At 35.3% G+C, this 72,089-nt stretch overlaps 2 protein-coding genes and 1 pseudogene across 2 annotated transcripts; 1 reads left to right on the plus strand and 2 right to left on the minus strand.

Annotated features, from left to right (window-relative positions):
- The first annotated feature begins 32,535 nt into the window (after nucleotides 1–32,535).
- On the plus strand, nucleotides 32,536–38,964 carry LOC136222168 (phosphatidylinositol/phosphatidylcholine transfer protein SFH8-like). Its single transcript, XM_066009679.1, has 15 exons — nucleotides 32,536–32,756; nucleotides 32,843–32,990; nucleotides 33,514–33,817; nucleotides 33,940–34,039; nucleotides 34,135–34,401; nucleotides 34,492–34,569; nucleotides 34,703–34,804; nucleotides 34,898–34,947; nucleotides 35,034–35,133; nucleotides 35,255–35,353; nucleotides 35,446–35,559; nucleotides 35,977–36,106; nucleotides 37,453–37,835; nucleotides 38,533–38,607; nucleotides 38,724–38,964. The coding sequence occupies exons 2-15, from the start codon at nucleotides 32,957–32,959 to the stop codon at nucleotides 38,742–38,744; spliced, it is 1,857 nt and encodes a 618-aa protein (XP_065865751.1). The 5' UTR covers nucleotides 32,536–32,756; nucleotides 32,843–32,956; the 3' UTR covers nucleotides 38,745–38,964.
- A 498-nt stretch (nucleotides 38,965–39,462) lies between these two features.
- Nucleotides 39,463–42,310, minus strand: LOC136223341 (phosphatidylinositol/phosphatidylcholine transfer protein SFH3-like). Its single transcript, XM_066011273.1, has 13 exons — nucleotides 42,012–42,310; nucleotides 41,828–41,927; nucleotides 41,476–41,742; nucleotides 41,307–41,384; nucleotides 41,125–41,226; nucleotides 41,005–41,054; nucleotides 40,833–40,932; nucleotides 40,668–40,751; nucleotides 40,491–40,556; nucleotides 40,301–40,412; nucleotides 39,842–40,221; nucleotides 39,684–39,755; nucleotides 39,463–39,598 (listed from the first exon to the last, which is right to left on the minus strand). Exons 1-13 carry the CDS (start codon nucleotides 42,308–42,310, stop codon nucleotides 39,584–39,586), a joined length of 1,725 nt encoding a protein of 574 aa, XP_065867345.1. The 3' UTR covers nucleotides 39,463–39,583.
- Nucleotides 42,311–61,634: 19,324 nt separating this feature from the next.
- On the minus strand, nucleotides 61,635–63,242 carry LOC136224775 (pectate lyase 1-like; annotated as a pseudogene).
- Nucleotides 63,243–72,089: the final 8,847 nt, after the last annotated feature.

Genomic DNA, 72,089 nt, shown 5'->3' on the forward strand with positions numbered 1-72,089 from the left:
AAGAGTACAAGACAGCAGCTGAGCAAGAACAACTTCCAGACAAAGTATTTCTACTTTGGGTAAAGTTCAGAAGACACAGAAAGTTGTCTAGTTGACCTTACCATAAATGGAGAGACATTCTGCTGGACTGACTAAAAGCTACTCAGCACTGACCGAAGACAGAAGATACTCGAATCTGATTGGCCAAGAGCACTGAGCAGGACTGAGTGACAACGATAAGAAGCCGTTTCCCTCCAACGGTTATTTTGAAATTCGAAATGACTGATTCCTCAAACGTCTCTATAAATAGGGCTTTTCAGTTGCTTCATTAAAACAGAACTTCATCAAGCCATCACGCTGACCAAAATTCTACTCAAAGTTCTGTGAGAAAAAGCAAAGCAAATACTTACACCAAATTCTATATCTTTCATGTAAAAGTCTAGAGTGATTATTCAATCATCTAAGGTGTCTTAGCAATTGTTGTTTAGGACAAATCTTTATCATTTCTAGAGATTAGAAAGGAGAGGCTGAGTACTCGGTTATAGTACTCAGCGAGAGATTAGGAGTGAGTAGAGGTATAGAGGAAGGTACTCTTGTTATACTCAGCTTCTAAGTTGTAAAAGGTTTGATGCTCTACCGTTAAAGAGCTCAGTAGAGAATTTGAAAGCTCGAAACGTGTTCCGGGGACAGGACGTAGGCTTAGAGGCCGAACCTGGATAAATCTGCTGAGTAACATCTTTCTAACCTTAAACTCCTTAATATATATATTGCTTGCTTAAACAAAACTGACCAAGTAAAGAGGTCACGCTGAGTTGTGTACATTGAGTATCTGAGTTCAGGAATAGACTCAAGTGCTATCTCCTGACTCAAAAAAAGAAGCTGACTTAGTCACCAGTTGACTAAGCTAGTATCTTAATTTACTCAGCGCGCTGTGTAATCCTTTTTCAAAGAAAAAGAAGTCAGCCTTAAAGTACTAAAATTTTAAATAGTTCCTATCCCCCCTGGAACTAACTTGTTACGTTATAAGGGACCAACAAGTGGTATCAGAGCTTAAAAGCTCACTGTGAAAGGTTTAACTACCTTGAGCTGATCCCCACTATGGCTGAAAACAGCACTCGGTTACTCCCAGGAAACCAGACAACTCAGATCTTACCTGAGGGGTTGTCCATTACTCGGCCTCCCCTATTCTTCGGGTCTAACTACACCTTCTGGAAGAATAGGATGAAAACTTTATTCAGGCAACAAATATGAGTGCATGGCTTTCAATAGTCCAAGGCCCATTTGTTCCTGTTGAAATTGTGGCTGGCCAAACAGTTGTGAAAGCTAAGGCCAAATGGACAAAGGATGATCTCAAGAAGCTACAAAATCACGCTTCGGCTATAAACATGTTTCACTGTGCGCTTGATGCTGCAGAATATAACAAGATATCAGGTTGTGAGTCAGCGCAAGAGATCTGGAAGAAGCTGGAGGTCACCTACGAAGGAACCAACAAAGTAAAGGAGTCCAAGGTGAACCAGCAGATGAGACTATACGAGTTGTTCAAAATGAACGATGATGAGGGAATCTCTGACATGAATGCAAGGTTCACAAACTTCATCAACGAGCTCATGAGACTTGGGAAGATCTTCACTGAGGAAGAACAAGTCAAGAAGATTCTTAGGAGTCTTCCTAAAAACTGGCAAGCAAAGAAGACTGCTGTTGAGGAAGCTCAAGACTTAACCACCTACAAATATGATGAACTCATCGGCTCACTGCTGACCCATGAGATCTCAATGAAGAATTTTGAGGTGAAGGAAAAGTCTGAAGACAAGAAGTAAAAATCTCTTGTCATGAAAGCTGACTCCACTGATGGGAGCTCAACAGATGATGAGGAGATGGCTATGTTCACCAGGAAGATGAAAAGGCTGTTCAGAAAGAATGACAAATATTCTAAGAAGCCTTACAGAAAGTTTGATAAGTATAAAGCTGAGTCCAACGACAACAAATACAAGAAGGACAACTCAAAGCCCATTACATGCTTTGAATGTCATCAAACTGGCCATATCAAGTCAAGCTGCCCCACACTGAGGAAAGAAAGGAAGAACGGCAAAAAGGCAATGGTGGCAACATGGAGCGACAGTGATGAGTCTTCATCATCAGAAACTTATGCCACTGAGTCAGCAAAGATCTGCTTTATGGCTGACGAACTTGCTGAGCCGTGCGTCTCTGAGCATGCTGACCCCTCCATTGCATCTGATGATGAGGAGCAATCAAATGAGGTAATATCACTACCCCAGCTCAGAAATGAAATGGTTAATGCCCTGAGTGACCTCTACACACTTGTCAAAAAGTGTAATAAGAAAGTTAGAGCACTCAGCAGGCGTTGTGACGAGGTTGAAGAGGTCAAGCTGAGTGACCTCAGATTCCTTCTTCAGGACAACTCAACTTTGCATGATAACATGGAGATCATACATAAGTCTGTCTCTGAAGTCCAATCAGATTCTAAGAAACTGAGAAAGGACGTCATAATTATCCAGAACTAATTAAAGGTTCCAAACAAAAGAAATATTCCTTTGAATACTCAGTACCGAGGTACTGGTCAGCAGAGATGGAATCCTCAGCGGAATGTCCAGTGTGACTTCTGTGGGAAGAAAGGACACACCATAAAGGTGTGCTGGCACGCTCAGCACTGGGGTGCTGACCAGTCAGTGAGAAATCCTAAACGGAAGGTCAGCTGTGACTTCTGTGGAAAGAATGGCCATACTGTCCAAGTATGCCGCCATAAAATAAAATATGATGCTTTATTTGTTGAACTTAACAAGCAAGGACCCAAAAAGAATTGGGTACCTAAGAGTAACTAGTTACATTGCAGGTAAGCCTGAGATGTGCTGAGAAGTCAAAGATGTGGTATATTGACAGCGCATGCTCGAGGCATATGACTGGTGATGAAACTCAGTTCATCACATTTGAGCGTAAACGAGGAGGAAGCGTAAGTTTTGGAGACAACAAAAAGGGTAAGATAGTAGGGTCAGGAACCATTGGAGGTAATCCTACTATTGAGTCTGTCTCCCTAGTCAGCGGACTCAAATATAACACTGGATGTAAAATATTCGAGGGTAAGACTAATAAGTTAATTTTAATTGCCCCTCGCATTGATAATGTCTTCATGCTGAACTTAGAGAAAAAGTTTTCAAAAACTGTATGCTTAGTTTCAAAGGAAGAAAATTCCTGGCTATGGCACAGGAGACTTGGTCATGTAAGCATGGACCTCCTGGCCAAATTAGCAAGAAAGCAATTGGTTGAAGGACTGCCAGAACTTAAATTTGAAAAAGATCAACTATGCCACGCTTGCCAAGCTGGAAAACAAACCAAACAATCTTTTCATAGTAAAAATATTGTCTCAACTAAGCGTCCGTTAGAGTTACTACACTTGGATCTCTTCGGTCCAGTCCAGCCGCTGAGTCTGGGTGGAAGAAGATTTTCCTTGGTTATTGTAGATGACTTTTCTCGATACACTTGGATCATCTTGCTGAGTAGCAAGGATGAGACCTTTGAGACATTTTCAAATTTGGTTAGAAAACTTGAAAATGATAAAGACCTAAAGCTGGCTCACATCCAAAGTGATAATGGTGGAGAATTCAAAAACCAACAGTTTGTTGAATTCTGTGAAGCCAGCGGCATTGACCATAATTTTTCTTCTCCTAGGACGCCTCAACAAAATGGGGTTGTTGAAAGGAAGAACAGAACCTTGGTTGAAATAGCCAGGACAATGCTGAGTGAGCATATGCTTCCAAAGTATTTTTGGGGAGAAGCTGTTAACACAGCGTGCTATATTCTTAATAGGGCTCTTGTTAGACCTATACTAAAGAAAACCCCGTACGAACTTTGGAAAGGACGAAAGCCCAACATTGGATACTTTCGTGCCTTTGGCTGTAAATATTTTATTTTAAACACCAAAGATAGCTTAGCTAAGTTTGACTCAAAAGCTGATGAGGCTATCTTTTTAGGCTACTCAACAAACAGCAAAGCATACAGAGTTTTCAATAAACGAACTCGAGTTTTAGAAGTGTCAGTACATGTTGAGTTCGACGAAACTAACCCTACAGGAAGATATCTGCCGCTGACCAAGGATGATCCACACTCAGTACCCGCTGATCAAGATACAGCCGCTGAGTCATTCCCTCAAGGGCTGACCAAAGGTAAAAGTGAACCTCAAATTGTTTTCACTGACCAGTCTACACCTGTAGAGATTGTTGAAACACAGACAGCACAAGACATCAATCTACCAAAGGAGATAAGGATACCAAGAGGACACTCAGAGAGTGCTATTCTTGATGCCGCTGAGAATACCCTGATGACAAGAAACCAACTCAGGAGATACCTCAGCAACGTAGCCTTCGTCTCAGTTCAGGAACCAAAGAACTTCGCTGATGCTGAGGAAGATGAATTCTGGATGAGCGCAATGCAAGAGGAACTTGATCAATTCAGAAGAAACGATGTATGGGAGTTAGTGCCACATCCAAGGAGTCAGAAGACCATTGGAACAAGATGGGTCTTCCGCAACAAGCTGGATGAACAAGGAAATGTAGTCAGGAACAAAGCAAGGCTTATAGCTCAGGGCTACAGTCAGCAAGAAGGTATTGACTACGGTGAGACCTTTGCCCCAGTGGCAAGGCTAGAGGCTATTAGAATTTATGCGCTTATGCAAGTTATATGAACTTTAAACTGTTTCAAATGGATGTTAAGAGTGCATTCCTTAATGGAGTTATAAACGAGGAAGTTTATGTTAATCAACCTCCAGGGTTTGAGGATCCTAAATTCCCAAACCACGTTTATAAACTCAAAAAGGCTCTGTACGGCCTCAAGTAAGCACCACGTGCTTGGTATGAGAGGCTGACCAGTTTCCTGCTGACTAGAAATTATGTCAGAGGCAAAGCTGATACAACCTTATTCATTAAGAGAAAGGGTAAAGACACCCTGCTGGCTCAAATATATGTGGATGATATTATTTTCGGTGCTACTAATGAGTCAATGTGCAAGGAATTTAGCAAGCAAATGCAGACTGAGTTTGAAATGTCAATGATGGGAGAACTCAACTTCTTCCTTGGACTTCAAATCAAACAAGGGAAAAATGGCATCTTCATCAGTCAAGCTAAATATGCCAAGGAGATATTGAAGAAATATGATCTTGAAAATTGCAAGCCAATATCTACTCCTATGGGCACTGACACTGTCCTTTGTGCTGACGAGAATGGTAAGTCAGTAGACAGAAAATTGTATCGAGGTATGATAGGCTCTCTACTTTACTTAACAGCAAGTAGACCGGACATTCAGTTCTCAGTATGCTACTGTGCTAGATATCAATCTAACCCTAAGGAATCTCATTACATAGCTATAAAAAGAATCCTTAGATATTTGCAAAGCTCAGTGAACGCAGGTTTATGGTATCCCAACACTCATGGTTTCACACTCGTTGGATACATGGACTAGACAATCTTGAACGAAAAAGCACCTCTGGAGGATGTCACTTCTTAGGAAGCTGTCTTGTATCCTGGTTCAGCAAGAAGCAGGCGTCAGTAGCCTTGTCTACCACTGAAGCTGAGTACATTACTGCTGGACACTGTGTTGCTCAAGTCCTATGGATTAAGCAACAGCTTGAAGACTATGGTGTTCAAACAAAGACAATTGAGGTCAAATGTGACAACAAAAGTGCAATTGATCTATCAAAGAACCCAATTCAGCACAGTAGGATGAAGCATGTCAGCATCAGACATCACTTCATTAGAGACCATATACTCAAGGGTGAGATAAAGCTGACCTATGTCCCAACGGATGAGCAGCTTGCGGATATCTTCACAAAGCCACTGGCTCATGAGCAGTTCAGCATACTGAGAGAAGCCATTGGTATATTTAATCCTCTTCAGTAAATTCCAGCTCTTAATATAGATTCATGCTGAGTGAATTACCATGCTGAATGACTTATGATATTATTTGCTGAGTGAATAGATGTATGCTGAGTGTTTAATGCTAAATGAATGAACATCACATACTGAGCAAATATGAGCACTGAGTAGTTATCTCAAACTGAGCAACCAACTACTTGAACCATCCGATTGTATAAAACTGACTACTCAGAATATAGAACGTTTAGAATTCTAAACGCTGAGTACAAGATCCATTGCATTTAATGCTAAAGCACGCGAATAGCCACCTAGGATGACGTATGCGCCGAATGTGTCATAAGAGCCAGGATCCTTGTCGGTTGACAATCCCAAGGCTAAACTGACACATAGATTCGATAAGATCCATCTCACACCGCTATAAATAATGGGTAAATCCCCATTTTTATCTCTTTACACTTACCGAATTCTCTGGCATAAGCACCTTCTCTCTAAAAACTCTCAAAACTTCAAAACCCCTCTCTAAAACTATGACTAATATTTCAGTGAACATCTCCGGTGCCGGTCACCCTAAGACCAGTTCCGATGAACCTTCCAAGCATACTACTCTGCCTGAAACGACTAAGGCCACTACACCGAGCAAAGGCAAAGCTGGCCAAGCCACTTCCTCCAAAGGAAAGCCGACCAAAGTCAGAACCTATACTAAGGTATTCGAAGACGTTAGAGAGTGGAAGATAGACTTTTCAAGATGGTTCTCTGAGGCTTTCGTAGAAACCGAGCAACCATTCTGTGAATGGATATCGAAGAATGGATGGACGGAGCTGTTCTCTATCAGAGATCCAACTTACCCTGACTTAGTAAGGGAATTCTACCATAATCTGCGGGTTGCTGATGATAACCAGGACTACCTAGTAACTGTGGTAAAAGAGAAAACAATCTTTATCAACCCTACCTACCTTGCCAACTTGCTGAAGTTAAAGAATGAAGGGACAAAACTAAGGAGAACTGGTGATCATGAAGGAACTGGGTACTTAGCCACCTTCTGCAAGCCCCCTGGCCATTCTGGAGAAATCTCCAGTTCCTCAATGGGCCAGCACCAAAAGATGGCACACTACCTGCTGACCAATTACATCTACCCTAAGATTAATTGCACCAGCTCAGCGACAAACTTCGAGCAGTGCTTTATATGGCATATGCTGACCTACAAGCCCATCAATATGCCAATTTTCTTGATTGCTGGCTTCCAAAGTAGCACTGGAACTTTAAGGCTGGGCTCACTCATTGTTGGGGTTTTGTGTCCTATAGTCAATAGTTGCAGGATACAAACTTATTGTAAATGAATTGTTCTTTATATCATTTGTTTTAATGAGATATATGTTTTATAACTATATAAAGGCAATCCCTTTTAAGCACTAAATAAAGTCTAATAAAAGGAAATCCGTAAGTTTGTTTAAAGTGATTATAAAGTGTTCATACAAGCATGAAGTGAGACAAAACTTTATAATAAACTAATAAACTTAAAACCACCCCAAGTCAAGTGATATATTTAGGATTGATATATCACAGTTGAGACTTGTATGTAACAATGTCTTCTGTCCGACAGAAAGCTGATCTCACAAGCTTCACATATATAGATATCTGGACAGTTACATAGATCCGGTGAAACGTTGTTCATTAGGATTGGGGATCCGACTTGAGATAACAGGATGGGTAGATTCATCCTTGTCAACTGTTCATCTCATTGGTATTAATAGGTATAACTAATCCTCAGACTCAAAGGAATGTTAATTGGTCATCCTGAATTACTGAATGTGAGACTTTGATCCTGTGGTCCCACGATCCTTAACAGAGATGACTCTGGGGTGTGAACTGCAAAGGTTGGGTGTCACATGAAGTAATTTCAGGGTAGTTATACATTGGATTGAGCATTTATCACTCCCGATTAATGGGAGATACATCCAAGGATCGCTTGTGGAAGACTCGACTCTAAACCCTTGCAAGGTGATAGCTTAAGAGTAGAAATTCGGATTTCACTTAACCTATCTTTTGAGTTGACTCGGCCAATAACAAGTAAAACGAACGTCTCGCTATATGTGACTTGACATTACCCATAGTCATAAGATTCAGTTCAAGGATGTAGTTGATAAAGGATCGTATTATACCGTAACTAATATGGAAGGGTTAACGACAGAATCAACCTGTCTTTTTAACGGACTCTGGGGGAATGATTACGGACTTGCCAATAACATACTCTGTACATCATTCCGTTATGCAAGGGATTAAATATAATTCTTGAAGAAATTAATTTAATAGGTTGCATACGGCCAGAAGTAGTAAGGACCTAATGGATCACACATAAGACTTGGAACCAAAAGAGAGATGGATATGATTAATAGATGGAAGCCCAATTAAGCCCAGTAAGGCCCAAATACTAGGAGGGGGCCGAAATTTATATATGTTAGTAAGGAATTAATTTTATTCCATTAATCCTAATTAGATTAGGATTGTGAATTAAATTAATTAAGAGATAATTTAATTAGGAGTTTTAATTAGATTAATATTCTCCTATTATTATCCAATTAGGTTATTTATTATTATCCTAAATATATTAGATATATAGTGAGATAATAATTACGAATCCTTTTCCGAATTGGATTCCTATTAAGTAACCTATTCCTATCTAACTAGGGTTTAGATACAAGCTAATATATATACCCCTCCCCTAATGAATTTCGACTAAGCCTATATCCCTCCCCTTAAGTGATTTTCGAAATTGCTTAATTAAGAGAGAAAAAGAATTCTATTCCCCAAGTTCGTGGACAAGAATTAATTCGGCATTCCATCGATTGATTAATCTTATTCATCCATCTTTCTCTTTGATCTTGTGTTGGTTTATTAGAGGCAATCTATTTTGGTTGCATCTCATAAGGGTTGATTTCATCTTAGCCTCAGCGTATTAAACTTTGTGGTTGGAATCTCGGAGAAGAATTGTGGGCGCTTCTTTAACAACGGTAGATTGTTCATCGAAAGGTATTCCTTCTTATCCCTCTTTATATGAAATAACGATTAACGGATCCTATGGTTAAAAGGAAGTAGGCTAAAATTTTTATATTTCCGCTGCTATACCTTAGCCTTAATTTCCTTCACTCATAACTAGAATCCTCATAAACCATCAGATTGACCTATTCGAGGAAACTGAGGCCCAAGGCTCTGAGATAACAGCTGCTGCACTGCGTGCCTTGAAGTTTGACCAACCGGTTAAGAAAGCCAAAGGTGGTGATCAGCCTGCTGAGGAGACTGTCCCAAAGAAGGGCAAAAGAACAAAGGCTCCAGCTGCCCGCAAAAGAAAAGCTATTGGGACTCCTTCGAAAGATGTTGAGTCACCGGCCAAGAAGCTGAAGTCAGCTGCTCAAAAAGGTCAGGAGAGACCTAAGTCAGCTCAGAAGAGAAGCAGGCAAGATGAGCCTGATACAGAAGAAAGAATGGATACTGATGAGCAACCTCTGAAGAAGAAGAAGTCTTCAGAGCTGACCCCTATTGATGCTATCCCCACTGACTTCATTAACCCTAGTGACTCTCACTTCACACAATGTCAGGGAACTGAAGTTGAGCATCAAGAAGATGATGTGCAACTGGATGATCACTTCATCACTCAGGTGGAAGAAGAATTAGATAACGAAGATCAGGATGATGAGGAAGCAGAAGAAGGAGAAGACAGTGGTTAGGATGACACTGAGGAGACTGACAGTGAAGAGGAAGCTGCTGACCCAACTAATACTGAGTTGGCTGCAGAAGAAGAACAAGAACAAACTGACCAGCTCAATGCTGAACAAGAAGAGACTTCTCCTCCTCACTTAGTAGAGTCTATCCCAGCTGACACTGCACCTCCTCGAAGAAGGAGACTAGTAAAGGCAAGTCAGACAACTGTCATTGACCTTCCTGTCCTGAAGCCGACCAAAGACCCTTCTACACTTAAGCTAAAGTTTTTTAGTAAACAAACTTCTTCTTCTCGACCAGTTTCTCTTGAAAAGCAAGCCTCTATTTCTTCACAACAGGAACAAGCCGACTTGAATGCTTCTGCCAACCCTTCAAGCCAAACCGAGCAAGTTCTCGCCAATGCTGATGCTCCAAGCACTGTGCTAACTAAGGAAATTCCTTCCACTGTCAGCACTAAACCCATTCAGCCTACTTCTGCAACAACAATCATTCCTGCCGATCCATCATCTCTACAAGAGAACCAAATGCAGATTGACAACCCCCTTCCAGTCACTGACCATGTCATCCCTGAGAAAAATCCTACTCCTCCATCAACTGGTCACACTGAGGAAACTCGACAAACTGATGAAGGATCACTCAGCTATCTGCATGCCACCGAGTTTGGTAGTCAACTCATCAACTCGGTGCAGTCACTAATCAAGGATCTTCATCAAAATGCTCAACCTACTGCTGGGTCTACCAACAATGAGTCAACTCAGCTGTCCCAAGTCACTCAGCTTTTAAATGAAGTTAAAGGACTGAAGGATCTGCTAAGTGTTATGATCTCCATTCAAACACAACAGCCCAAGCAGGACTCAATAACGAAGCTGGCTGAGATCCAACTAACAATGGCTCAACATCTCAACACTCTTCAAGAGCAATACCAGACCTTGTCAACTTCGAACACTCAATATGCCACTTCTGCTGAAGGTAAGATGCTATTTGCCCAGCTTCACACTGAGCAAAACAAGACCAATGATCAACTGGCTTCTTACTCTCAATGCTCGGTGGAGCAAATTAGCGAAGCCGTTCGTTTGCTGAACTTGAACAAGCAAGAGATGGACACTGACCAATTGAAGCAGAATGAAATACTGGTCACTACCCAAAAGACTTTCACCCATGTGCGTCATAACAATATCCAGCGTCAATATTACGACTCAACCTTACTGAAAATATTTCATCAAGTTTTTGCTGCACTGTCTGATAAAATTACTTGGGTGGGTAAATCTCAAGCCTACATACTGAGCATGCTCAGCGCAGCTGAATTCGGTATACCTAAAGAGGTCTTGGATGAAGGCATTGTTGTCTTCGACAGCATCAATGAAAGCGCCGACAAGCTTAAGGAGTTGTCTGCCACACTGACCAACACGGTCTTAACCGACTCCTTTAGAATTCCTCCTCCTCCCGATGCTGACAAAACGGGGGAGAAAGAACAAGCTAGAACTCAGCAGGAGGCTGCTAGAAGTAGTCAGTCTAAGCATAAGAAGAAGAAATAGAAATAGGCTAACTCAGTATTGTTCTTTACTTGTAGTTTCTATGTTTCTTCTTGCTTATCTTTTTGCTGTATATGCTGACTACTTTATTTCAATACAATACTTGCATCTTTTATCCAATCTTGAGTTATTTTATATGATGCTGAGTATTATGTTATTATGTATCTTCAAATACATCAACTGTGCTTACTGTTTATAATATTTGTTGATCGTACGCTATGCTGATAAAATGTTTGACATTATCTTGTATGTTTCTTAAACACTGTCTCATAAGACCCATTGAACTATAAAATACTCAGCGCTCTCTGAATGTTAAATCTTCCGCTTAACACTGAGTAAAATAGAATATATTCCATGAGCTGACCTATATCTGAAAACTGACCTTAGACTTACTCGATTAAACCTTAAAATGTTTAGTCAGTAGCTCAACCCTTACGGGGGAGTCTGCTAAGTAATATTAGGTCAACTATCATGGGGGAGCTCAACACTGAGTTCCTCGCTGAATAGTTTTGCCAACATCAAAATGGGGGAGTTTGTTGAAACACCTTTCCACATGATTTTGATTTGACAAAATTATTTAAGTAAAATTAAATATATTCTAAACACACTAAGTTTAAATGCTTTGATTTATTACACTAATGTGTTTGTTCAATGTTGAGTTAAATTGTTTATAAGACATAAAGACTAAAAGGCTTAAACCCCAATACGAAAGTCAAAGCCCAAGTCAAACAGATCAAGACCACTCGGCCCGCGTGTGCAAAACGCTGCCGTTGTGTACAAAACGCAGCTCAGCGAGAGAAGGATCGAGAAGACCTTCGTTGAACAACTTCGGAACGAAGCTGCTGAGTTGTATCGACAAAGAGTACAAGACAGCAGCTGAGCAAGAACAACTTCCAAACAAAGTATTTCTACTTTGGGTAAAGTTCAGAAGACACAGAAAGCTGTCTAATTGACCTTACCATAAATGGAGAGAGATTCTGCTGGACTGACTAAAAGCTGCTCAGCACTGACCGAAGACAGAAGATACTCGAATCTGATTGGCCAAGAGCACTGAGCAGGACTGAGTGACAATGAAAGGAAGCCATTTCTCTCTAACGGTTATTTTGAAATTCGAAATGACTGATGCCTCAGACGTCTCTATAAATAGGGCCTTTCAGTTGCTTCATTAAAACAGAACTTCATCAAGCCATCACGCTGACCAAAATTCTACTCAAAGTTCTGTGAGAAAAAGCAAAGCAAATACTTACACCAAATTCTATATCTTTCGTGTAAAAGTCTAGAGTGATTATTCAATCATCTAAGGTGTCTTAGCAATTGTTGTTTAGGACAAATCTTTATCATTTCTAGAGATTAGAAATGAGAGGCTGAGTACTCGGTTATAGTACTCAGCGAGAGATTAGGAGTGAGTAGAGGTATAGAGGAAGGTACTCTTGTTATACTCAGCTTCTAAGTTGTAAAAGGTTTGATGCTCTACCGTTAAAGAGCTCAGTAGAGAATTTGAAAGCTCGAAACGTGTTCCGGGGACAGGACGTAGGCTTAGAGGCCAAACCTGGATAAATCTGCTGAGTAACATCTTTCTAACCTTAAACTCCTTAATATATATATTGCTTGCTTAAACAAAACTGACCAAGTAAAGAGGTTACGCTGAGTTGTGTACATTGAGTATCTGAGTTCAGGAATAGACTCAAGTGCTATCTCCTGACTCAAAGAAAGAAGCTGACTTAGTCACCAGTTGACTAAGCTAGTGTCTTAATTTACTCAGCGCGCTGTGTAATCCTTTTTCAAAGAAAAAGAAGTCAGCCTTAACGTACTAAAATTTTAAATAGTTCCTATCCCCCCCTGGAACTAACTTGTTACGTTATAAGGGACCAACAACATTTGGGAGCTATCATGAATTGTTTGGATCAAGTTCCATGATTCCTTCTGCAAGCTTCGATCAACATATACGTAAAAACCAATGCACCGCCACACCCTCCCATCATCTTCAGTAACCCGTAGCTCAATGTGATGGTCTGAGTACTGTGCTATCTCCGCCTTCACTCCCTCCCTCCATAACATTGCTAGACCCCCACTTCTCCCTCTTTTACTTACTGCGAATCCATTGCTAAATTTTAACTGTTGCCTGATGTTAGTGAACTTATTTTCATCAATCAAAGTCTTCATGAGAAATATTATGTCAGGTTTGTGTGATTTAATCAACTCCCCCAACGTTCAAACTGCGTGAGAATTTTCCAATCCCCGGCAGTTCCAGCTTAGGCAACTCATTGGATCCGGTGGCCCTGCTTCGGAGGCCACGCCGATTCATTTGTAGTAGATGCTTCCTTATCCATTCTAGAAATTGAACCATCCATCCTCTTCACATTTGACATCATCTATTCAACTTTGTTCCCTTCTCCTGTTGTCTTGCTCCCTATCATATCTTGAATAGACATGAAACCCTCTCTGTGTCTTTTTTTATCATCTTGTAACTGTAGTTCATCTTCCTCTTTTTCCATATCGTCGTCCATCATATCCCTCTATGCTTCATTCTGACTTTCTAGTGAGCTGCTCAGCACCCTAGTTATTTTTAGTGCCCCACTAGAGCTTGAATTGGACATTGTCGTGTTGCCTGTCGTGCCTTTCTGGCTAATTCCTGTGTTTGATGTGCCTGATATTGGATTCAGAGGTATCCGTGATTCACATAGTCCCCGAAGTGCTAGATTTTTTAGGCCTACTATGCTACCTGACATCCAGTTCTCTCTTTCCCTGCCCCGTACTTCACGTAACCATTTGGCTCCACTTTGATCCCCTCCATGCCTGACTGGTGTCTTGAGCCAGTCCCCCCATTTCGGTTTGAGTTCACCTATATTGACATCAAATATTTTTGGGCAAAAACGATCTGAATGCCCCAGGATACCACACAGGTAATAGAATATCCCGAGCCTTTCATACTGGAAAGTAATGAAAGTCCACTCACTTTGTGACTTCTTGACTTTTTTGATTCACTTTAGTGGTTTGCGGACATCAATAAGTACTCGTATTCTCATGAATTGCTTCTGCATACCGACATTGTTGTTGGGTTGTACTTCTTAAAAATCCCAATGAAATTACCTATCTATTTGCCCACTGTTTCTGACATTGCTCCTATGGGAAGATCATGCACTTGGACCCATATCTGCAGATGTTGGAGGTCTATCGATTGCGGTAGACTCCCTGGCCTCCATTCCTCCATAGCTAGGAGATAATTGTCAAACGACTATGGACCCCCTGCTAATACTCTGTTTCGATTGACAGTATGAAAAAACTCGAAGGAATACAAGTTGGGGGCTAATTCAGCAATATCAACCCCTCTTCCAGGTCTCCATAACCCAACAATTCTGTTTTTCATTGCCATAAAATTAATAGATCTGTCAGCCACAAACCTTCCTACAAAATGCAATCCGTTTCCTGTGAGGTCCTCCACATGTGGCGCTATTCCCAAATCTATCCCATCGTGTTCATCTTCTTCTAAATTCAGTCCTACCATGGATGCTTCCATCGAAAATTGGTTGATGAAAACCCTGCTTTCCCCTCGTCAGCTACTCCTCAATCACCTTCAGATTAGAGAGTTTCACCCACTAGTACTCCAATCAGGTCGAAAAACTCAAAATCACTCACCAGAGCACACACAATAACTCTCCTACTGCAAGAGAAGATAGAGACAAAAGTCCTACGCCAGTGATAACTTGTGGAAAAATCATTGATCGGAGCACTTCCCTGTGAGGCGTCGTTGGGATCGGCCGGGGACACTCCGATGCCAAAGTCAATAATATTTCTGAGAATAAACTGTAAGCACAAAAATAGAGAATCAGTAAGTGTACCTTTGATCCTAGGAAGTTGGGGTATTTATATAGGTTTTTGTAACCTTCAGCATTAATGGGGAAGCAGGTGAAGAGTCGTGTCATTACTCGTCTTTAATTGCTATCAATTCTCCATTAATCCCAGCATTTAGCATTGAAACCCTCAAAGTTGAGGTATTTGAACAGTCAAGTCTTTATTCCCCTTTAATGGCTATTAATTGCCATTTAATTGTATTTATTCCCATTCATGGATGGTAATAAAGGCGCTTTTTGGTATTCTTAGATCTGTCAAGGCGTATGTACGCTCTCTTTGAGAACAATGGCGGGTCTCGTCATGGTCCACGTGGTGTGACATAATGCTAAAGACTCCTTCCTTTTCCTCATTATTTGCATATTCACCCCTGCATTAATCCTGTATTAATTATCATTAATTCCACATTAATCATGCATAAATATCTCGTTTGGAAGGAATAATGGTTTGCCATTATTTCTATTAATTTTCCCTTATTCCTTATTCAAGAATAATTTGGGTTATTATCAGAAGCCCCCCTAAAGGTATAAAAAGCTCTTTAGGGCTGTCTAAATGATGTTTTATTTTTCTATCTTGGAGGAAAGTGGACCCGCCCTAGATGGGATCATATATGGATATGATACACTTTTAGGGGTTTTTTCTTCTTCGTGGATAGGTGGTCAGCTGTATCCATTGTTAGCCTCTAGGGGCTTCTTGAGAGTTATATTTCTTTTAGAAATGGAATAACCCGCCCTTTATGGGACCATTTGTTCCTACCGCATAGGATTATGATTCGCCTTAGGGACTTATTTTCTTCATTTCTGCCATATTGAGGAGAATGACCCGCCCTTAGGGATCAGTAAGAATGATCAGCCATTTAGGGACTTTTGCGCATTTTGTGGAGGGTTTTGGCACTCTAGGCACTTGCCTTTTTAGCCTTTATCCATTTTCCAAAGTGTTTTTACTTTGCATTTGTGAAAGCGAGACTTTGTTATTTCTATGATGAAGACGAGGATTCATTACTTTGATGAAGACGAGGCTTTATTGTTTGGATGAAGACAAGGCTTCATTATTTAGATGAAGACGAGGCTTCATTGTTGGATGAAGACGAGGCTTCATTAATGGATGAAGACGAGGCTTCATTATTTGGAGATGAAGACGAGGCTTTATTTATTTGGAGATGAAGTCGAGGCTTCATTATTTGGATGAAGACGAGGCTTCATTATTTGGATGAAGACGAAGCTTCATTGTTGGATGAAGACGAGGCTTCATTATTTAGAGATGAAGACGAAGCTTCATTTATTTGGAGATGAAGTCGAGGCTTCATTATTTAGAGATGAAGACGAGGCTTCATTATTTGGATGAAGATGAGGCTTCATTGTTGGATGAACCCTTTTCTTTCCAGAACTATTTTTACTAATGCATTATATCTTTTAGCAAGTAACTTTTTAGAATCTGGTTTAGGATTTCTCCGATTGTTTAGGGTAGGTGGCCAGCCGTACCCCAATGTGTGAACCTTTGTGAAGGTTAGAAACTTTTATTCCTGGTGAGGAAGTTAAGCTGCCTTAGGCGATCGATTTGCTTCCTATCTTTGAGGTGAATCGATCCGCCGCCAGGTCTTGAGACTCTTCTTTGGGAAGAGTATTTGAGAGTGTAAAGTTCTCACGTTTGAGAAATGTTTTAACTCTGTCTCTGACGACGATCAATTGTTTCCTATCTTTGAGGTAGATCGATCCGCCGCTGAGATTATTGTTCTCCTATCTTTAGGAGAAAGTTTAGGGTGTAATTTTCTCATGTTTGAGATAATTTTAACCTGCTTTTGATGGTGACCAATATTTTTCCTGTCTTTGAGGAGAGAGTTGAGCTCATTTGAAAGCTCCTGAGGGTCTGTGCTTCTTATCTTTGTGGAAAGGGGATCCGCCCGTGATGGGGATCAATTGTCCTATCTTTGAGGTAATTGATCCGTTTGTGGAACTTTTCATTCGCCAGCCACTGGGCGTATATCAGGAATAAAAGCTAGGCAAATGAATATAAGAAGTATGGCGAGAAAGAATAAATTATAAAATATAGGATACTATAACAGTTTAATGCACATATAAGAATACGTAAAAATACTGATTTTTAGGCCTATGGTTCCGTCTTTTCTGAGCAACTAGAACCGCATCCTCAATGATGTTTAACTTATGAGTAATTACATCTGGGCTTACTCTTGTGGGGATCTCATTCTCCTATGCAAATAGGCTTTCAGACTCAATGAGAACTTTCGTAACATCCTCCTTGATCTCAGGTTTTAATCCTTTGGCGATCCGCACCCGCTTTCCATCAGTAATAAGGAGCGTTTCTGTGTCGCCCAAAGCTGTAGTGACAAGTTCATCTTCCTCACCTTCGTCATCTTTGAATTTTGGGCAGATCGATAGCGACACCGAGTAGGTCTCTTGAACCGCCTTTTGGTTCCCGCTAATCATTATTCCTCCTTTGCTGGTGGGAATGTACATTGCCATACGACGGATGGAAATTAGGGCTGCAACCTCTGAGATGAACGGCCGCCCAAGAATGATGTTATAAGCTGATTGTCCATTCATAATAGAGAACTCCAGATCACCAATCCACGTTTGATCATCATCCGCTAGCTTGCATTCCAAAGTTACCTGGTCCTTAGTCCGGATAGTGTGACCTGTCACTCCCATGATGTAAACAATGGTTGTTTCTATTTGGATCGGATCAACCTTTAGTTTGGCGAATGCACCTATAGTGATGACATTGCAAGAACTGCCCGTGTCTACCATTACTCGCTTCATTTTATCTCCCATCCTTCAATTTTCAACGCATCTGTATGTGGAGAGATTACTGGACCTGTTTCTGCAAAATGGGCAATTGAGGGATGTTTTATCCAGAACGGATATTCTTGCTTTTTCCACGGGTGGCTGATACACTGGTCCATCTGCTATGACATTAATGACACTTTTGAATTTCTTTTTGGGATCTGTCTTCTGCTTGTCGTCTTGTTATTTGTTATTCTGGACAAAGCTATCTAGTTTGCCAGCTCCTAACAAGCTTTAGTTTGGTGGCCAACCTGTAGTACGCTTTGGCGTTTCTTCCAGCAAGCTTCAGTGTGGTGGCCAACCTGTAGTACGCTTTGGCATTTCTTCCAACGGTTACATGCTCCCCTCCTTTGGGTTCGGGATATGTAATGTCCCGCTTATATTGATTCTTTTCTTTTGTATTATGGCAAGTTGGAAGCTTTAATCATTTTTTCTGCCTCTTACCCCATGATTCGCGCAGTGAATGGCGAATTCCTGTTAACTGGATGGCGTATCTTTCTGCATTGTTCTCTTGTCTATCCAGAGCGGCATGCACTCGCCTTTCAATCTCATCATTCGTGTGTTCAATGTTGAATCATGATGGTGAAGCCGGCTCTTGATCTTGATCTCGATCATGTTGAGGTTATGCTTGGAGCTATGGTTTAACGCGGATGGATGTTGTCACAACCGTGGGAGCCATTTTATCTAGCTTCGAATATCTTGTCTCCACATCCTTCAACATTTTGCTAACATAATAGATGGAGAACTGATGACCTTCTTCTTCTTGGATAACCACGGTGCACATAGCTTTATCCATGACAGATTGATACAAATGCAGGTCTCCCCTTCAGATTGGTCTGCTCATCAAGGGTGGTTCTGCTAGGAATTGTTTTATACCTTGATATGCTTGTTGACAATCTTTCTAGTACGATGATCCGCCCGTTCAACCTCTGGATCTTTCTCACCCATAGTGGGGCTTTCATTTAGGCGCTCTTTTCACCTTTTTCCTCGCATGGCTTTTATTTAGGCGCTCTTTTCACCTTTTTCCTCGCGGGGCTTTTTACTTTATCTGGATTTGCTCTAACTCCTTTTTTGCTAATGACATAGTCAAGGAATTTTTCTGAAGTGACTCTGAATATACACTTCTCTAGATTGAGCTTCATTTTTCATGCTAGTGTTTGGCACTGGTTGCATTATTAGCAATTCCCTTGTACCTGTGGGTTAGCACTGAAAGAACTCTAGAAGTGGGGCATACCCTTTCCATTATTAAAAGATTGTGGTAAGGCATAAAAGCTATATTCACTTACCTTGGGGATCAGTGGCTTGATCCACGGAACATACTTCATAGCAAAAGACTGTTTGCATTGACCTTGTTGGCAAATATCATGTATAATGCAATGTCTCTTTATGGAATTTTAGTTCATCTTGGAATCAACTTAATAATTCCTTCACGTTGGTCCCTGACTCTAGAATGAACTTAGTCAAAGGATAAAACCGAGTAAATATTATATGTTAAACAAATTGATAATAGAATTTTAATCGTACTTGTTTTAATAATAATATCACGTATAACGGTCATAACCATAAAGATTGCTACTGCACATGAATATCATAATGAATTCTTAATAAATAACCATAATGAGAATGGTTTAAGAATAATGTCCTTTTGTATTTCAATGCGCATTAATATCCAAGATAGCATATTTATTTTAAACGTCATAAAAGTTATGACATTCTATATTGGGTAAGATATCTTACATAGTTGCTATTTACTTGCAATTAATATTGTGCATCCATACATTAATGGAATTCAGAAATCATTAATGCCTCGTTTGGATGAAATATAATTATAGTAAGGTAAGTGATGGTTTAATAATGTAGTTATATATGAAATTACTCTTATATCATTTCATTTGTATAAATAAAATAAATACAAAGGGTAATTTTGGAAGAAAAAATACATGTATCATGATTCTCCTCCAATTCGGGGTGTATGGAAAATTACCCAAAATTCATCCTCACATACCTTCATATACCATCATCCAAACAATCTCTAAGGAATTATCATGTATATCCTAAGAATTTTACATAAATTAATGTTCTGATCCAAAACTGACACTTGCACTATTTTGTAGTTAGCTCAGGGTATGAAAGTTTCGTTTATCCAATTTGGTAATTCATCAGTCCATAATGGCCTTAATAGTTAGGGACAATTACAGGATAATTACAAATAGACTCAATATTTTCTAGTCTCTTGTGTTGGTAACAGAAATTCTAACAATGTCAAATAAACAGTTTTTATATGAATAGACACATCCTTGTAAAAAATGGAATGAAATAACTGTTTGACAAAACAATATTAAAAAATATGAATTTCTGATATTAAAAGTACTATATAGGAGAAAAACCATATATAGATGGTGAATTGTACAAGGAAAAACCAAATATGATTTTTTTGTAATTTCTTCTAATAGTTATATGCATGTTCATCCAAAAGACCGACCAGATCTAAATCATTTGTAATTACATGAGTCATTTTATGATATTTTAATATCAAATGACAAAATCACATTGAATGAATGATTTTTTTTTGTAAATCCCAAGATTACGGGTCTTATACATGCGTTTGTACTAATTCAATGATAATATCATATTACACTTATCATGCATAAAAATATGAGGCATATTGAGCATGCAAGATTTAATGAAAGATTTGTGTCTATTACTTTATCTTTCACAATTTATTAGATTTATCATAATAACATGTAATGATATTCATAGAACTTTATAAGAGTGAGGGATCTCAATTTTCTTTGTAACATCCGTAATTTTATAGAAAGGGTATTTTGTAAAATATAATTTTTAATATATATTATAATATTATAAAATTATTAAAATCTTAATGGATCATAAAGAATTATTATTATTGTTTTTATTTTTTTATTAATTATTATTTTTATTATGATTATTAAGATATTTTGTTATTAGTATTATTATATTATTAGGAGAGAGTTAGCATTTGTTGGGGTTTTTCCAGTAACATCGTTTTATACCTGCTCAGCAAACTTTCGTTTTCGTTTCCGTTTTCTATTTCTTTTTCGATTCTATTTCTTTCGTAACTCATTATTTCGACCACCTCTTCAAATGAAAATTTTACCATTAAATTCCTTGTTCCGTGAGGAACATTTTAAAACCAATATTGATATTTTTCTGATCGAAAAATATTGTTACCGGAGTGAATATTTATCATCGGAGAAATATTAGATCTCGGCATTTTAATCGGTTTTGGTAATGAAAGGAGTGTACTTTTGGACACCCCTGATCGTTGGCTATCTCGTGATAGTCTCGGTTCGCGATTCCGGTATCTCAGGCGAACTTCCGGCGGCCGACCACCGCGCTCCGGCGAAACTCCGGGGAAACAGTAACGGGTCAATTAGAACCCGAATAATTTGATTAGCTTTTTGGGACGAGAGGTAAACTTAATTGCTTACGTTTATATATATATATATATTTATATGTTTATGTGAGTGTCTATTAATACTTTGTCATCGATTAATACTTTGTCATCGAATAATTAAATGTATGTTGAATGAATACTGAGTATTTGGGTTATTATTTAATTGGTACTTGATTTATATATATGGTGATTTGAGACGTGGAGTTTCAAATGTTCTCTGTATGGTTGAATTTATTGAAATAAGGTTTTGTTCCTTTTAAAATCATGTTGCTCATGTATTTACCTATTGAGGTATTAGCTGTGAAATTATACCATGATAGAATTGGAATGTATATGAGTTCAGAAGTATAAATTACGAAATTGTATTGGATTATGTTTGAGAGGTTTGTTGATACTGTGATCACAGACACCTGGGTAGGGTGTTATTTTACTCTAATTAAGTTTATACTGTGTCCTGAAACTGGGGGCGATAATAGTACCGTATTATTGAAAAAAAAAAGAAATCATTACGAGGTTAAAAAGGTACTATTGTTAACCATTAGACCATTGAGTATATTTCACTTAGGTCTAGCCGGGCCCTTAAAAATAAAGATAATAAATTATAGTTTTGTTATTTGAAGTAAATCGAGTCACATACGAAATGAGATGTTTATATCTTATTCTTGATTGATTGATATTAAATGTTAAGATGCATGAAATTAATTATATATATATAAACATAGGTAATTATGCTTATTGAGTAGGCAGCTCACCCCTTGCCACGTTGAAATTTTCATGCTAGGTTCAAAGGTTCTCCTATTGCTAGATTTTCAGGTTTACCCGCATTCTGGCTGGCCAGTACAAACGTCTCATTCTTATTAGAAATTTTATGGACATTTATTAGAATCAATGTATTGTTGGACTGGATTGCTTTGTTTAGATTAAGTGAACTTTTATTGATCAATTACATTGTTTTATTGGTTATTGAACCTTTTGAATAATGATTTTTGATAGGTAATAATAAATAAGGAGGCTTTATTTGATTATATAGCCGTTTGTATGCAATTATGATAATTGCTTGGAGTTTTGTGTATTGTCCTGATGGTATAGTCACTCCCCTTGAATCTTAAGGTCATGTGTTCGATTCCCCTTTTTTATTGTAACACTCTGGTCCAATACCATGTAGATATTGTCCGCTCTGGCCCAATTCCAACACATTGGGCCTCACGGCTTTAAAACGCGTCTACATGTATTGGATTCACATCTTACTAATAAGCCCCAATCACCCCCTCTCCATTTCCGATGTGGGATTCAGTTCATTCCTGCCCCCATCGCCATCTCTTAGGGCCGCTCCTTGCTCAGGCCTTCTTACCCCGGCGCCACCCACTCCGGACCGGGTCGTTACATTCTTTAATTAAAAATGGAATAAGAAATTGGAGGAAACTTATCTTTTTCATCATAAAGTTCCAGATTTAATGTAGAAAACTCTTTCCCACCAATATATGGAGAACTGTATCTTTGGATAGATTTATTGTACTGATTGAGCCAAAGTTTGAGATTGTGATTTCTATTCCGTTGACTCCATTGTTTTGTTCTTTGTGAAACTCTATACAATCAAGATTTTGTGATCTTCTGTTTGTTAGAGATCCACCTTCACCGCACCAATTGATAACTTGTGGAAAAATCATTGATCGGAGCACTTCCCTGTGAGGCGCCGTTGGGATCGGCCGGGGACACTCCGATGCCAAAGTTAGTAATATTTCTGAGAATAAACTGTAAGCACAAAAATAGAGAATCAGTAAGTGTACATTTGATCCTAGGAAGTTGGGGTATTTATATAGGTTTTTGTAACCTTCAGCATTAATGGGGAAGCAGGTGAAGAGTCGTGTCATTACTCGTCTTTAATTGCTATCAATTCTCCATTAATCCCAGCATTTAGCATTGAAACCCTCAGAGTTGAGGTATTTGAACAGTCAAGTCTTTATTCCCCTTTAATGGCTATTAATTGCCATTTAATTATATTTATTCCCATTCATAGATGGTAATAAAGACGCTTTTTGGTATTCTTAGATCTGTCAAGGCGTATGTACGCTCTCCTTGAGAACAATGGCGGGTCTCGTCATGGTCCACGTGGCGTGGCATAATGCTAAAGACTCCTTCCTTTTCCTCATTATTTGCATATTCACCACTGTATTAATCCTGTATTAATTATCATTAATTCCACATTAATCATGCATAAATATCTCGTTTGGAAGGAATAATGGTTTGCCATTATTTCTATTAATTTTCCCTTATTCCTTATTCAAGAATAATTTGGGTTGTTATCAGCCAGTTAAACTGCGAAGAGACAATAACAAACTCACACACCGGGACGGCGGAGAGACGGTGGTGGGACGGTGCTCAAAGATGGCGGCAGAGTTCATTAGGGTTCATTGAGAGAGTGGCTCTGCTGGATATTTCTGGGGAATGTAGTAATAGTATAATATATAACAATATTTATAAAAATTTGATTGATGTGTCTATCAATTAGTGAACACGGATAGTTTGGATGTCGACATGGTTTAAAGATACCGTCACGGTGGTGCGGACCCTCTAAAATTACCTCGTGGTTTGACAAAAAAAAATAAACTTAATTATTTAATTTAATATAAAAAATAATGAAATAAAAAAGTTAAATTAAATTAATTTTAAATTTATAAAAAAATTATTTAAAAAACAAATTCTTAAATATTCATGTGATTAAAACAATTATATCTATACCATATTGATGCAATTATAGTTGTTGAAAATATTTGATAGGAGTAAAATATAATATTTGATATGAGTTCAATATAATATGTCAATAAGGGAAATGAGTAATTATAGTTAAGGCTTAACTAGTGGCTGTAAATAGATAGTTATATCCATAATTTTATGGTCATGGAGAAACTTAGAGAAAGAGAGTTTTGTATCCTTATTTTCCTCCTTCCATGTGTCTCCCTCTCCCTAGTCTCAATGGTTGCTTTTAATTCGTGGATTCATGGAGTCTTTTTTCAACTAACCTCGATGTAGTTGATTCGTGATTGGTAATACGAAAATTGTTATTTCCGCTTTTTTATTGTACTTTTGCTGCAATAAACTCAACGGATTTCTGCGATGCAAGAGGTAACCCAATAACTTGTACTCGTATTCATTTAAGGTAAATTATACCCATGGCCACTAAACTTCGCTCATTTTTACGGATATGACCAATGAACTTCAAAATGTAACATAAAAGTCACTGAACTTCACACTAAATTACATCAATGACCATTATTACCGTTGACCCAGTTTTTTTACCTTTGACTCCCTCTCGAACAAGTTAACTTTTCTTAGATTTCCTATTTTACCCCTCAATTCCTTCTTTCATAGCTTCATCTCCTTCTCTCTTCTTCTGGCATAATTCTTTGGAAGAAAATCTTGTGATATTTGGTGCTATGTTCTACATAGTAATCTGAAGCATTAGTTAACATTTTTTTTGTCATGAATATCTTGAAGAATCAATACTTATAAGTCTCTTCTATGTGTGCTTTTCTCATATAACTTGCTTGTGTAAAGGAAGCAATGACTAAAGAAAAAAGATAGAATTGACTTAACAATGAAATCGTAATTCCATCCTCCTAATTAACAAAGATTGACTTATACCTTGGCCACCTAGACAATAGCTATGATCATAACTAGAATAAAATTGTAACAAAGTAATCGATAGTAATAATAATTATGATTTTTGCTCTTCAGAGCTCGTAATACCGATTGTTGGTGATGCATGGCTATAGAGTAAAATACCCAGATGTTGTAATGCAAAAGAATATTGAAAGAAGATGAATGCGAGAGAAAGGGGAATGTCATTCATACCTTTGCCAAAATGTATTTGTCACACATTTATGCTGAAAATTAAGCTAAACAGAAAAATACCCAATAAAGGGAAAAATATTAAACTTACAGCACACTAAAGTGTAAAATAACTAAATAACAAAGTATTATTATTTTAGGAAAAGGTAAAGACAATTCAATCCCTCAATACCCCCTCAAACTGAGAAGTGAGTTTTGGACGAAGCTCCAAGCATGCTGAGATGTTTCTGATGTTGCTGATATGTGAATGAGAAGGAACATAGTGTGGCAGGATATGTCATGTTTTGACTTGGTCACGAATATAGTGGCAATCAATCTCTATGTGCTTTGTGCGCTGGAGAACATGATTAGCAGCAATAACACAGGTTGCTTAATTATCACAATTCAATATTGTAGGAGGTAAAGATTTCAAACCTAAATCCTTAAGCAGACTGTATAACAATACACTTCACAAGTTGTAAGAGCTATTGCTCTATACTCTGCTTCAACCAAGGATGGCAATGGGTAGTGCAAATCCCAGACCTTTACATGTCCTATTACCCTAACGGATATACTTTTTGCATCCATGTCCCATTTTAGTGAGAAGTTATGTGAGTCGAGGAAAAAGTAGCCCACTTATGATAAAGAGTTCTATGCGGTAGTCCAGGCCTTGAAGATGTGGGAGCACTATCTTATAAACAATGAGTTCATGCTATACACTGACCACCAAGCTCTCAAGTACTTAGGGAGCCAAAAACAGCTCTAGAGTTCCATGCATGCTAGATGGTCTGCCTTTGTGGACAAGTTTCCTTACAAGCTTCTCCATAAGGTGGGTCAACAAAACAAGGTGGCAGATGCCTTAAGTAGGAGAATTGCACTCCTCAAAATAGTCGCACTTGAGCTAGAGGACTTTGAGCACATCAAAGAGGACTATCGGGAGGGTCCAGATTTTGGTAGTATTTGGGAGAAGTGTAGAGATCGAACCAGGGATGGCGAGTATCAAGTGTTTGATGGTTATCTCATGAGGGGTAGTCATTTGTGCCTTCCAAACACATCGATCCGAGAGAGAGTGTGATATGGGAATTACATGGAGGAACTTTGGGAGGAAACTTTGGTAAGGACAAGACCTTCGAAACTGTGAGTTCCCGTTACTATTGGCTGTAGTTGAGGAGAGATGTGGCATACATTATAGAGAGAGGTGGGATTTTCCAAACTTCTAAGGGGAACGCCTCCAATGCGGGTTTACTTATGCCTTTGCCGGTGCCAAAATCTATTTGGGATGACCTCTCTATGGACTTCGTATTGGGGCTACCGAGGACTACCACCGGGAAGTCACATTTGAGATCGTATACACAAAGACTCCAAGTCATCAACTTGATCTAGGGGACATTTCGAAAGGGAAAAAGAAGAGTGTGGCTGCCCAACACTAGCCAACACTATCATCAAATGTATGAAGAGGTGAGGCGAAGTATTGAAGAAAAGAATAACAAGGTCAAGGCTAGAGTGGATGAACACCGAGGGGATCTTCAATATGAGGTGGGGGACGAGGTGATGGTATATTTGAGCAAGGAGAAACTCATGAATACTCCCAGTAACAAGCTAAAACCGAGGAGGTATGGGCCATACAAAGTGATCAAGAAGGTAAATGCCAATGCCTATCATATCGCCCTTCCAAATTGGCTTGGGAAGATGTCACCCTCCTTCAATATGCGAGATTTGAGCCCATGGAAAGCAGAAGGAACTCTTGAGACGATATGGAACAAGTTGGGGTCCAACTCTTTTCAAAAGAAAGTGAATGACGAGGGCATTTTCGACACGGGAGCAAATTCGACCGTACTCGAAGACAAAGGAGAGAGTTGCTGATTTTCTGCTCCACACGCCGTGTGGAGCCTGCCTAAAAGGTCCTGCCTGCAGTCCAAATTAGCAGACGGCGTGTGGCTGCCAAAGCTTTGGCCACACGTCGTGTAACATGCCTAAACATGCATTCCAGCCACTTTTGTTTGGGCTGCCATATCTAACCGAATTTCTGATATTACTATTTTGCCATTCTGACTTTTATTGTTTTGCCATGTGATTTTAATTACCCAAATGCTATTTAGCCTTTTATTTCCTTTCTTACTCATATCCTTAATTAATTGATTGTAACTCTAGTGGGGTGTCTTTTACTTTCCTTTAAGTGAGGGATATCAACATCTTTTTTGTAAGAGAACATAACTTTTTATGAATTTAAATCAAATAGCCTCCATTATTGAGGGCTTTGTTCTTCTATTTTGGGATTAACTCATTCAAGTAAAGGTTTGAGAAGAAACTTCTTTGTAAATTTAAAATTAAAATCCTAATCTCGATTTCAATCTGTATCAAGATACCCATAAAATCCGTAGCGTTACCATCTCTAACCATGTCAATATTCATGTGAATATTGTTTTGAAGGAAAAGGAATAGGGTGTGAACACGAGTTGGAATTTTCTAACATTGGAAGGAATAATCCATTACTTTTTCTTGATAAAGGAATAATCCAATTATTTATTACTAAAATGAAAGAAGAATAGTTTAAAAGAAAATGAAAGAAGAAAAAAGAGAACTTTAGCTATAAAGAAGTCATAAGTCATACTTTTATTGAAATATAAATGCAGGACAAAAGACAAGAAATACAAGAAAAATATAAAAAACAAAAAAACAAAATAATACATGTTCTTTTAATAGGATAAATAATTTATTAATATCTATATATTTTTCTTTTATGTATTACAGTAGCCACTTCTAGTATTTTTTGATAAATTATATAATTTTTTTAGTTAATTTATTAAATTTGATAGTCAAATTAGATTAAATAAAATTTAGAATAATTAAATTATAATTCTTTATAGTTTGTTTTCGCCAGACATTTTGTATATAGATCCTTTTCTAATTACATTTTAATTTAAAATCATTTAATTTTCCTGTTTTATATTTTTTTTTATCTTTTCATATAATTTTAATCTCTTAATATATACAAATATATTTAATAATTTTTATATGCTTATAGAATTTTTATATATTGAAATTTATTTATTAATTTTTGTATACTTCTAGAACTTTTAATTTAGCAGCGTGAAACTTATTTAATTTTTTTTTATCAGGAGGAGGACACTAGACCCAGGAAACAAAAGAAAATAAGAAACAAAAGCTCGTGATGCCTGCAGGAGGCACATCACACTCGTGATGCTCAAGGGGAAAAGTCCATACGTAGCTCGTCATCCAGTCAGCAGCCCGGTTGCCCTCTTGATAGGTATACATAAAATAATCTCCCACTGCCTATCCCGAAGCTCCAAACAATGCTCAATAAGCCAGTAGTGAGGATGATGAATCGAGACCTTATTCCTCATAAAATACAGCACCGATAAAGAATCTAACTCCACCATCACCTTGCAAATTTTTGAAGTATAATTATATAAAATTAAATTGCGAATTTTTTTTTATCTCTAATAAAATTTATAGATAAAATATGAAAATAAATAAATCTTGTTAATTAGAAGAATTACAAAATTGATTAAGGGGGTGTTTGGTTGCTCATTTTCAGGCTCCTTTTGCCTTTTCATTTCAAAAGGGAGAGTTTTAGGTGTTTGGTTAGTGGTCTCCTGTTTGCTTTTTACAACTGAAAAGCAACATTAGGTGTTTGGTTAGTGATCTCATATTTGCCTTTAAAACCTGAAAAGCAGCCTTTTAAAAAAGCATAAAATCTTTGTTTTTTGGAAAAGCAGCTTTTTCCAACAGCAAACAACAAACCGTAACAGCAAACAGCAAACCGTAACAGCAAACCGTAACAGTAAACAGCAAACAACAACAGCAAACAGCAACATCAAACAGTAGGTAAAACAAACAGGTCCTAAGGAGAAATTTTTCTAATTAAAAAATTTATTAAGGAGAAACTTAAAAACTTTATAATATAGTAAAAATTAACTAATGTAATAATAGATGGGATAAGAGCCAAATTTGATCTTAATATTTTTGGAGAAGTAGAGATTTAACCTTTAAATACAAAAGGGTTAATTTCAAATATAACCCCTGTGGTTTCAAGTTTTGGCAAATAAATATCTATGATTTGATTTCGAGCAAATAAATACCTTTGGTATGCTCCGTTTTTCAAAAACGCGGAAACGGTACGCTTAATTTAAATAAATAGGTACCCGTGGTATAACAAACCATAAACAAACGCTTAATTTAGGCAAATAGGTATTTGCCTAAATTAAGCGTTTGTTTATGGTTTGTTATACCATGGGTACATATTTGCAAAAACATCCAACCATGGGTATCTATTTGCAAAAATATCCAAACCACAGGTACCTATTTGCAAAAACACGCAAACCACAACAATTTATTTGAAATTAACTCTTATTGACTAAATTACCCTCGGTCACGTCAGCATATAGACGACGTCATCATCCGTTTTCGTGTTTTTGAAAAACGGAGCATACCACATGTATTTATTTCCTCGAAATCAAACCACAGGTATTTATTTGCCAAAACTTGAAACCACAAATTAACCCAATACAAAATTGTACAAATTTAATTCAAATATTTCCAAGCAAGATTAATTTCAACTATATTATCGAAAATTTAAAAATGTTAGGTTCACTATTATTTAACGTCACATTGTATATTTCAAACATCAATTATGCGTAAAATATTTAGTATGTTGCTAACATATTTATAAAATAAAAAATGTCAATAACCAGTTTTGCTACATAAAAGTTAACAATAATTTTGTTAAACTTATAAAATGTTTACCGTGTCATTAATATAGTTACAAACGTAAATTAAAATTTTTTGTACATTTTTTAAAAGTTAATAATAATTTTTTTAAAATTTATAAAATATTTACTGTATTATTATTATAGTTACAAATAATTAATAAAAAATGTACGAAACTGTTTTAATTTACGGTCAAACCAATTCATTCAAATTTTTTATTAGATAAAGATAAAGACTATGTTTCGCAATTAGCTGTTAGCTGATTACTTTTTAGTTAGCGGATTGTGTCAACTTGTTTGGTAAAACTTAGTTGATTACTAATAGCTGTTTGTATAAAATGACAAACTAGGACATAGTAAAACATTTATCTCAGATTAAAGAATATTAATTAGGGGTAAAGAGGCGGTGGAAAATTGGAGATTATACGTCTACCAATGTATGGAAAGATCCATGGTTAAGAGATTCGCCTTCTATGACGATCTCTACCGCAATGGTTGAAGGGTTGGAAAATTTAAAAGTAAGCGATCTCTTTATCCCTAGAACAATAGAATGGGATGTTGAACTATTACAAGAAATCTTTTCAGACCAAGATGTAAATGGCCATCATTCGGTCAACTCCGTGTGTATCTGGAAGAAAAAACCAGTTTATATGGAATGCTTCCCGTAATGGGTGTTATTCAGTTTGTAGTGCATACCACCTTGGGATGGAGGAAATACCAAGCAGTACACATCTTAGAGTTGAGGGGGAGTGGCAAAAGATATGGAGAGCTAATGTGCCATTTAAAGTGAAACATTTTTGTTGGAGGCTTGTTCGTGATTGTATCCCAACTCATCACCGGCTCAGGAGTCGGGGGATTAACATGGAGGATGATTGTGTTATGTGTGCTCGGGACTTGGAGGATAATTGGCATTTATTTGTGCTATGTCCAAAAGTTATGGAAGTTTGGAGGAGGCAGGCCTTGCTAATTTAATTGCACAATCAAACCTTGATGCAGATAACTTTGCTGACTTCTTTTTCTATTTTTGCAGATTAGCTGGTGCAAAAAATTCAGAGATCTTTATGATGCTGCTGTGGTCATGGTGGGAGGCGAGGAATGACTACTTTTGGAATAAAAAATCTGCAACAGTCGTTGGAGTCGTTATGAGGAGTAGGGGTTGTCTTGCGGACTGGAAGACGGCTAGGGAGCGAAGTATAATTTCATCTGCAATACCGAGGGAGGACGACTGTCATAAATTATGGCACCGACCACCGACATGATGTTGTTTTCTGTTGCACAGATGCAAGCATATTTACAATTCTTGAAAAAGCAGAAAGTAGTGCAATACTTAGAGATTCACATGGTGCCTTTATCTCGACCCAGACAAATCTGGTGGAAGGTATTATGGAAGTTAGGGAGGCGGAAGCTTGGGCGGTCTTACATGCACTTGAATGGACCATAGAGGCAGGTTACAATAAAATTCTATTTGATTTTGATTCCTTGTCCATTGTTAAAGCTATTACTTCTGGAAGTTTGGATCAGTCTGAGTTTGGTGATATTATTGGGCGATGTCGCACACTTTTATCATCTCAAAACGGGCTACACTATCCGTTTTATTAGAAGACAAGCAAACGGGTTAGCTCATGCTTTTGCTAGAGCAGCCTCTCAATTTGCTAGTCAGTGTTACTTTGATATGCCCTGTTTGGGAATTAGCTGTTAGCTGATTACATTAGCTGTTAGCTGTTAGCTGATTACATTAGCTGATTTGACTAGCTGATTTGATTAGCTGTTTGTGTATACTTGTTTGGTAAAAATTAGCTGATTGATAATAGCGGTTTGTGCAAAAAGACGAATAAGGGCATGAATTTTGGCGCAGGAGAAGAGGGAGTCTATCTATTAGGGTTAAAGAAGTCCATTAATTTTAATATTGCAAAACGCTAATTGAAAAAACTCATTTTAAGAGCTTTTTCTAAATTAGCGTTTTCATCCCAAAACTCTCTCCACCAAACATTCCAATTAGCGGTTTCAGTGGTCAAACCTCTAAAGTTGGTCAAAACCGCTCTTTTTATCCCAAAACGCTCTTTACCAAACAGGGCCATTATCCTAGTGGGTTTTCTCTTTCTGTGTTAAACTTTTGCCGGCTTTTGGTTCATTAATGATATTTTGCTTCAAAAAAAAATAGAGTTAAAAATGTTTATGAAAAAGATGGAGCAATAAGCTAATTGAAAAAACTCATTTTAGGAGTTTTTTTAAAATTAGATTTTTTAATCAAATAAACTCTTTCAAACTTATTTTTATCAAACACCATTATTATAGATTTGACTAGTTAAAACTTTTGAAGTGATTCAAACCTCTAATTTTACTTAAAAAAAGCTCTTTACCAAACGGGGATAAAAATAAATTTTATTTGGAAACTTTAAAACTAAATTTCTATCATTTTACGCGTTAATATCAAATTTAACTTTTGAAAAAAGGTTAGATTCAAATTTTTGGGCCATATCTCATAAATTATTTACCTTTTCTAACATATATTTAATTTTGAAGATTGCCATTTGTCTGTTCCCCTGTGGATAAGAATTTTGTAATAAAAGTAATTATTACTCAATTACAGGGTATAGTAAATAGTCGTATCTCATATACGGGTACTCTGTACATCTACCGCGACGGCAGATTCTTCTTTTTGCTTATACTACCTCCAACTCTCTCTGCTCGTTCGCCACGTGGAATTCCTGGCCCGAAAATCATGTTCATCACTGGGACCCACACTTACAAATTAGGTATCCTACTAATCTATAGCCCAACTTTCACTCTCTCTCTCTCCCTTTCTCTCTGTAGAAGGACGCTCTGATTTCGTCGTTGTTTCACCGGCGAATCTAATTTATTTTTATATTTATTCTACTTTACTTCCTGCTGTAAATCATTTGTTGCGCCGATCTGCCTTCGGATTCTAATTCCTTCTGAGGTGCATTTATTATCTCCCGATCTCCATCGTGATCATTGTTTCCCCACATTTATCTCTCCGCCAGGTTAATTTCTTCTATCTCTCTCTGTCTCTCTTTCCATGTCTTCTTTAATTTGGGGCTTTCATGAGAATGTGGGAGGATTTTTGCAGGTTGTCGACTGGTGCATTGTTGCTGAAGCGCGATTCTTTGTGTTTTTATCGAGTTTAACTGAACAGCTTGTTGGGGGAATTTTAGTGCCTCCAATTCTGTATTAATCCTGGGAAATGTCCGGCCCACTTGATCGTTTCGCTAGACCTTGTGAGTGATTCTGTGAAGTTTTGGTTTCTGCTTGTTTGTTTCTCATACAGGATTTTGTTTCTCTATTTACTGTTTCCCTTTATTCTAGGGTTTCGTAGCAATCTTTGTTACTGTTTGGATGATGTGGAAGTAGAGTGTAGGGAATTGAGAATAAGTATAGTATTTATGTTTATTATCTTTTTACTTGTAGTACCTTGTTATACGATCTTACCAAAAAAAAACAAATTTTGGGAGAAGCTTATTTTCTTTGAAGTCAGTTTAAATTTTGCAGCTTTCAATGCTTTATTTGGCCTAGCTGCCTTAGATTGTTGCAAATTTCAGCTTAATTTGGATCTATGATTTTGGTGCTGTTATTTGCTTTCTGTTAATTGAAGATTTATTTCTCAATCCAGCTTGAATTTTGATGTGTTGTTCGTATTTTCCGTTGATGTGACTCTCGATGTAAGCTATCAAATGCATTACTGCAAAATGAAATATTGAAGTCTCATTCCTATGATAATACTTTTTTTTTCAACTGTCGCAGGCTTTGAGGGGTTCTCAGGTAGTGATGAGAGAAGGGAGAGAAGATCTGACTTTGAAAACTCGGAGGATGAGAGGCGAACCAGAATTGGATCACTGAAAAAAAAAGCACTTAATGCATCTACTAAATTCAAGCACTCTCTGAAGAAAAAGAGCAGTCGTAGAAAGAGTGATGGTAGAGTCAGCTCAGTTTCAATTGAGGATGTACGGGACGTTGAGGAACTGCAGGCTGTTGATGAATTTCGACAGGCATTGGTCATGGATGAATTACTACCGGCAAAACATGATGATTATCATATGATGTTGAGGTGCTATGTCTAACATTTTGTAATTTTAACTTGTCTTCAGTTGAGCAACTCTACAAGTTTACATCACTTCCTTAGTTTATTTAGCAGAAGTTACGTTGACACTACAACTTTTCATCTACTAGGTTTTTGAAAGCAAGGAAATTTGACATTGAAAAAGCAAAACACATGTGGGCTGATATGCTTCAGTGGAGGAAAGAATTTGGTACTGATACTATTATGGAGGTAATGCCTTTGACATTTTCCTCGAAATTCCTGTGACCCTTTTACCCCAATGTCCTTTTTCTTATTTCTTTTTGTTTCTATTTTTGTGTTTTCAGGATTTTGAATTTAAAGAGGTGAGTGAAGTTTTGAAGTATTACCCCCATGGTAATCATGGCGTGGATAAAGAGGGGAGACCTGTTTACATTGAAAGGCTGGGAAAAGTAGATCCGAACAGGCTTATGCATGTTACTACTATGGATCGGTACATAAAATATCATGTGCGAGAGTTTGAGAAAAGCTTTGCAATAAAGTTTCCAGCTTGCACCATTGCTGCAAAGAGGCATATAGATTCAAGCACAACAATTTTGGATGTCCAAGGCGTGGTATGAAGCATGTTGTGTTGCAGTGGATGATTGGGTTATAAAAAAATTTCAATTATTCAATCATCTTTGTTCCGTTGTTAAATTATTCAGGGTCTGAAGAACTTCACGAAGAATGCACGGGATCTTGTCATGCGGCTACAAAAGATTGATGGTGACAATTACCCCGAGGTTTGCAATCTCATTTTAGATTATGTGATCTATATGTTGAGTGGTGCTCAAATTATGTCTTACATTACTATTGAGTTCTTATGTCATGTCAGATACTAAATTTGGGCTTTTTGCACTTCTTTAATCATTGTAGACCCTCAACCAAATGTTCATTATCAATGCTGGTCCTGGATTTAGGCTGCTGTGGAACACTGTAAAAACTTTTCTAGATCCCAGAACAACCTCCAAGATTCATGTATGTGAAATTCTTCTATTTTAGCATTGCAAAATTTATAGTGTCTGCTCATCAATTGTTGTTGATTTGTATATTCTGCTGGAGCTCATATAGGTTCTTGGAAACAAGTACCATATCAAATTGCTTGAAATAATCGATGCAAGGTATTGAGGAAATGTATTTAGTATGAACTTTATCTCCCTGTGGCCATCTTCTATTACTGAATTGTATCATCCTGTGGGTTATCCAGTGAGTTGCCAGAATTTCTTGGTGGTACCTGCACCTGCGCAGAGCAAGGAGGTTGCCTTCAATCAGATAAGGGACCATGGAAAAACCCTGAAATATTGAAGGTTATTAACTTTTTTTTTTCTAAATGTAGATGTTATATATTCTGTACTTATATTTTATTTTTTTATAAATTTCTCGATACACTTGTCTGAGAAATCCTTAGTTGCATTTATTTTGTTGCAGATGGTTCTTAATGGTGAAGCAAGGCGTGCCAGGCAGGTTGTAAAAGTTTTAAACAGTGAAGGGAAGGTTATTGCTTACGCTAAGCCACATTATCCTATGGTAAGACACTCTTGGTATTCATCAATTTTATATGTGAGAAAGTTTATTTTTTTCCTCATAAGTAGCTTATTCCCTTGATTATGCTGGGTCAGATTAAAGGTAGTGATACATCAACTGCTGAATCTGGATCTGAAGCTGATGAAATCGCATCCCCTAAAGCACTGAAGAATTTTTCACATCTTAGACTGACTCCTGTCCGCGAAGAAGTATGTTTTGATGTATTTGCTAAATAAAATAGCAATATAGCTTACACTATTATGATTCCAATTTGTTTTGCACGAATAATTTGGAGTATGAATAATGAGGCCCCACCAAACCTTTAGTTTTGCTCCTTAACTTCTATTATGTGGTAAAACTTCTCGAGTTGCAAATGATAGTTTCTTTCACTTTATCAGATCTCTTTCTTTGTCATTAGAGATTGATTAAGAACATCTATTAAAATGTGATGTTTTGGGCCTATGAAAATTCCTTCTTTCTGGATACGGTGGCAATATTAAGAAATTTTCTTGTAATAAAGTATTTGAAAAATCAGTATTTATTGACTATTAGTATTTAGTATAGTATGTTGGATTCCTCGATGTTTGAAGTTTCTCTTATTTTACTCTGGTGTCCTGAATTTTCAGGCTAAGGTAGTTGGAAAGGCAAGCTTTGCTGCTAACTTCTCAGGATACGATGAATATGTTCCTATGGTCGACAAAGCTGTTGATGCTGGATGGAAAAAGCAAGCTTCTGTCCAGAGACCTGTTTCCAAAGGTTTGTGAATATATAGCTTTGGATTTTGTGCTTATGCTTGTTATGCTTAAATGTTGCCTGTTACGCTTAGGTCCTTGGTCAATTGGGTTTCTTCAATTATTTTCATATCCCCAGTAGTTCTACATCCACCAAGGTAGTATGATGTTTTTACTGATTGGGCTAACAACTCTATGGTCATGATATATCCACATAATGAAATAGACAACGAATATGATAACTATTAGTTAAGGAGTAGAACTGGTAATCAATGCAATAGTTATTCTTATTGCAATATTTAGTTCATAAAATGTAATGGCTGCTCTATGCATGTCAAATTAATGTTTCAACAACAGTAGAGAACAAGCAATACGAATGTTTAAAAGACAATAATTACATATGAACATTATTATTACTTAACATTCAATTTTAAGCTTTGTTATTCTTAACTATATCTTATAATCTGACTTATTGTGTTGAAATGAGGTTACTAACTTTTTTATTGTCAAATCCTATGTTGCACTGGGAAACAAAATTTCTGAAAAACATAGGAAACGGAAACGTAGGGGAAATGTGTAAATATTAAAAATATAGGGGCATTTTATAAATATTAAAAATATAATAATACATTGTTGTCGTGTGACCGAGAGGTCACGGGTTCGAGTCTTGGGAGCGGCCTCTTGCCAAAAAAAAAAAAAATGGCAGGGGAAGGCTTGCCCCAGTACACCCTTGTGGTGGGACCCCTCCCCGGACCCTCGCTTAGAGGGACGCGCAGTGCACCAGGCCGCCCTTTTTTATAATAATACATTAAAAAAAACAAGATTGAAAATTAGGGGTGAATATGCAGCCAAGACAACATTCAAAACAAGATTTGGCCATTAAGAATTTTGTTTTAATTTTAATAATTCTTTTAATGAATTTTTTTATAATAATTTCTTATTATATTATTTTTTGAAAAAAAGAGATGCGTAGTGATAAAAGTCAATTAGTTTTTCTAGTGACTAGGAAAATAATTTTGATTATAAATAGACATGTTGTAAAAACTGATTTTGTTACTACTTAACCTTTATGCCATTTGGCTGACTCACTATTGCCAGTTGTACCATTCTTTGCCATTTTTGTCACCTTTTTCTGTCGCTAGTTAAATAATTGACATTCTTACTAGTTACCATACTTTTTATTTAATTAAAATTTTCAAACCTTATTGATGGAATTTTTAACTAGTGACATTAAGTGCGATTCTAGATTGAATAAGATGAATATTAGTATGGGAGTTGCATAATTATGATATTTCGTTCATATTTATGTCATTATGTTTACTCATTCTTTTTCTTTATCGATGTTGTATGACATTGAAATTCTCAATGCAGCTACACTTGCTCCATCTGACACTCCAAAGGCTCTAGAAGGAATTCATGCTAGAATTTTGGTTGCAGTGACGGCTTTCTTTATGACACTTTTTACTCTTTTACGCACTCTGATGTTCCGTGTAACTAAGAGCCTTCCACAATCATCAGATAACAATCAAGGTTCATCTGAGCCTACCTTAGATATAACAGTACCTTCACCAATTCCAGCTTTTACTGAGGCAGATCTTCTCTCCTCTGTACTGAAAAGGCTGGGTGAGCTTGAGGAGAAAGTTGATACTCTTAAAGCGAAGCCCACAGAAATGCCTTATGAGAAAGCGGAATTACTGAATGCTGCTGTTTGTCGTGTGGATGCCCTAGAAGCAGAGCTAATTGCTACTAAGAAGGTACAGAATTTTATATGCTGATGCATGATCACTGTGTCCGAGCTCTTTTGTACAAAACTATCATAAATGAGGTGCCATTTTAAGTCCTATATAAAACACCATGCGACTTATTTTATTGTCAACTTTTGGTATAATTGCAAAAGTATCCCGCTAAATCATGATCAGGTGGCTGAATATTTTTAGGAATCGGGTGACATCTATTTAAGTTGAATCATTGACTTGGGTTTTTAGCTTCCTGTTGTGCAGAGTTTCACCTGATGGGGGATACACATCACCATGGTATAATGGTAGTTTATGTATTTAAAAAGATACAGGAGTTCTGCATTGTACATTCTATTTGCTTTTATAGTGCTCCTTGTCACATTACCATTAGGTGCCTTGCTTTTACATGATCAGGGGAAACAGATTTTGGTGTCCAATTTTATCCAATGAAGGAAAACAATATTAACCTTGCAGCTTTCTGTTCATCAACCAAGATCTCTAGTGACCAAGGAATATTGATAGGCTCTATGATTTAGATTTGGGCATGCTGTGTTTATTGATGGAAATATTAGTTGCTGCGCTCTTTTTTCTTCATTGTCTTTTTCTTTTGGAATCATTTTGCATGTTCTGGTATCAATTCCTTTCTATATATGCTAGTTCTGTTTACGGCCTCTGAAAGGAGGCATCTTATTGACCGCTTGTGCATCCTGAGCAGGCTCTACATGATGCCTTAATGAGGCAAGAAGAATTACTGGCTTACATAGATAGTCAAGAAGAAGCCAAAATTAGGGTATGATATCTATCCCTATTTTATTTCATTTACAGCACTGCAATTTTGCTTTCTCAAGGAGATATAGATATATGGCTGATTTTTTTTTTTTTTTTTTCCCTTCTTCTGTCCATCAGAAAAAGAAGTTTTGCTGGTAAGACGTTTTGCCAAGGGAGAGAGGACATGATGACTTCTCGGGTCGTGCACTGGAATTTGTTTTTTTTATATACTTGTGTTTAACATACAATCACAGACTATATTTCTGCTGATTATGCACTTTTTAAGTAATGCTGATTTTCTGTTGATTGTAAAGGAATGGATACTGCAACTGCGACTGCTGAAAAAATGGTATTCAGGCTGGTTTGGTTTGTTTGATTATGTTTTTCCATATTTCTCTTTAATATTTGTTATTGCACATGAAAATATCTTGAGGTTTTTCACATTTCGTATACATCTGGAATGCTAAATTTGGTAGCCAAGTAAGGAACTAAGGATGTATTCTGCTGCATGTGTCTCACTGCTAGACTAATGATTGGCTGCTTTAGGATAAATCTAAAACGAGGGAGTGGAAAATTCCAACTGTAAAAACAGTGTCTGAAAAGGTTCCGTTTCTTAAAATTCTCTCAGAAATCTTGAACTGAGCAATTAATGAACATGATTGGATATCAAAGGGGAGATTTCTGCCTGTTTATTGGTCTTTTATCGGAAACTCTAAACAAGCACAAGGATTTCAGCTGTATGGAAAGGGAAGAGAGCAATTTATTTAAATTTAACACAAATTTCTTATATATAGAAACATGTAATTGTAGTTGTTGGTATTAATTGAAATTTCAATAGAGCCAATTGGCTTACTTTTACACAACATATTAAGAAAATAATAAAATTGCCAAGTGCATATTAGGCAAACCCAGAAAGATTTTAAACAGTAATGAATGCAAGGGAAAGAAGTCATATCGCCATCTCTGCAGACTCAAAACCCAGACCTTGTACGCCTCAGTTAGAACCTGAAGAACTGAAGTACGAAAAACAGAGTTTTATCAGAACAATAAATTGCAATAATCATGCTCAGTGCTCTACTAAAATTAAAATTATCTTACTCTTCTTTTCTTCTTTTTCTTTTCAATGTAATCCAGGAGTTCCTGTTGTTTAGCAACTGCATTCTCAAGAGCCTTCACAGACAATAAACAAAATCCAAAATTACTTAAAAACATCACACCTTTCTGTAAGACAGATGGAAATATTCGGGGATAAATACCTTCTTGGTTTCGGTCAATTCTTTATCGAGAACCTCAGCACGGCTCAAAGCAGCATTGAGCATTTCCTCTTTTTCAGGTGGCATGACTTGAGTTCTTGAGGCAACAATATTCAACTTCTCTTCCATTTGAGCCATTCGATTCACCATCATCTTGTAGTCTGATGTGGAGATCATAGGTACTGGCGATGCATTTCCTTTCATCATTGCATCGTCGTAGTAACCTTGGCTGCCGTAGATTGCAGCTTCGGTTAGTTTGCTTGGCATGTTCCGCGTCATTCGAAGCATTGCCACAATTCCCATCACTATGGCCATCAATCCATTAATGATTGGATTGTTCAAACTTTCTACCTTGCAAGCATCACGCCCTGAGCAATGATCGGCTGCAGCCATTCGAAATCTGATGTTAATTTCATCAAATCCTTGAGATATTTATCTATGAAATGAAGATCATTTGCTTACGCTTAGAGATCTCGTATCCTTTAGCCTTGGCAGGTGTAGGCCAAGAAGCATCGAGACGCTTGTCAACCATTGGTATGAACTTGTCAAAGTTGTTGGCAGTGTTGAAGGAAGCCTGCAGACAAAACAAGTGAGAAGAGGAATTGGGTGACACAGAATGTTAAGCATAATTTGCATTAGTCCGGAAACTTACTAATTCCGGATAGGATTTCGAATGCTTGATGCTCAATGTTGTTTCTGAGGTAATAGATTCGCATCTCTTCATGTTGTTTAAACATCAGAACAGGACCACAAGGAACAAAAGAAGAAAATTCAGCAGTATGAACAAAAGAACAAAAATGAAGAGAGGAATACTTATACTTGTATATACCTTTTCTTCCTCAGGGTATGGGTATGACTTCTCCTCAATTCCTGCCAAATTTCTCCTGCATTTCGCTGCTCCATTGTGAACCAACTACATCATCAACATGGAAACAAAATTTAAAAATTTCTTAGCAAACAAAGAATATAGTTTGAAATTAGGAGGAGCTTAAACCTTGAGGATATCAACATCATTCCATGGCCCCTTATCGGAACGCATACATCCGCCTTTATCTGCACAATTACAAGTCCCACCGAGAAACTCTGGCAACTCACTGATTGCAGAAGAAATTGAAGCATCAGTTTCAGAACATAATAATATATAGAATTCGAAACGAATGAATTACCTTGCATCAATGATTTCAAGCAACTTGTTCTGGTACTTGCTTCCTAGGACCTGGCCACGAGATGATCCAACTTCAGTCGGTACAATCGAATATCAAAATGAATGAATGAAAGTTACTTACATGGATTTTGGAAGCAGTCTTAGGGTCAAGGAACTGCTTCACAGTGTTCCACAAAAGCCTAAATCCAGCACCTCCATTGATGATGAACATTCGGTTTAACGTCTGCAGATTCGAAACCAATATCATACAAACTGCAAACATCTGTTGTTCATCTAATTAACTATGGTTTTAGTGTTAGAAACCTCAGGATAATTGTCGCCATCGATCTTCTGAATGCGAGTAATGAGTTCTCTAGCAGTCTTACTGAATTGTTTAAGACCCTAAAATCATAATATAATGATAGTACTTAGTGCAGATACAAAACAAGGAAAGGAAAGGAGCTAATATGTGAATTACATTACATAAACATACCACTCCTTGCACGTCTAGAATCGTGGTGCTCTGATCAATGTGCCTCTTTGCTGCAATTGAACAGGCTGGGAACTTATATGCAAAGGTTTTCTCAAACTCCTGAACATGGTATTTCACATACCGATCCAAAGTTGTGACTTCTAGTAGCTTGTTCGCATCAACTTCACCCAATTTTTCGATGTAAACTGGACGTCCGTCCTTATCTATCCCATGGTATCCTTGTGGATAGTATTTTAAGACCTCATCTTTCTCGTTGAACTCAAAGTCCTGCGAAAAACGGATTCAAAATCCCCAAATCGAACCCCGAAAAACTTGATCAATTCAATCCATTTGTTTCTCAGATTTTACTTACATCCAGGATTGTATCAGTGCTGAACTCACTCCTCCATTGCAGCATATCAGACCACATCTGCTTTGCTTTCTCAACATCGAATTTCCTCGCCCGCAAGAACCTGAATCACCACCATGTTATAATCAGCTGCTGCTAATTCATGGATATGATTAAAAAGGGGGAATGAATTGAAAATGTTGTAAACCTGAGCATCAAATGATGATCATCATGCTTAGAGGGAAGAAGCTCATCAAGAAGAAGAACTTGGCGAAAGGAATCAACTGCCTGTAATTCCTCAGCATCAATAAAATCATCAATAGCAACAGACATAACTCTGCTATGGCGACGGCCCTTTTTCGTCAGCGAATGCCTGAACTTATTGGAAGCACTAATTGCCTTTTTCTTCAAAGAACCAAGCCTAGTTTTCCTATCATCCTCACTGTTATCACTTTCTGGTTTCATATGGCGATCAAACGGCTCAGACATTGTCTCTGCCGTTGCCATATTTAGTAATTAAAGGTATGTGTTTCCCTGCAAAATACGATCAAATAACTGCAAAATTTTGTACTAACCAAATTGAACATCAAGAGTAGCAGATTTTATTAGCATCTGCAAGTTTTTAATGAGGAAAACTAATTAAACATGTTCATGGAATTAATGAGGAGAATAAGAGAGAAGAGATTAGCATACCGATGGGGAAAGAGTATGTTGATAATCACACAATTAGGAAAAGAAGAAATGTTTAGGTATATTTATGAAAATCTAAGGGCCCAAATATGGAAAAAATATATATTTTAATGACAGATTTGGAGATTTATTGTTAAGATATTAAAAGGGTTAGTTTGTTGAAATTTGGTTGGTAGAATTTTGAAGCTAAATGCAAGCCACTCCGTTCCTTGTTGGCTAACTTAATTAACGTCCCTTCTATTTTCCCGCCACAACTATAATGGATTTGATTCTCATCCACTTTCAAGATATTCTATAATTATAATAATCCTGTTTTCTATTTTTATAATTTATACATATCAAACATCTTACTTACTAGACACCTGTGTTTATTGATGTTTTCAATTTTAATTAGGAGTATTCAAAATTAGTTGGGTTACTCATTATCACAACCCATGAAAACTAGCTTTTAGAGTTATAATGAGTTATATGAGGTTTATTATAAACCATCTAAACTCATGTAACCTATCTAAAATTTCAACTCTCCCATTGTTGAAAAATGATATATATATATATATATATATATATATATATATATATATATATATATATATATATGTTTTTTCATTAAGAATAAAAACCCAATATTAACAGAATTGTGGTTTTCACCTGGTTAGTAATTGGTCAAATAAATATTTTCGTCACTCACTATTAGATCTAGGCTTATTAGATTGAGTTAATTTAAAAGAAACAATGTGGTTTCATGTTTTCCCAGATCGGTGTATGTGGGGTTTTTTTTGCCCCAAAACAAACCCTAGTTTATGTCGTTAGAAAAAACGCGGCAAATCCCTTAACAACGTTAAAATGTAAGGGGTATTTTTGGAAATTTTGTTTTGTTTTTATCACTTTTTTTTACTCCCCCTCTCTCTTTTTCTGAAATTTCAGAATTTATGAAATCTGGAATTCTAAAAATATAGAATTCCAGAAATTTGAAATTCCAGAAATTTAGAATTTCAGAAAATTTTGGAATTTCAAAAATCTTGAATTCTATAAAAATTCTGGAATTCCAGAAATCTTGAATTTTCTAGAAAATTCGAGAATTCCAAAAATTCCGAAATTTTAAAAAATTTTGCAATTCTAGAAAATTCTGGAATTTTAAAATATTTTAAAATTCCAGAAATCTTGAAATTCTAAAAAAATTATGGAATTCCAAAAATGCTGAAATTTCAGAAATCTAGAATTTCAGAAAATTCTTGAATTCTAGTCCAAAAATCTGAAATTCTAGAAGAAAAAGAATTTTGGAATTAGTTCATGAGTTGAAAAGTTAGTCCCATCCATATATTCTAACCATCATAATCCATCCAACCTGTGTAACCCAACCCATCTAAAAAAATTAATGCAACCCACCGTAATCTATCATAATGCATCCAACCCATCAAATAGTATCCTTATATGGATTGGGTAAAAACCTTATCATAATCCACCCAACCCAAGTTTAAACACCCCTAAACATGGTTTATAGTAATTTGTTGATAATAAATAATAATATTATAAAAGTATAAAATCAATTATTCGAATTCCTTTTCAGTACATTTATTTGAGTTCAATTTTCTACGTGGCTGTAGGTATATTGTATATCTTTCATTTATTTGTTGGAAATAAGAAGTATTTAAGAAACCAATCGATTAGTCTGTTTTGTTGAGAAATTAGAGGACTAAATTGAATGAAATAAATTTTATTGATATGTTATTAAAACTTTTGTTATACAAATCTTTAATTACTATGCAACTCACTTTGGCCCACCAATACATGATTTTACCTCATACTTAACACATAACAATATGAAGGCATTGAATCTTTCGATGAAGTTCATTCTCGACATTTTCTTTTAACTCTTGGAACTTGCTAAATTCTTTTAATTTTTTCCCATAAAGTACACCTATACGTACCTTGAAAAGTCATTAATAAAAGTTATCATATATGGATGACCATTAACTGATGGATGCTTCACCCGACCAAACACATGAGAGTGCACTAACTCGAGTGGCTCCTTTACTCGATATTGGAATCTTTATATGGCAGTTACTGTGCTTTCCCAAGCCAGAATCCAACATATACTATGTCATCTCGAACATCAAGTTGTGAAAGTCCCTTAAGCATTCTTCATCCTCACCTTCAACTTATGGTAGCTATCGTGTTCCAAGCATGCATGTCATGATCAACTGCCTCATTCTTCCTAACATTGTTTATATAGGCTGTTTGTGTTGTTATTACATAGACAAACTCAAGTTTCCTTTCCTCCATAAATGGTGTTTTCATCAGCTTCAAACTTTGATACACTTTCACATCGTTCGGACCAAATACCACAGTTGCATAAGGATGTCAATTACGATATAGATACCAAGTTCTTTGTCATCCCAAGTACATGAAATACATTCTCCAGTAGCACTTGCTTAGAATTGTATTGGGACACAACCACCATCTTTCCAACATGTGTGATTGGTAGTTTGGAGTTATTTGTAGTGATGACAACTTGCTCCCTTTTATACTTTGTTATACTCGATATTTTTTTCTTATCTCCAATCATATGGTTAGAGCATCTAGAGTCCATTATCCAATCATCATTATAATTGATAAGTTTTTTACTTACATAGGCAAGTTCTTGCTCTTGTTTTGCACCTACTTTGGAGTGCATTACTTAATCATATGTCAATGGCTATACAATAACACATGAAGCCTGAAAATTGAATCTTCTTCGCTTTCACCTTTGAAGTGAGTGGATGTTGCGACATTTTCTTCTACTTTCTTATATCAGTAATCTTGACCATATTGACCTCTTTTGCTACAATTAAATCATTGATTATTCTTGTGCCAATGTGTTTTATTGTTTGTTTGGTTATGGTTGTGGTGCTCTCCCCTTTGTTTCCAACTCCCTCATTGTGGTCTTTTTTTTTTCCATCCTTATGTTGGAGTATGCCATAGTCTTGAGACATTATATCTAGACAGTGTAAGAGAGAGGCGCACGCTAGTAATACCTTATATCACCATGATCCTTGTGTTGGAGTATGCCCTAGTCTTGAGACATTATATCCAGCGTGCAATTTGGATTAGAGGTGCTATCACACAGGGTATTCTAGTTCGTGTCTCCACGTGTGTGATGTGAAGGAGCTGCCTTTTATGGTTCTATATCTCTATCAAAGGGAACAATTCTCTACCTTGGTGCAAGGTAATTAGTTCCTATACTTAATCTATATATTTGATCCGTGGGATGAATTTTTTCTAGATTAAATTATGTTTTCTGCCTATTTAATCGATTGTAGAAATTCCATCACTTTGCTGTTTAAACCTTCCGCCATTTCTCGATCTTGTAGTGTTTGGATCCTTGCTCTTTTAATTGCTAAAAAGAGCATTATCTTCATCATTGCCTGAGACTTTAGACATTTGTTTATCTAGAGCTTCTTGATTAGCCAATATATTTTTTCATTGATTTGAATTTGGCTCTTTAACCCATCCATAGGTTGCTATGACAAACACGTTGAATTCTGGATGCAATCCATGAAATAAAGTTTTAGCTTTAATAAAATATTGATTCACTGTCATGTCTTGTTACAATAACTCATTCTCGAGCTGTTAGAGCTTGTCGTCATTTGTTTTTGCAAATAATACGACAAGAATGTCTCATGCTTCTTTAGGGGTTTTGGTGTCATTGATATGCTCCAACAAATCATCCTCTATCGAGATTGATAAATTATACATTGTTATACCACACTTGGCTTTCCATCTTTTAAGGTCATTTATTCAGTTAAAGGTGTTGTGTCATTGCCTCCAACAATCTCCCATAAATATTGACCGAGCAAATAAATTTGCATACGAGTACTCCGAGTATTATAATTATTGTTATTAAGTTTTTCCAGAGTATTTATCGAGGTAGACATGTCACCCATGATGACTTAGTTATCTCTTGCAACTAAAGTTTGGACCTAGACCAATACTTTTCATAGTCCCAGATTGTACGCAGGGCCAGTCTTGACATTTTACGGACCCTAAGCGAAATAAAAGATAAGGAGCCCTTAATAAATAAATTATATTTAAAAGTTTTAAATAAAAATTTGGGCCCATATTAGGAGTAAAATATCATATTAGTTGATCCCTTTTTAAGTCTGAATGAGTATTATAACTGTATTTGTAATAAAAAATTTACTATATATATAGTAAAAATTTTTGGGCCTTTTGCGACTGGACTCCTGGCCTATACCTTGGGTTGGCCTGATTGCACGCTAGTAATACCTTATACCACCACGATCCTGGACCGTAAGCTCTTTAGCACTCTATAAACGGTCCCTGACCGTTTGTTCTGATACCATTTGTTGAGAAATTGGAGGATTATATTGAATGAAATAGATTTTATCGGATATATAATTCGAACTTTTGTTATATAAATCTTCAATTACTACGCCATTCACTTTGACTCACAGATACATCATTTTATTCTCATACTTGGCACACACAAAATACAAACACTTATTTATACTAACCTTTGTTGATTTCGAACCATAAATTAAGTAGGTGAAACAAAATCAACCATATAAACACAAATATCTTGAAGAATCTAAATATTAAAATGATCTTAAAATTTCCGGATCTCCTTAGAATATTCTTTAAAGTTGGCGATGCTTTTTTAATGCGCCTAGCCACTTGAAATCGAGAAGTCAATCCGATTTTTCTCTATTTGGCCTATTGGGTTTTGGCCCCTTGGGTAGTCGTCGCAGAGGCCGATTGAGCAGTCACTTAGGCCATAGTCAATTTTTATTATTATTTGTTTTTTTAATTATAATTCCATTTTGAATATCGTCATATGGTTGTTGGTGAATTGAGTTTATTATTTTCGGATATTTTTAATTAATTACGTCCTATACTGTTTTTATGATATAGTTTAAAATTTTAAGGACATTGTTTCATAGTTTTTTTTGATAAATTCTATGACTTATGGACATTATTTTTTACTTATTTGAGTTGTTTCAATGATATTGATTGAAATGTTGTTGTTGACACATTTTAAGAATATAAATTACAAATATATATTTTTCTATAATAATTATATATATTTATAAATAATACTTATTACAATTGTATTTATATAATAATTTATTTTTTAATTAATAAAAAATATAAATCTGATTAACTACCAACTAATTTCTGAGAACCTTGTACGGGGGATTAGCACTACAGTGTTTTACAACTTTAAGAAATAAGTAAGACATCAAATAACTATTTCATTTTTTCTTTGAAATTAATTTATCTTATTACTTTTTGGGGTGTTTGTTTATTCAATTTCCACCTCCTGTTTGTCTTTTCAAACTGTTTGGTTAGAAGCTATTGTTTGCTTTTTCATATCTGAGAAGTAGTTTTTTTACAAAACAAAAAATCACTGTTTCTCTAATAGCAACAACAAATAATAAATTAGAACAACAAACAGTAAACATCAACAAACGGCATGTAAAACAAACAGATCCCAAAACCTATACGGGCATACTTAAATGTGCATGCGAATTTATGGTGGTGAGTTTCTTTAAGTGGATGGTTGCAAATAGCAATTGATATGGTATTGGTATGCATTTAAGGAATGGATTTGAGCAATTGATTTGGAATCAAAAAGTCAAAAGGATTTAGTGCTACTCCACTACGTATATATATATATATGCCACTTTTAACATTTCTATAACATTATATAAAAAAAAAAAACATTTCTATAACACTTCTTTCTCATATATATTTTTTTTTTGTATAACACACACCATAATATTAATAAGTCCTTATTATTACACATCTATATTATTATTATTTAAACTAGTAGAAGAACTGATGTGTAATTCTCTAGTTTTTTTAAGGATTGTAAGACATTTTATTTTATTTAAATATTTTTTATTTGAATGATCACTAAATATTTTTGATTTATTTATATTACTTGATTAATAATTTAATGTACGTTTTTTTTAGGTTTGACTTATATTCCATAATAGTAGTAAAAATTGGAATACAAAATAATTCATTAATTGCGTAATTAGAATAGGTTAAAAATGTATTTTTTTTAATTTAATAATTATGTTATTTTCCATATTTAAAAGATTACAAAAATTTATTACTTTCTACATGAATTTATAATTTTTTGTGACACAACTTTATATGTATATTTGTGATATTTAGCTAATTTATAGTACGATAGATTAATTATATAAATAATATTATGGGAAAAGCACAGAAATAAACTCCGTGGTTTGGGTAGGGGTGTCAATATGGGTTCACGGGTCGTAAACGGGTCGTGTCAACCTACTTAGGTGACCTGTTTAGGTCAACCCTAACCCGACCTGTTTAATAAACGGGTTGACACGGGTTGACCTATGTAACTCGTTTACTTAAACATATTAAACATGACTAAAAAATTAACACAACTCGTTTGACCCATTAACCTGCTATATATCAAAATCTGTTAAATGGGTTGTATGACTCGTTAACCCATTATAACAAAAATCTAATGTAAATAAATAGAGAATGTTAATTAGAATGTATAATATTCAACAAATATCAAAATAAACTCAAACACAATTAAAAAAACATAAAATAAAATCAAATTGTATCCAAATCAAATTCCATTCAACTTAAAATAACAGAATTGGCATCTTTGATTCAACTTAACACAACAGAATTGGCATCTTGTTGATTAACTTTCAATTCATCGGATTCCAAGTGTAATTCCATGATCTCCTTTTCAAGTTCTTCAATCTCCATGTTGTTTTCTTCCACACCTAAAAGACAAAAGTAATTATTAGAAAATAATTAAAATATTTTAACTACAAAATAAACAAGTTTTATAAAAAGATTATACCATCAACTTCACGTGAAGCATAAAGCCAATCTTTAGCACATAGCAAAGCTTCAACAACATCATATTTTAATGCACTCCTATATTTGTCAAGAACTCTTCCACTGTTTCTAAATGCACTTTTAGAAGCTACAGTTGTAATTGGAATAGCTAGCACATCTCGAGCTAAAGCCGCAATTTGAGGGTACCTATATTGGTTTGCTTTCCAATAAGCCAATATGTCTAAATTGATCTTTCTATCCATTCTTGGCTCATCAAGATACAAATCTAACTTAGACTTTTGAGGAGTATATTCAGCAGCATCTAAGGAATCAAATTCCTATATGAATTATAAAAAAACCATTAAAATTATATCCATAAATATCTATGGACAAGTTTAAAAAATGAAAATGAAATGAATAAGAGTTCAGGGTCAAAATAAAGCATACCTTCCCCCAATCTAAAGCAACAGATGAAGAACCATTCTGATCCAACATTGAATTGTGCTTGCTCATACTATTTTCACCAGTTGATCCACAAGCATTTTCCATATTTGAAGAAATCTCATACTCAGAATACAAGCCATACAAGACACTCCTAACTTGTCTTGCTTCAATTAACTCATCATCACCATACAGCTTCTTATAACAATACTCAACAAAACCTATCTTGTACCTAGGATCTAAAATCACTGCAATGGCCATAATTCTGCTATATGCACTCCAATATTTTTTGAACTTCACCATCATTTTGATTGCCATGGAACTCATATAGGAATCTTCACTATCCATACTCTCTTTCAAAGTTAAATGGGCAGTAAACACTAAAGGGAAGTACAGATTTGCAGTGACATATTTGGAGCCCAAAAAAGACAAGTGATATCATTAAAAACTCGAAGAAATTTGCAAATCTTTTCAACCTTAACCCATTCATCGTCTGAAGGACAATGCTTGAAATTAGAATCACTTAATCTAAGATGAACAAAAGCATTTTGATAATATAGAGTACTATCAAGCATCATAAAACTTGAATTCCATCTTGTGGGGACATCTTGTCTGAGACCGTTTTTAGAATCGAGAGTGCAAAGGCTAACATATTCTAAAATTTTGACCTTTCTAGCTTGAGAACCCTTAACATACTTTATGCTTTCTCTAATCTTTACAATTGAATCATCAATTTCTTTCAACCCATCTTGAACTATCAAATTTAAAATGTGAGCAGAACATCTCATATGAAAAAAATCTCCATGATTCAAAAGACTACCCTTGATATTCAATAAATTTCTCAACAATTCAACACATGTATAATTGGGACTTGCATTATCCAAAGTGATGGAAAAAATTCTGCTATCAATTTTCCAACCACATAAGAAATTATGAATCTTTTCACACAAAGCTACACCGTTATGTGAAGGAGGCAAATAGGAAAAGTTCGAAATTCTCTTTTGGATATTCCAATCCTTATCAACAAAATGCCCAGTCAAACAGATACACCCATCAGTTGTAATAGAAGACCAACAATCAGAAGTTATGCATATCCTACGAGAAGTCGACTCCAACAAAGATTTGACCACATTTTTCTCTCTTTTGTAAATTTTCATGCAATCAGCCTTACATGTATTCCTTGAAACTAAATTCAAATCAGGTTTGAAATACCTAAAAAATTTCTTTATTCCATGCCATGTAACAAAATGAAAAGGCAAATCATGTTTAATAACAGCTTCAGCAACCAAATCTCTAAATTCATTAACATCAAACTTTGTTTGCACCAACAATTCATCACTCATAGATATAATAGTTTGACTTATATCTCTTGTATCTTTTTTAGGACACTTCAATAAATGTCGTTTCATGTTACATGTTCCATAAGTGCCATCAGCCTTGTATGTTTTCCCACAACCTTTACATTTTACAGTTCGTCTCTTGTCATTTCCCATAATAGATTATGTGGTTTAAAAGTTGGCAAACAGGTACCTTGAGGTTCATTCCGTTAGCAAAAACATTCCAAATTTTAAAAAAGTCAAAAGTCAAAGGGAAAAGAGTTAATTTTGTCTTTATATTTATTTACTTTTATAAATTAACCCATTATTATCTAGTTATCACAAATAAACCCAAAAATAAAAAATAAAAATCAAATACACCATTTTCTCTATCTCTTTTTAATTTCTTATTTTTTTCTTTCTTTACTCTTTGTTAATTTCTCCATCTTTTCCTCTTTGTATAAAAACGGGCATGAAATTGAAATCACAACATCAAAATCTTTTGCACAAGGATGGATATTTATCACCCAATGTTCAACACTTATTTTAGTGATTCATAGATGAATTTAATAGGCTGCAACAAATCTTCTTTTTCATATTTAATGAACAGATAATTACGTACAATAAGAAGATTTGTTTGAAAATGAAGATAACTAGGAACAAATCGTTGCCGCCGTTTTTACTTGTATTCGCCGGGAATATTGCTCCGGTGGAACCAACATGGACTTGGAGGGGATAATTTTAAAGGGAGGTGCCGGGATTTACACCGGGTACCGATGAGTTTACTGCATTGGAGCGGAAAAGGGAAGCCATGGGCTCGGCTAGATTCGAACCGGCCATGTCTGGTTGATGCTTTGTGGGGTCTTTATAGTTTAATTTATCGTGAAATTTACACATTAACTTCTAATGATGACTAAATTTTGATCGAGTGGGGAATCGAACCTCAAACCTGTCAAGCAAAGATTCAACGCCTTACCACTCAAACCAACCCCTATTGGCTCAGTTCTAATTCTAAGAAAACTAAAATAATAGCAAAAAGTAACGAGTATTCTTACAGAATATGTAAAGAGATACATTTTGAGGGAGGAAAAACTCTTTGTATACGAGTCTTATTACTCATAATAAGAATAAACTTATTATGTTCTATATGGAAAATAATTATAATAAGATATGATTGCGTCTATTTAGGAGCTATCTACGCTCGTTAAAGAATCCTAATCAGAGTAGCACTAGTATACTTTAACTAAGAAATATGCTTCTACAAGGCTGGATGGAATATCCAGTGTAATATAGATGATCGGTTTGAATTTTCACCTATATCTATGCAGGGGTTTTTTGGCTTCAGATAAACATCTAGGATTATGGTAAACCATCTATAGTTCGAATTCGTGTCTTGAAAATACTAGGTTTGTATCTGTTGGTCCATAAAAATAAAATTTTATTTTTAAGTTCTTATATAAAAAAGCATACAATAAATTTAATATATAGTCAAAGAATAGTAAGTCACACGTCGTGCGACGTAGTCCACACACCGTGTGAGCTGCGATTCGGACCAGTAAGACACCTCAAACACACGACATGTGGAATGAAGTCTGAACCTTCTGCCTAAAATAAGATAATTCATATGATGCGTGGCTTAGCCTACACGTCGTGTTGATCATAAAACAATCATTTTAAGTATATAAATAAGCCACACGCCACGTGGCTCAAATTTTCAGCAGCATTTCCACGCATGGTTCGATAATTCGGGACTGCGGGATGCACTTATAAGCACCAAATCAGACTAAGGGTTAACGACTCAAGTTTGACAGCTCATTTACACATGTGCAAAAAGATCATCCATCGCCAACCATACACTAACCCAAGGAAATAGGAAAAGTGAGCTTAAATGACAAAGAAGTGGAGTAAAAATAGGGAATGAAGGATGAATGTTAAGGAAAGTGAGAAGAGTGGATTACCACTTGTATCTTAGAAAATTCTATAAATGAAAGCCAAAACATCATTTCTAAACCTTAACCAACAATCCAAAAATACTTACACTATGTCAAAATTATTCCAGCCTTTGTTCTTCATTTTTCTTAAGTTTCCAGTTCGAATTGCATTATAAAAGCGTCTTGTTAACCTTAATTCACTATTTAGCAACCCGTTTTCAAGTTCGCAATCATTCAATTGTCAATCCCGAATCCAAAAGTTAACAATTGCAAAGCTCAAAGTTCACTAAAATCATTTTCTATCCATTTTTCTACAATCTACCCATCCATTTCGTTTTTAACTTTTAGACCCTTTAGGTTCCAATTTCGCCCTCGATTTTTATACATACTCATTTCCAACATCCTAAACTTTACTCTAGCCTTTCATTTTGCCTAATTCCGTGTTTGGAAGCCTATTTTACAAGCTAATCTTTACACCCTAAATCATTCCACACATTCTGTCCATCCATTTCGTTTTTACATTCCTGAGCCACTCCAGTTCGTTTCTAACCCTGGTTTTTACATGACCTCATTCTTAATTTCTTGTACTCCACTTTAGCTTTTCGTTTTACTCAATTATGTTTCTGGAAACTCCCGTACGAGCCATCCAAAGTCCGACCCAAATCAGCCCGTAGTTAAATACTCGTTCCATTTTCCAACCATTCAAATACTATTAGAATCAGAAACCCGAAGACGAAATGAACCCCGCTTTATACCGGTCGCTCAAAGTACTCGTGGATCCAAAAGCCAAAGTCAGTTCAATGTTTCACTGAGATAGTCAACTGTGGCTCCGAGTTTGTCGTTTGAATTTTTCATTTCATTTCATTTCCTTTATTGTAATTATAGCAATTCAATTCTTACTCATGTTATTAATTTGTTTATATTCAGTTTTGCAATTGGTTTAGCTATATGTTGATGTAGAGATCGATTCGATTGTAGTTATTTTTCTTGAACATCTGTATTCAGATCCTTTTTACATAAATAAAATACCATTTTCACCAAATCTCATGTCAATTTCGCACTTTTATTTTCCTTTACTTAATCGTCCTTTACAATTATTTGCAATAGCCTAATACGCAATAACTTTAAATAATCTAGCAAAATTTCTATAACGGCGCTAGGAACCCAAGAGGGATTTTTTCCATCCTTGCGTCCTAGCCAACTGTTTTGATTAAGATTTTAAGTTTTAGTGTGCAAATTTATAAACTTAACCATCAATATTAATTGAGAAATAATTGGTTTGGCACGTCCGCAGCCAATCCACATGTGGTAAGTAGACCTCGGCATGGGCGGGGCCTGTTGGGCTTTTAATAAAACCTGACAAGCCCAAGCCTAGCCCAAGTCCATACTAATTAGAGTCGGTCTCGGGCTCGGGCGGGCTCAGGCCTAAAAAAGGAATCCCAATCCCATATCTGTATTAAAAAAAATTCAATTAAAATGAAATACTAACTTTTTTTAATAAAAAATAATAAACATAATAGTTAATAAGTCTTAGAAAATTATAATAAACTAATAGTTAAATTCGAAATAAAATTACAACATTTGAGGTTAGGAGGAGATGGATTGGAGAGTATATATATGAGGGTAAATAAATATTATATATAATTTATAAATATATATATATAGAGAACGGGTCGGGTCGGGCCAGGCCCGACAGATATTTATATAGCCCAAGCCCACCCATTTTTTAGGCGGGTTTATTCGGATTTGGACCGGGTCGGGCCTGACACCAATTTTATGTGTCCAGGCTTGGCTAAATAGGCCTGGACTCAGCCCGGACGGACTCATTGGCCCATGCCGAGGTCTAATGGTAAGGTTGAAATTAGTATTATTCGAAAATATCATTAATAGTATCAAATCTTTAGTGGTTAACCACCCTACCAAATGTCGAATAAATGCTTTTCCTTACCTCTATTCGAGAGAACCTGGTTTGATTGGCATTTCCAAATTGTATCCAGAACTTTCCTTTAGTGGGCCTTCCATCAAGAGAAACGATTGCCCAGATGGAGGGTAAATCAACTCCTCAGGGCGAAAGATCTTTATAGCAACTTTGGCTTTTTTTGTATTTTCTTCTATAGTTGTCCATGTATTTGTACATTTCTTAATATAAGCTTTTGATATTTTTTTCTTATGAGAGTGATTTACACATCCCCCTAAAATTCAATATGAAGAGATTTTCTTTCTCTACATATTAATATACAGTTCTATAAGCTCAAATGTATGCAAATTCTGTTTGAAAATTCCATCTACTGGCTATGAATTTTCTTGCGACTTTATTTTATTTTGAAATTTCATATTTTAAATATGAAGCTTGAGTGGTTCTTTTGAACTCTATATGGAAACTCCATATTCGGAACAAAATTGATCTTAGGTGGCTCCTCTGAACTCAATCTGAAAACTCCATATTCTAAATAATATGAATATTTATACGCCATGCAATTTCTGCAGGTCCTACACTTTTTGACCATTCATGTTAAGTATATGTTCTTAATTTTTCCATTTTAGAGGCACGTCTACATCGTTCAAATTCTAAGTTTAGCTTAAGTCTTTTCCTTTTTTTTATTCCATATGAATCAGGGTGAGGATCTAATTTTTCCTCTCATAACGAATCTATTTTAATTTTTATCCTTCCTTAGAATGTTCTAAATTTTCCAATTGGTATCATTTCCTTCCAACTTCTACAATATCTTCGTCACCATTTAGAGATATCGAATCATGAAAACATCCTTGGCTGCATAATTTTTGTTTTTTTTTGGGGTTCATGATACTAAAGATATGTACCATTACTGGTCCTATCTCCTTGAGGATATGTGTTCCCCGAATGATAGATTCATACTTAGCTGCATTATTCGTTGTAGCAAATTCTAGTTTGATGGCATATGAGATTTTTTTTTTTATATTGGTTGGAACTTTAATCTAGATGCCTACTTCAGCGCCTTCTAAGTAATATGTTCCATCTAGATAAATCTATAATCCTTTAATTATTGGAAAAGCATCAGTTGCTTTCCCTACAATTTATACCGCAGACTTGACTTTTTAGGGTTGTTCTAGATTCATACTTGATGTCAAATGCTCATAATTTGACAACCCACTCGGTCAATATATCGAAAGTTTTAGGTCTCACCAATACTTTTATAAGTGGAAAAGTTGTCCTGACTACTATGATATGGACTTGGAAGTACGGTCTTAGCCATATTGAGGATAGTATAATTCCATATTCACGATCTTTGGATATTGCAACTCCACATCTTTTAACACTTTATTGGTATAGTAGACCATATATTAATTACCATTTACTTTATTGACCATGACGGAGCAAACCATTTTGTTTGTGGCTGCTAAATAAAGTTATATTGTATCTCCTTTCTCTATATGACTAATTAAGGAGGAGATGATAAGAATTATTTGAAAGCTTTTTAACACTCTTTTGTCCACTTTGATTCTTTGTTTTTATGGCGTTTTATAAGGATAACCATCTCTTTATGGAGCAAGATACGAATCTTCCTAGAGCGATGATTTCCCTATTGAGCTTTTGCACTTCATTGAGACTCACTCTGGCACTCATATTCAACACCACCCATATCTTTTCTGGATTCACCTTATTCCCCTTTTGAGATACCATATATCTTAAGAAGTTCCATGGGTTCAACCCGAAAGTGCAGTTTCAGGATTGAGCTTGGGTTTGGATTTTTTTTAGGATTTTAAATGTTTTCTAAATATCTTCAGGGTGGTTAGAAAGATTTTTTCTCTTAGACTTTGATTGGATGAGAGGTTTTGAAAGGTAATTAAAGGGAGGGTAGGGAAGGGGAAGGAGGGGGAGAGAGTGTATTACCCTTACCCTTATTTGGGAGAAAGGGAAGGGTTCATCAAAACCCTTCCAAACCCACCGATTTGGTGGATTAAAAATCTATTAAAAACTTATTGATTTTGAACCCTTCAAAACTCTTCATTAACCTTTCAAAACCCTTACCCTCATATTTTTTTAATCTTCCAAACAAGGGTTTCCACTAACCCTTCCCTACCCTCCCTTTAATTACCCTTCAAAACCTCTCATCCAACCAGAGCCTTAATGATCATATTTTCAATTGATACTTTCACATTCTTGTCAATTTGACCTTCGAAGACGGTGTTCATTGTTAGAAATAGAAGAACGTAGTCGCAATGAAAAATAAAAAAATTTCTATTTCCTTTAACCCTAGGATCCATTAATCATCATTTCATATTAAAGGGATTAAACATGTGTATCTTTAATTGATGACCTATCTACCATTGCAAATGAAGTGACCACGTAGATCTATCCATCTTCTCAACGAACCTTGATCAACCTAAGTCATGAACGTTCTTGATCAACCTTTAATAGCAATCATGAGTAGATTGCCTCTAACGTAATCCACACGAACTAAGAAGCGAATAGGTGAAACTTAGGTAATTGAATGTTTAAAGTTGAGAGAAAATCCCCCCCTTCCCCCAAATAATTACATTGGCCGAAAATCATAGTGCAGTATATATATATATATATATATATAGATTTTATTTCATTTTCTAATCCTAATCCAATTAGGTTTAATTTAATTAGTTAGTATTCTAATCACATTAGGTTAATCACATTATAATTACTTAATTAAATAGAAACACTATCATCAATTATATTCCATATATATCTTAATATATATCCTATATGATTAATAACTTATTATCTCTTTACAATTATCCTTAGTTTAATTAATTTCACCCATAACCATAATCTAATTATAACTATATGAGAAATCAATTAAACAACCTATATTTACCTTATATACATATTTCGGTCCACTCAACATATCCCACATAAATTACCATTTTTCCTTTCGGTCTTAATTCTTGTGTGTGATCCATTAGGTTCTTACCTCAACTAGTCGTATACGTTTATTGCAATTAACTTAAACAAATCAATTCAATCAAACGTATAAAAAAATGAGTGCGCAAACTGTTTTTACCAGAATGGTCATATTTTCCTAGAGCCATAAGAAGTCAGGTTGATTCTAACGTTTACCTTTCCGTATTAGATGCAGTATAATTTGATCATTCATCAACTATATCCTTAAACGAATCCATAACAATGGAAACTGTCAAGTTACATATAATGATATGTTTGTTTTACTTGTTCAGGTAGAATTAACTCTGAATAGATAAGTTAAGTGAAATCTCCATTTCAACTCTTAACCCTATCACCTCGTAAGGATTTCAAGTTAATTCTGCACTAGAGGCCATGAATATATCTCCTATCTATTAGGAGTGATGAATGCTCAATCTATCATTAACTATCATGCAATTACTTTATGTGATACCCAATGCCTATCCGAGACACACCCCATGTATCAGTCCTGTATGGATCATGCTAGAACAAAGTCGAAGCATCACACTCTACAATCTAGAATCACTAATTAATGATTGTTTGAGTATGAGGATTACTTATACCTACTAATACATTTGAGATAAGAAATGTGACACTAGATAGATCCATCCATCATGTTATCTTAAGTCGGATCACTAATCCTAATGAACTTATTCACCAGATCCATGAAACTGTCTAGATATCCGAATACCTAAAGCTTGTGAGACAAGCTTTCTGTTCATGAATAGAAGACATTGTTACATGCAAGTCGCCGTGGTATTATGTTAATCCCTTAAACATAATACTTGACTTGGGGCAATTCAAGTTTATCAACTAATTAATTAGAATCATAAAGTATAGTCTCACTTCATGCTTGTATAAACACTTTATGATCACTTTTATAAACTTGGGATTTCTTTTATTTAACTTGTTTAGTTGTGATAAAAGATAAATTCCTTTATATAGTTAAACTTACTATATCAAATAAATCAAATGACTTAATAATGAACAATTCATCTATTAATACATTATGGCCTAAAACATTTGTCTATATGATATAAAACCAACATTCATAACCCTCTAGTATGTGGCACTTGCATTTTCTAAACCAAAAGCCATTACCCTGTAATATTAGATGACTAAGCTGTGCTGAAAGATGCTTTCTCCTTAGCTGGAGGATCTATAGGAATATGATGATATCCTACTTTTACTTCTAAGGAATAGGCTTCATACCCATGCCGTGGAGTTTACCAATTGATCGATATTTGGCAACGAGTATTAGTCTTTGAGACAAGCTTTGTTCAAATCCATAAATTTAATGCATATTCGGTAAGAACCATTGGGTTGATTTATCAGGACAACCGCTAGCCATTATAGATAGTGAACTTCCCAAATGAAGTTTTCTTCTAGAAGCTTTGCCACTTTTTGCTTGACCACCCATTTTCTATCAAGAGCATGGTTTTCTTCTTTTGCACCACATGTTTACAGTGGGATATATGTTAAGCTTATGACTGGTGATCTTTTTATGTATTTTGTTTTCCAAGAGAACACTCATCGCTATTCCTTTATGAGTTCAAACGGTAGCGATTGCGTTTAACCCGACCGGTTCAAGCGATTCAGTCCAGTTTGACAGGTAAAAAAATTAGCATCAACTAGACTGGATACATGGATGGTTCACGGTCGAACCGCCCGATCTAGTTCGGTCTAGTCTAGTCCAGTTTTTAAAACATTGAAAGCAGACATTAAGACAACAACTGCACGTATGATATATGTTGTCGATTGGAATTCTGAAGTGAGTAGGTATAAATGAGAAACTCATTTTTTGTTTTCATATTTTGTTTTTGTTGTTTATCACTTTCCACAATCCACTGACTACTCTTTCTAATCGTTTTTCATGATATTGTGAGGATTTTGAGTATCAAATGTTTTAAGGAACACATTACATTATAAAGTGGTGTGAGATGCTTTGGTTGTTTATGCTTTAACTCGAGGTTAGTTGCTCTTTCGTGACTTTCGCATTTTTTATGCCTTGTGTTTAGTCGAAATACTTTAATTATTACCACATTTGCATTTGTGCATTGGGGGCATAGTTTTCGAATTGTATTTGTCTTGAGTAAAATCCATAACCAAATGTACGTTCTGATATTTATAGTTAAAAAACAAAACTAGGTTGAAGTGAAGAAAAAACATGTAGTTAGACTCAAAATGTACGTATTCAAAGAAGTCTTTAATAATTTATAGGGAATTATTATTGTTAACTTAGTTACATTATACATTAGACATTAACATATTTTTCTCATATCAAATAAATTTGATGTTTTATCCAAATAATAGGTTATGTATTTTGTACACTTAAGCGAAAAGAGGATTTACTTTTATTGAAATCATAATTTGCCTATGAAAAATATTTACATTAAATTAAATTAAAAAATAATAAAAATTACTAATTAAGGTTTTGTGAGTGACAAGGTACTCAACTCCCTAAAAACAAATATTTTGAGGCTGGATCCTAGTTTAAATGTCATATTATAGTTATAAGAGACCGTCTAAAAATGGCATAATCATTCGTATAATGTCATTTTCATAAAAATAAAGAGGTGTTAAATAGCACTTATACATTGCACTACTACTATCCATTTTTCCTTTGAAAATAAATAAAGCAAACCAATGTTTTAGAGTTAGAGCAAAGACTCTACAATATAGAAGGGATAAAAACATGAACAAAATGAAAGAAAAAATAAACACTCTACATTATGCTACATTAATTAACTTATATATTAATATTGCCAAATAATTCATTTCAAATATATGCTAGTGAGGGTAAGTTTTATGGTTATATCCTTTTAACCTGATTATTATCATTATGTATTAGAATAAACTAAAAAGTATTTATTAGAATAAAGAAGGAGGATTCAAAATGCGAGATCTAAAAACATATCTATCCGTGGCACCGGTAATAAGTACTCTATGGTTTGCGTCTTTAGTAGGCCTATTGATAGTGATCAATCGTTTTTTTCCAGATGGATTGACATTGCCTTTTTTTTCATTCTAGTTATCAACGCGTGGGGGAGGGAGTGAATAAGATTAGAGATACAATTAAATATCTGTGACTACCACTCCCCTCCTCTTTTTTTTTTTTTTTATTTAATTTGAAAAAGTTAGAAAAGCAAAAAAAAGTGGATTCAACTTTAGTAAAACTCGGAACTCACATCAATATTTATTTATTAGTGAGATTGCATAGTATTGACGAAATGGTAGACTAAAAAAAGGGCGGCCCGGTCGCACTACGCGTCCCCGCTGAGCAAGGGTCCGGGGAGGGGTCCCACTACTGGGGGCAAAGCCTTCCCCTGCCAATTTATTTGGCAAGAGGCCGCTCCTAAGACTCGAACCCGTGACCTCTTGGTCACACGACAACAACGTTTACCGTTGCGCCAAGGCTCGCCCTCTGACGAAATGGTAGACTAAAAGAAAAAAAAACTGTAAACTAAAAAAACATAATTATGAAATATGTAAGAGATAAAATTAATATTAGAGGATTTTGTTCGTGGACAATGTTATACAACTATCATGTATTACAACATAATCTTATAAAATAAAGATTTAAGGTATAAATTTTGGATTAAATTCGATCTAACATTGTCTTATTACACAAATTCTAATACGAATTGTTTTTCCATTATTAATCATTGATATCCAATTTGTTAGCATCTAATGGTTCTATAACATTGTAAAGCACCTGAAGACCTTGTCAATGCTTTAACAGATTTGGCATCGGAAACTTGGAAACTTTGTTGGTTGTTATAGTTAGGCTTTGCCATTCCTACACCTGTCTGGGAAAAAGAAGCTCCATTTTCAAATGCATCATTCACTGAATAGAATCTCCAAGACATGTTAACCACCCCATTTCTCCATGTTATCTATTTTAATAATTTACATAATCACCAATTAGTCCTAAATTAAATAATGGCAATAGCTAATTGTCGAAACACAATATGTGATTAATTACCTCTTTTTTTCCTGATTTTGGTGCAATAAAGTAATTAGCTTCACTCTTGATGCTAGGATTCATGCTTCCCCCAATTGCATATTGTTTCCATCCGTCATATAAATTGTTGGCTACATGGGCATATCCATGGCGAGCTCTACAATATTTTTGTTTCCCGATTATAAAACTATATTTTAAAATACTTTTTTTTGTAATAAATTAATATAAGAAGAGTTAGTTACCTAGGCATCCTTTGGTTGCAATTTGGACCAAAATGATTGAAGACAACAGTGACTTTCATATTCTTGTCCCTAACATAACCATCATCATGTCCAAGAAGCATAACCTTGTCTTGGTCTTTAAACCAGTTGTTAGAAATGGTAATGGCTGTAGATCCACGTGTAACATCCAAGAGCCCATCTTGACATGCATATAGTGTATTATGGTCAATCCACACCTTTGATGACGAGACTAATCTGATTGCATCTCCATCCATCTGACCTAACGCCACTATTTTTCCATTTTCTCCCCTCACCGAGCTTGGTCCTACTGCCTTGCAATGGTGGATCCTTAGACCATGAATGATTACATCTGTTGCCTAAAACAAAAATTTAAGTTACAAAGTAATTAGTAGATTACTATTGGACTCAAGGAGTTAATTTATCTTAAAATGAATTTTGATCATTCATCTTAATATTCTTTTTTTATTAAAAATTCAATGTTGACACATGTTAATACATTATTAATCATATCCTGATATGTTTAACTATTAGAAGTTTAAATAAAAATGGAAAGTTTTAGAGTGAAATAAAATTTTAAGTTTATTTCATAGAATTGAATTATTAAATTTACCCTTTATCTAATAAACATATATGCATATAATTTCAAATTTTATGAATACCTTGTAAATCAGAAGACAAGCATTTCCAGTGACATGTACAATGGCTCCTCGACCATCGAGGGTGGTGAAACTACTAACAAGAAGGGGTTTCTCAAGCTTAATATTCATGTTTTTTTGAAAAGTTATCCACACTTTTTCCTTGATCATAGTGGCTCCATATCTTAGAGTTCCGAGTTTAGGGTTCTTCGGGTCATCAGTTGCATCAATGACTTTATATTTGGTAACGTTTTTTCCAATGTTATTAGTCATCTTCCCTGTAAACCCCACAGAGCAAGTGGCTAATTGTTGGCGACTTCTTCACCAATTAGGGTTCTGCCTCCAACAACGATCAATGGCATTCATGTTTTGGGAATTACAAAGATATGGAGTGAAGAAGAGGATGACCATACAAAGAGCTAAAGCAAAAGGCCATTGTACAACCATCTTTTTACACTTGTCTTTGGGTATTACAAAAGAGAAGAAATTAATGACCAAGCAATTATTGCCTTGAGTTGGGTAATGAGTAGGATATTGCAAGAATTTTATAGTGAAAATATATTGAGAGAGTAAATTAATGGTTAATTAATTTGTTGGAGTTAGTTTTAAATAAGATGGCGTTGTGTTAAAAACACTGTTTAGTGTAATATTTGTTATTTTTAGGTATTAATTATAGTAAATTAAAAAACTAGAAACGCAACGGATTGCTATATTTGTATATAGTTACTACTAACACTACTGTCAATAACCAACTTACTTGTTACAAGTGAAGGAGATATTATTAATTTTTTTTCCAATAGGAATATATTTTATAAACTAGAAAATTATTGTTATTTGAAATTAAATGATTTTAGTTTTATTTGTCATAAGTTTTTATATTCATTAATTTTTAACTTAACTCCACTGAAGAAATATAATATTAATACGATTATATATATAAGGGTGAGATCCAGTGAGACAATGAGTTCTGGTGTAACAAATAGCTTATTGTGTGACATAACAAAACTACGTAGTTTTGATTATAATTGAAAAGGCAAGGTGACAAATTTGTAAATAAAAGGAAAGAGATGATAGAGAAAATTGTTTTATTTCTTTTCTTTAAAATACATTTTTCCGACCTTTCTAACCTCGTTTTTAAAAAAATTTTATACTATTAGACTCGTCTAAATTAGAAAGTCATTTTGAGATCTCTGAAGCTCAGGTAAAAAAATTTCCGGTGAAAGGAATCCGGGTGAGCGTTTTCCGACGAGAGAAAAAGTGCCCAGAAAATTTTCAAAACATTTCAGAAAATGTAAAACATTATTCTGGAAAACTTTAATTCTCAGGCCAAAGCGGGATTTCTTACGGTTTAGTCCCAATAAATTTTTTTCCTTAATTTTATCTATTTTACATTCTTCAACAATTTGTTGGATCAAAACCGTAAGGAATCTCGCTTTGAGCCAAGAATTAAAGTTTCTTAAAATGATGTTTTAAATGTTTTGAAATTTTTTGATAATTTTCTGGACACGTTTTTTGTCCTACTTACATTGTTCCGACAGTGTACGAAATTGTTCCAAATCAGTTTACCATTTATTCCAACAGAATAAATCAACGTCCCAATTTTTCTAACAAAATAGTTATATTATTCCAGAATAATACTTATATTGTTGCAACATAATAAATCAGTTTACCAATTATTTCAAATCAATTTTATTATCTATGTCTTCAATTTCATTTTTGTTTTTTAGTATTTAATATAGTATCTTCAAATTTATATTGGTTATATTATTTAGAAAATAATTCTAATTCTTATATTATTCCAACAGAATAAATCAGTGTACCAATTGTTTCAAATCAGTGTACCAATTTTCCAACAGAATAGTTATATTATTCCAACATAATACTTATATTGTTTCAACAGAATTGTTATATTGTTCCAACAAGATATTCCAACACATAGTGCTGAAAGATAGGACCAAAAAATGCCCAAAAAATTATTAAAAAATTTCAAAACATGTAGAACATCATTTTAAGAAACTTTAATTCTTGGTTCGAAAGGAGATTCCTTACGGTTTTGACCTAATAAATTGTTGAAACATGTAAAATGGATAAAATTAAGGAAATGTTTTTATTGGAACTAAACCGTAAGAAATACTACTTCGACCCAAGAATTAAAGTTTCTCAGAATAATGTTTTACATTTTCTGGAATTGTTTGAGAATTTTATGGGGAATTTTTGTTTTCTCGCCGGAAAACGCGCACCTAATCACCGGATTCCGTTGATTTGGGACTAAACCGTAAGGAATCTCACTTTAAGTCAAGAATTACAGTTTCTTAGAATGATGTTTTATACTTTTAGGAATGTTTTGAAAATTTTCTGGACATTTTTTTCTCACAGAAAAACAGATCGCCGGATTCTGTTCACCGGAATTTTTTTTACCTGAGCTTCTGGGATCTTAAAATGACCGTCTAATTAAGACGAGGCCAATGATATAAATTTTTTTGAAAAACGAGGTTGGAAAAGTCGGGAAAATACATTTTAAAGAAAAGAAATAAAACAATTTTCCTTTTCCTTTTATTTACAAATTTGCCACCTCCCCTGGTTAATTACAAAATTGGTCCTTATCACACAATAAAGCTTGTCACACCAAAATAAATCTGTCACACTGAATCTCTTCTCTCTCTATATATAGAAAAGAAAATTGAAGCTCTTTTAAAGCAAGCTACCAATGAAGTTTGAATCTTAGCGGTGAGGAGTGTGCCGTACTCTTAAGTTCTGCTATATATATATATATATATATATATATATATATATATATATATATATATAGAGGAGAGATCAGGTGTGACACATCTCTTATGGTGTGACAAGCCTTATTGTGTGACAATGACCAATTTTGTAATTAACCAAAAGGAGGTGGCAAATTTATAAATAAAAGGAAAGAGAAAATTGTTTTATTTTTTTCTTTAAAATGCATTTTCCCGACTTTTCCAACTTCGTTTTTCAAAAAAATTTATACCGTTGGATTCGTCTTAATTAAACGGTCATTTTAAGATCCATAAAGCTCAAGTAAAAAAAATTCCGGTGAACGGAATCCGGGTGGGCGTTTTTCGGCAAGCAAAAATGTGTCTATAAAATTCTTAAAAAATTCTAGAACATGTAAAAAATTATTCTAAGAAACTTTAATTCTTGGATCGAAACGAGATTTCTTACGGTTTAGTCCCAATAAAATATTTTCCTTAATTTTATCCATTTTACATGCTTCAACAATTTGTTGGGTAAAAACAGTAAGGAATCTCGCTTTGAGCCAAGAATTAAAGTTTCTTAAAATAATTTTTTACATGTTTTGAAATTTTTTGATAATTTTCTGGACAAGTTTTTTGTCCTACTTACGTTGTTTCAAATCAATGTACCATTTGTTCCAACATAATACTTATATTGTTCCAACAGAAAATTGTTTTATTTCTTTTCTTTAAAATACATTTTTCTGACATTTCTAACCTCGTTTTTCGAAAAATTATATACTATTAGACTCGTCTAAATTAGACAGTCATTTTAAGATCCCTGAAGCTCAAGTAAAAAAAATTCCGGTGAAGGGAATCCGAGTAGGCGTTTTCTGGCAAGGAAAAAAGTGCCCAGAAAATTCTAAAAAAATTCCAAAAAATTTAAAACATTATTCTAAGAAACTTTAATTCTTGGGTCGAAGCATGATTTCTTACGGTTTAGTCACAATAAAACTTGTTCCTTAATTTTATCCATTTTACATGCTTCAACAATTTATTGGGTCAAAACTGTAAGGAATTTCTCTTTGAGCCAAGAATTAAAGTTTCTTAAAATGATGTTTTACATGTTTTCAAATTTTTTGATAATTTTCTGGGCACGTTTTTTGTCCTACTTACATTGTTCCAAATCAGTGTACCATTTGTTCCAAACCAGTGTACCATTTGTTCCAACATAATACTTGCATTGTTCCAACAGAAAAATGTTTTATTTCTTTTATTTAAAATACATTTTCCCGACATTTCTAACCTTGTTTTTCAAAAATTTTTATACTATTAGACTCGTCTAAATTAGACGGTCATTTTAAGATCTCTGAAGCTCAAGTAAAAAAAATTCTGGTGAACGGAATCCGGGTGGACGTTTTCTGGCGAGAAATAAATGCCCAGAAAATTCTCAAAAAATTTCAGAAAATGTAAAATATTATTCTAAGAAACTTTAATTCTTGGGTCGAAGCGGGATTTCTTACGGTATAGTCCCAACAAATTGTTGAAGCATGTAAAATGGATAAAATTAAGGAAAAAGTTTTATTGGGACTAAACCGTAAGAAACCCTGTTTCGACCCAAGAATTAAAGTTTCTTAGAATAATGTTTTACATTTTCTGGAAGTTTTTGAAAATTTTCTGGACACTTTTTTTCTCGCCGGAAAACGCCCACCCGGATTCCGTTCACCGGAATTTTTTTTTACTTGAGCTTCAGGGATCTTAAAATGGCCGTCTAATTTAGACGAGTCTAATAGTATAAAAATTTTCGAAAAACGATGTTAGAGATGTCGGGAAAATGTATTTTAAAGAAAAGAAATAAAACAATTTTCTCTATCATCTCTTTCATTTTATTTACGAATTTGCCACCTTGCCCTTTTTAATTATCATCAAAACTACGTAGTTTTGTTATGTCACACAATAAGCTAATTGTCACAACTTAAGCCCTTGTCACGCTGGATCTCACCCCTATATATATATATATATATATATATATATATATATATATATATATATATATGTTAAAAATTATAATAATTAGGGTAAATTTCAAATAAAACCCCTGTGGTTTTACTAATTTTCAGATAAAGGACTGTGATTTATTTTTTGTCAAAACCAGGACTGAGGTTTTCAACTTTAGTAAAATAAGGATTTTTTCGATTGATACTATTAAAATCACCTTTGACGACTTCAAAAATGACATTTTTTAAGAACTAGTAATATTCTAAGCAACTTTAATCCTTCATTTTTTTTATTTCGAGATTATTTAGATGATGTTTGGTAAAGAGAGAGAAAGTTAATGTTTAGAGAGAGAAAGTTCCAAAAAAGATGATTTTCTAAAATCGAAAATGTAGTTCCATAGAAAATATGACATTGAACAACTTTAATTCTTGAAAATTTTCATTTTCATGTCGTTAAATATAGTTTTAATAGCATTATTAAAAGTGCGAAACCTCAATCCTCGTTTTGACAAAAAGTAAACCACAATCCTTTATCAGAAAATTAGTGAAACCACAGAGGTTTTATTTGGAATTTACCCTAATAATTATTATGAAAAAGTATTTTTTGCATTAATATTTTAATCATAATAAAAGTAGCATTATAATTTAAATAAACATATAATAGTCTATATAAGTATTTTATAAAATAATATTATGAAACAATATATGATAAATCTTTAATTCATCATTGTTACTGATACTTTTGGAATATGCTAATTTCAATCTTGACACTGTGTATTTTGTGCGAACGTGCCATGAAAATTGATCGCCAATTAATTTCAAGGCTTTTGGGTTGTGATTATGCACTTTAAACTTGACTTCTAAAAATAAGATAATTGAATGAAGGATTCAAAGATTGAATAAAATCCTTCCGGGGTTTTTAGCTCCACTATAAAAGGCCTAACTAGATCAATTAATGTCCACTACAAAAGTAAAATCAACACAAGAATTTGAGAATTTTTCATTTTTTATTGATTTTTTTTAAGATAACTTGATTGCAGATGTTTAATTGGAAAGGAAAGCATCAAATTACAGCTAAAATAGTGTTACTTTTATAGAGAAATTACGTCTAATGATGATAAATCAAAGCATTGAAATTGAATTTGACAGTAATGAACAACATTAACGAAATTAAAACTGAAATCATAAACTTGAAGCCAAAACAAATGACAATTTCGTGGGTTTGAAACTAGAAATATCGTCGTGAATATGGATGATGATTGGTGTAGAAACGTTAGCTAGAAAATGGGTGAATTATTGTTGAGGATTGCAACAATTTGTCAAGCTAAGAAAACACAGAAATGCATTGAGCCGATCGCATGAATTTGAGAGGAAAAGGCTGTTGAAACATAATTTTTCCACAAGTTTTTGAATCTGAAAAAAATAAATTTATCAGAACATCAAAAACGATTTAATCAAAACAATCCTAAGGCTTAAAATTATTTATTCACTAATCTTATGTGTTAAAAAAAACTGAAGCCAAGTAAAACAGATGGGCTTGAGATATAGAAAGCTTCATCATTCATCAAGAGGACCACTTCTACATAAAAAAAAAAAACCACAAAACAGAGAGGATATACAGCTGGCATGCTTATTCCCAAGGCCTGATCCAAAAGTACAAGTGTTATAGAGGACACGTCAGGTCAACGTACCTCTGTCACCATCGCATACAGAAAAAGTGGCAGAATTACACGCCCCAAGACTGAAGTTCTGGGAGTGCAGCAGACCTTTTCACCTAACAAACAAAAAGGTGTCAGTAGCTGATAAGACAACCTCTGTTTTGATCAAAACGGTAACTTGAATTTCAAACGGATCTCTTGACAGCTCTGCATATAAATAGAAGCTCACAAGCTCCAATTGAAGTTGACGAAATCCAAAAGCTTTCAAGAAAAAATCAATCTTCAAAAGCAAAACACAATATTCAAATATTCAAGCATTGTTCTTATCTTATTCGTCCAAGGATATTGTTTAGATCTTCATTGTATTTCTTGTAAAAGAAAAACCACTATTCATAATATTCTTTCATCAGAAGCTCTATTGTTTGCTTTGGTATTAAGCAAGCAATAGAAGTATAGGTAGTTGAGTGATTGTAGATGAAGGTACTTTACAGAGGCTCTATCTATTTGTATAGGGTTTGTGCTCTACCTTTGAAAAAGTGCTCTAGTGGATTAAAGCCCAAAAGAAGGTATTCTAGGGATTGGACGTAGGCTAGAGGCCGAACCAGGATATGTCTGTGGAGTAACTATTTTCTAATCTCTAACCTCCTCTGATTATTTATGTGCTATATCTGATCTCATATAAACTGTATAACTGCCTCTGTCTCAATAGTTATTCTCTGAGGTATAGTGCATTGTGAACAAATCTTGATAAGTTGAACGCTAAGCTTAGAAACAAATAATTAAGATCAGAACTGTTAGATTGAACAAATCCCTCTGTCTATCTTACGCTAGCCTCTGATACTAATTATCCTGTACGCAAATCAACCTTGTGCTGACCAAGTGAAAATTTTATAGAAAGCCATAATTAACAAATAGTTCCATTCACCCCCCCCCCCATTTGGAACTAATACTATATTACTAGGGACCAACAAGTGGTATCAGAGCCTAATAAGCCCCTAAAAAAGATAACACTATCTTAAGCTTAAGATCCCTAATGGCTTCAAACAGCACAAGAGACCTTCCTAGTAACGAGACCACTCAAGTTCTTCTAGAGGGTCTATCCATTACTAGAGGTCCATACGAATTCCTGGAAGAACATAATGAACAATTTTATCCAATCTCAAAGTATGAGCGCCTGGTTAGTCGTAACCAGAGGTCCATACGAACCTACTAAAACAGTAGGGGGAACGTCTGTCATAAAGACACAAAACAAGCGGTTTGGAGATGACTTAAAGAAACTACAAACTAATGCTTTGGCTATTAACATGCTTTATTGTGCTCTAGATGCTGTAGAATATAATAAAATTTTAGGTTGCGAGACTGCTAAAGAAATATGGGACAAGCTGGAAGTGACCTATGAAGGAACCAACAAAGTTAAGGAGTCCAATGTGAATCAAAATATGAGACTATATGAGCTGTTTGAAATGTAAGTTGGAGAAGGCATCTCTACTATGAATGCCAGATTCACAAATATAATAAATGAACTGAAGAGACTTGGGAAAGGATTCTCTGAAGAAGAACAGGTCAAGAACATTCTTAGAAGTCTTCCGAAGGGATGGCAGGCAAAGAAGACTGCTACTGAAGAAGCACAAAACCTGACAACATACAAGTATGATGAATTGCTTGGTTCTCTTTTTACTCATGAAATCTCGATGAAGAATTTTGAGACAAAGGAGAAGCCGTAAGACAAGAAACAAAAGTCAATAGTGCTGAAAGATGACTCCTCCGAAGAAAGCACTAATGACGATGAGGAAATGGCCATGTTCACCCGCAAAATGAAACAGATGTTTAAAAGACGTATCAGTATCAGAAGCCTTTCAAGAGGTTTGACAGATACAAAAGAGAGCAAGGTGATAGCAAATTCAGAAAAGAATCTTCCAAGCTTATCACATGCTTTGAATGCCATCAACCAGGACATATCAAATCCAACTGTTTGACTCTCAAAAAGGAAAAGAAATATAGCAAGAAGGCTATGGTTGCAATATGGAATGACAGTGATGAACCCTCAGCCTCTGAGAAAGATGGTACTGAACCTGCAAACATCTGTTTCATGGCAGATGAAATAGAGGTTCAGTCAATAGCTGAGGAAGTGGAAGTTCCCAATGCCTCTGAAAATGAACAGCAGAACCATGAGATAAACTCTCTCTCTCTCTCTCTTCCAAACTGAAAATGGTCAATGCTCTGTGTGATGTTTATTATACACTAGTTAAAAAGTGTAATAAAAAGATCAGAGCTCTTGGGAGAAGATGTGAGGAGATAAAAAAAAGTAAAAACTCAGAGACATCCGACATCTTCTACACGACAACACTAGGCAGGATAAAAATTTAAAAATCCTGCATAATTTGTCACAGAGGTTCATAAAGAATCCTTATGCCTTCGAAAGGGCGTGACATCAGTCATGTCCACTAGTACTTTAGAGGTAACTCCTTCAGTAGGAAAGGTTGGAATCCATGAAAAAGAGTTCAGTGGGACTTCTGTGGAAAACTTGGTCACACCACCAAGGATTGTTGGCATAAGAATGGTTACTTTGAAGAAGAATATATTATACCTACTAGAACTAACCTTAGAGGACCCAAAAAGACTTGGGTACCTAAACATCACTAGTTGTCTTGCAGGTAAGCTTGAGATGTGCTCAGAAGTAAAAAATGTGGTACATTGACAGCGCATGCTCAAGGAATATGACAGGTAATGAAACCCAATTCATCATATTAGAATGAAAACGAGGCGGAACTGTAAGTTTCGGAGATGACATGAAAGGAAGAATAGTAGGCTCTGGATCCATCGTAACCTATTATTGAAGAAGTCTCCCTAATCAGAAGTCTGAAGTACAACCTCTTGAGAGCATGGCTCAGCTCTGCGACAGAGGTAGAAGGGTAACTTTCAACACCTCTAGATGTC

The sequence above is a fragment of the Euphorbia lathyris genome, chromosome 3 (assembly GCF_963576675.1).
Source record: "Euphorbia lathyris chromosome 3, ddEupLath1.1, whole genome shotgun sequence".
NCBI classification, from domain to species: domain Eukaryota; kingdom Viridiplantae; phylum Streptophyta; class Magnoliopsida; order Malpighiales; family Euphorbiaceae; genus Euphorbia; species Euphorbia lathyris.

Coding starts and splice junctions, on each gene's coding strand:
- LOC136223341 (XM_066011273.1), bottom strand. CDS start 42,310: ATGGCAACGGCAGAGACAATGTCTGAGCCGTTTGATCGCCATATGAAA. Junction 40,752..40,832: donor ATGATGTTGATATCCTCAAG/GTTTAAGCTCCT, acceptor TTGATGATGTAG/TTGGTTCACAATGGAGCAGC. Junction 39,756..39,841: donor AATTGACCGAAACCAAGAAG/GTATTTATCCCC, acceptor TTGTCTGTGAAG/GCTCTTGAGAATGCAGTTGC.
- LOC136222168 (XM_066009679.1), top strand. CDS start 32,957: ATGTCCGGCCCACTTGATCGTTTCGCTAGACCTT. Junction 34,040..34,134: donor GTACTGATACTATTATGGAG/GTAATGCCTTTG, acceptor TTGTGTTTTCAG/GATTTTGAATTTAAAGAGGT. Junction 37,836..38,532: donor AGCTAATTGCTACTAAGAAG/GTACAGAATTTT, acceptor CATCCTGAGCAG/GCTCTACATGATGCCTTAAT.